At 40.6% G+C, this 72,089-nt stretch overlaps 3 protein-coding genes across 3 annotated transcripts; all 3 read left to right on the forward strand.

Annotated features, from left to right (window-relative positions):
• The first annotated feature begins 2,798 nt into the window (after positions 1-2,798).
• Positions 2,799-27,981, forward strand: chrnb4 (cholinergic receptor, nicotinic, beta 4 (neuronal)). Its single transcript, XM_079874670.1, has 7 exons — positions 2,799-3,101; positions 17,857-18,002; positions 21,145-21,189; positions 21,371-21,480; positions 22,293-23,031; positions 24,524-24,811; positions 27,491-27,981. Exons 1-7 carry the CDS (start codon positions 2,999-3,001, stop codon positions 27,650-27,652), a joined length of 1,593 nt encoding a protein of 530 aa, XP_079730796.1. The 5' UTR covers positions 2,799-2,998; the 3' UTR covers positions 27,653-27,981.
• Positions 27,982-30,055: 2,074 nt separating this feature from the next.
• On the forward strand, positions 30,056-43,813 carry chrna3 (cholinergic receptor, nicotinic, alpha 3). Its single transcript, XM_079874841.1, has 7 exons — positions 30,056-30,173; positions 30,821-30,966; positions 32,212-32,256; positions 34,438-34,547; positions 35,301-36,067; positions 37,206-37,489; positions 42,427-43,813. Exons 1-7 carry the CDS (start codon positions 30,113-30,115, stop codon positions 42,553-42,555), a joined length of 1,542 nt encoding a protein of 513 aa, XP_079730967.1. The 5' UTR covers positions 30,056-30,112; the 3' UTR covers positions 42,556-43,813.
• An 11,584-nt stretch (positions 43,814-55,397) lies between these two features.
• On the forward strand, positions 55,398-58,200 carry LOC307159901 (galectin-6-like; the record flags this gene model as incomplete). The annotated part of the gene is made up of 10 exons (XM_079873599.1): positions 55,398-55,512; positions 55,659-55,747; positions 55,835-56,033; positions 56,132-56,245; positions 56,663-56,848; positions 57,048-57,136; positions 57,224-57,422; positions 57,515-57,628; positions 57,752-57,868; positions 58,108-58,200. The coding sequence occupies exons 1-10, from the start codon at positions 55,456-55,458 to the stop codon at positions 58,198-58,200; spliced, it is 1,257 nt and encodes a 418-aa protein (XP_079729725.1). The 5' UTR covers positions 55,398-55,455.
• Positions 58,201-72,089: the final 13,889 nt, after the last annotated feature.

Raw genomic sequence — 72,089 nt, forward strand, 5'->3', positions numbered from 1 at the left:
GAGTTTAAGCAACAGGACGGCCGTTTAGCATGTGTTTCCTCTCGTTCACAGAGCATGTGTGAGGCGACTGATCTGAGAACTGCTGCTGTTGCAGAGTGTGTTTCAGCGCTAGATATATCAACCGGGCAGTTCATTACCTCGAGTGCTCCTATAGCCGATCCTGAGCTATTGATTAAAGCCTGAGATCTGACCCGGGACGGGCACATCCGCGCTCTGCCTCGCTGCACAGTTCTCTCTGTGTGCACATCTTTATGATTCCATCATGTGTTTATGAAGTTAAAATAGATTATGTGATCAATAAAGACAATATACATACTGGCGGATAAGCAGCATGTGTGTATGATTACAGTCAGATAATAATCGATGGACAGCAGCAGTGATGATCGAGTGAGGTGATGATGGCCTCTGGTGCTCTTCGGTCATTTTTGGCCGAAAAATATTACATTTGTTTCTTTTAAGAAATTCTTTCTTCACCGGAATGGTACGAAACTTGGTAAAGGTTTTGGCACTTGCTGCGTGAACACACAAAAAATCATGGACATGATTCGAACTGGTCACACTTGAGCTCCTCGCGGAAATGAATGAGACGAGTTTCCTCTAGAGGAAGCGTTTGGTACTGCAGCCACACACACTCTCACTGAAAGATCATTTACTGAGATATCAGGCTCACATTTGGAACACAACTTGATTTATGGCTTTGGTTTTCTCACAATTTTAGAGTAAAACACATTTTTGAAAATTTAGATTTCATAAAAAAATGTAAATAGTATTTTTGCAAATGTTTAATAACAATAAACGTAAAATTCTTTTAATAATAAACAATAAACTTTTTAAAAACTTTTTTTCACTTCAGCAATAATCTGCCAAGTGTCGTCTTGAGAAGAGACGCTCTAAAGCATTCACGATTTACCACAGTTTAAGTTGGAAATTTAATATGCTCAAAAAATATTATATAAACAATAAATAAAAAACATTATCAAACTAAAATATAGTACATTAATTTCATTGAAATAAAAATGTTAATTTCTGACCGGCGGGCGAAGAGCAGCAGAGGGTTCAGAGAGACAGACGTGCAGATGTGGTTCAAGATAACCACTCAAACATTCTCATTCGGCTGGTAAAAGCGTGATAATCTATTTCTTAATCCACGTCTACATTTCCCTTTTAATTTAAAGCGCACTGCATAATGACTGATCTGGTGAAGACTCACGCTGAGAGCTTGGGAAAGTTTAAGACGTTCAGAGACGCACTGACTGAACCGAGGTCGTAATCTCCTAATAACTCTTCTGCAAGTGTCCACTGAAGCCCACTTCATATTTCTTAAGGTCCAACACTCTCTCCATCTGTCTCTCCTCACCTGTCTGATCATGATTAAAGCCCTCATCTACATCTCTCCTCTGCGCCGGAGATGGATGGAGCCATTAGGCCTTTAACGGGTTTTAAAGATTACGACTGAAACACACTGATGATGGGACAGTCTGATGAAGCTCTACGAACCCGAAGAACCTCCTGAGATTCTACGCGATGTGGACCTGCCAATGAATATCACAGCTTTGTATTTGTGCAATTAAAACATGAATAATTGTAATCATGTTCATGAGATCATGCATTCTCATTTTGCCATTCTAACTGCATAATAATTTAAATATTTAATATAATGTTATTGTATATTTTTAATCATGTTTTATTTATAATTACAGTTTTTTTCGATTGCTAAACGACAGTGAGCACAACTGGAGTCACATGTGCAAAACTCTAACTCCAGTCTGCACAGCAGCAGTTCATGTGGACCAAACTCTAGTTCGCTTTTCATTGCTTGAACACAGTTTTCAAAACTCTACACACTTATCCCATGACTTTAACCACAACCTGCACAACACTGTGGATTTACAGCACTTTGTTCAAATGCTAACACACTGCTGTCAAAACTGTGAACCACACATTCAAAACAGAATAGATGTCAGCCTTGTGCCTTTCAAACACTGCTGACTGCAATTTCAGCTGAAAGGCTAAGCAGGGGTCTTGTTTTAGACTTGTTAGTGAACACACACACACACACACACACATATATATATATATATATATATATATGTATAGATATAGATATATATAGTTAGAGCTCAGAAAGACTAATTTTGGAAATGGAACAAGGAAGACGGGTTTTGATGGGAACTGATGTTGATGAAAGCCTGTGGCCTGATGCTAGAGAGAGCAGGATTAGCCCCTCAGTTCTTTGTTTGAATTACAGTATGTACTTTTAGTTTCTACCTTTTTTTCCTCATTACTGTAATGCCGTAAATTACTACAGACTATTGAAGCAAAATGCTCATTTTCATTTACCTTAAAGAATTGTTATGTTCTAAAAATGTAAATAAATCATGTGAAAGAATGTCACTCTTTTCTTTGAAGAAAATATTACTTTGTATGAAGTCACTGAAATTGTTCAAACTGTAAAGATGAAAAGTTTGTATTTTCTGTATTGGTGTTTCTTCTGACAGAAGAAAGACTGGATCGACACTAGCGTGAATAAATGAAGCCAACGACTGATTTTTGGATAAACTGCCCTTTTAAAAAGAAATAAGAAGTGGCTTCTGTTTCTCTTTTGTTCTAAATTAAATTAAGCTTTTATAGACCTAATCAGAAATGTCCCATAAACGGTGTTGAAAAGTCTTTAATAACGCTAGAAAATATGTCTTTTTGCAGCCGACACTTTTAAAGCATGACCTTAAACGCAAAACTGACTTTAAAAAATGAAGCTAAAAACTGTGACAACAACTAGCCCCGGTGTCCTGAGCGGCGGAGACGCGCAGAGAGAGTGTGTGTGTGTGTGTGTGTGTGTGTGTGTGTGTGTGTGTGTGTGAGTTTGTGAGGCTGATGCAGGAGAGAGTCCCTGGATGCCTCGCGCGATACGCACGCGCTGCCGGTTCCGTGGATCGTCATCTTCATCATCTTCATCAGTGTGTTTGCTCTGTGTTGTGAACTTCTGCCCCTGATCGCGATGTTTGAACGCGACGGAAGAGCCGCGACGCGTCTGGAAAACACGCGCTCCAGCATGACGCGCGCGCTGCCCGTTCTCCTGTGCGTGTTCACGCTCATCAGAAGTAAGTGCTTTACCTTCAGTTACTGTTGAACGCGCTTGCTTTAGCTTTAGAAATGTCTTTTCCTGAGTTATTGCTGTTTGTAGAATTGTGTGACGACGTGATTGTTGATTTACTGGGACGCCGAGATCATTCAAATGATGCGCGTTCTGCTTAAAACACCATTTCTGTTTGCTTGTTTGTTTGACTGGATGCGTTTGAGCAAGGCATCTTATACAGCTGAACTATATTAAAGATCCACTGTTTTTTTTTTTATTTCTTTGTTTTATTTGTATTTTTTTAGGTTTGTCATTAAAATGATGTGTACTCACATGAGATGAAGACTCAGAGATGAAGAGTTTTAGAAAAGTCTGTTTTTATCCTGCACGGTCGCTCCCATATTGAGGTCACATGACCAGCCCTGCTGTCATCCAGTTGAGTTACAACTAATATTCATGATAATCATGATGTGTATTTTATCGCACATTCAGCTATAGCGTAGTCGCCTACAAGACACTTTCGAAAGGTAAAAGTAGCTACTTTATAAGTATAAATATAAAACCCAATGATAGACACAAAGTTTTTAAAACATTTTAAATGATGTAAGATTTTGCACCAGTTGCATGGCCCTGATTATTAAATGAATATCAGCCCCTTCAGGAACAAGAGCAAATGTGGGCGGGGCTTGATTGTGTCTGTGAGGAATTGATTGGCTGGTTGGATGGTTGTGGTTTGCTATTGGCTGATCTCATGTGAGTGACAGGTTGCCCGCCCTCGTCATCAGAGAAGAGAAGAGATGCTGCTGTTATTCTGATTCAAGATTATTAACACAATAATCATGTGCACCGATAAATCATTTACAATAAACACTGCAATATTCCATAAAAGTGTGATTTCACCGTGACTTTAAGATGTCAGTCTGTTAGAGGGATGAGAGTGAGGCCGTCTGTCTGTTCGCTGCTCATCTGTGTGTGTTCAGTCTCTTCTCTCATAACACACTCTCACACATCTGACATCGCGTTCTCTGGCCTCATCACGGCCTGCAGTGAACGGTGTATTAGCACTGAAGCATTGAGTGTTGGAGGATCTTCGTCCAGTGCCGTCCTTCATGTTCGTCAGCAGAACCGGCGTGGCTGGGCTTGGGCCGGTGTACCTCTGCTGTTGGGTTCTGGGTAAAGCTCACGCGAGAGGAACAGTGAAGCCAAGGCTCAGGGCGACTGCACGGTGAAACTGTTATGTGCTGTTTAGGCTACTTACACACAATGATGGTAACACAATGAATTTAATATTTGTAGTAAAATTAGCTTTTTATATTATAAGTTGATTCTCAAAAGTATGTGATTTAGAGTGAATGGAAATGACCTGTTTATATTTGACTGAGTTATATTGTACATTTAATAGACTGCTAACACAGGTTCCTGCACTAGCAACATGATTCAGTGTATTAATACATGCAGTTATTCACAATCTGACCATAAGCTCCAACATAAACTTAAAAAAACTTCAACATAGCAGAAACTCTTCCAAACTACTGAACATTAAACATTAACAGATGTTTCCCTTGACTCAAAGACACATAAAATAACACTTAATATCAATATTTACTCTCCATTTCCAGCCATATGCAAAGCATGCTGGGAACTAATAACGGTGTCTCTAATTAAAACCACATAATTGAAGTAATTTTCTTAAAATAAATAGGTAGCCTTTTTTCCTTAATTTTATCAGCTTAATCGGTTCCTCAGTTCAAGCCTCAAAACTGCAAACCAGTTTTCTTGAAAAAATTAGGCAAATGTATCTCTTGGTTTTATTAGTGAAATGTTCTCAATATTTTCTATACAACACTGAACCAACATTCTCTTAAAGGGGTCATATAATGGTACATGCACTTTTACAAGTTGATGTACTGAAGTGTGTCAAGTCAAGTCAAGTCAAGTATATTTGTATAGCGCTTTTCACAATACAGATTGTATCAAAGCAGCTTCACAGTATTAAATTAAAATAATACAACAAGGTTTGTTTCTAGTGGAATTTATTGATTGATAAAATAAAATTAAATATCCCCAAAATATCCCCAACTGAGCAAGCCAAAGGCAACAGTGGCAAGGAACCGAAAAACTCCATCAAGTGACCTAATGGAGAAAAAAAAACCTTGGGAGAACCCAAGCTCAAGTGTGTGTTGGCAGTGCCTGTACACAACCATCATAAAATGATAAAAATCCATCCAGTGTTTTTTTTTTTTAATCTCCTTATATGTTTTCCCCGTCTCAAATCAAGCCGTTCAACCTAGTGACGTCACACGGTCGGATGCCCCTCCCACGATTGTTGATTGACAGCAGCGTTTCAACACAGACCCGCCCTGAGCGAGCTGTCATCATAGTCCACCATTGTTGATACGCTTGAGCACTGTCTATGAGCAGAATGGCGTCTAAGTAGACTTGTAGTCAAGACCGCCTAAACCGAGACCAAGACACTACCAAGACCAGAGGGTATCGAGACCAAGACACTACCAAGACCAAGTCGAGACCGGAGGGAGAAAAAAACAGATTAGTGTTGAAGCTAAGCAATAACTATGAATTCAAGAACAGCATCATACTAGGGTTCAGCCGCAGTTTACATTCAATACATATTAGACGGTATTACTTCAACTACACAGGCAGAACTATACAGAGACAGACCTTGTCATGTGTGTGACTGTGAGCTCACTGTTCATGTTTTTGCAGACTGGGTGAGATCAACTGTGTAGCAATTGCATGATGGCTGTTACTGCACTATTAGGGCCTGTTCACATATCGCGCTCAAGTTCGTTATTTCAAATGTAGGCGCGCGGTATGCGCGCTCATAATGGGAGCGACGCGGTTGCGGTGCGACGCGCTCGTTTTTTCCAAGCGCGTCCGCGCCGCATCGAGATAAAAACATCTCAACTTTTCAGAATGCCGCAAGCGCACCGTAGGTCACGTCACAAGAACAAGCCAGAGCGCAGCTGATGGTTGCTTAGCAACGACAGACGCCTCCGGAGCGCAACCGCCCTAGCGCTTTGGGAAAAGGAGAACGCGGCGCGCCTAGCGTTTTCTACGCGTTTTTAGGCGCGATATGTGAACGCCGCCTTAGAGGATTGAGACTCCCTTAACTTTTGTGTGCTGTTGAGGACTGACATGACTGGTACTGACTGGTTCATCTGACAAAACATCAAACTCCTCCAACACCATCTTGCTCCTCCAACAACTGTCTAAAGAATGAGAAATATGTAACCAATTGAAATTATGCTTAATGTGTAGATGAAATCGTAACATCAAATTAAAGATACACAATTATAAACTTGGATTAGGCCTAATGTTTAGTCAACACAACAGAGATATGCAGATGATATTTAAAAGACCATTTATTTAGTCTAACACCATCTTAAATACAATACTGTAATCAAACAACACACACACACACACACACACACACACACACACACACACACACACACACCGTCATCTGTCAGTTGTGCAGTTACCCAGAATCTCCTGAATGAAGTTAAAACCCATCATGTCACTGATATGTGTTTTTTAAATCAAGTGATCAAAGTGCTCGTTGCCGCTGCGATCAGTGGTGCGGATACTGTGTTCTCTCGTGTGGCTCGCGCACACGCCGCACTGTCTTCACTCGGACGCGCGCTTCAATCCGTTGCGGATACTCTCTATTCGTTCTGGTGAAATCACAAAACATAATGCACACACTCGTGTCCCTGCTTGATATACAACCATTGATGAACATAATCGGTTTTGATGAGAAAAAAAAACTATACGAGAAAAAAAAAAAAAAAAACTATACGAGTGCGGATTAGAACCCAGAACCTCTGACATGGTTGGCGAAAGTTCTACCATTGGACCATTAAGATATACATTGTTCAAACAGGCGAAACGATTCACACGAAAATTCTCAGCACTGATAACATATATTATGCTACATCTCATTAAACGACGAGACCTAGACAAGACCAAGACCAAAGACCGTCAAGGCCGTGACAGGTCTCGAGACATACATCACTACGTCTAAGCGATTGTGGTGTTCTGTTCTTGGGTGTAATGAGGAACACAGCATCATGTTGATGCTCCTGAATCCGAACCGCTGAAGACGCAGTGGCTGAGTTTGTTTCCGAAGGGAATATTCCCGACGATCAACGTCAATGCTTTCATGTTTGCGTGAATCATTTCACACACCAGACTGCTTTACACACGAGGGTCAGTATAAAGCTGGTTTTGCTAAGAAGCTGCTCCTGAAAAAAGGATCGGTACCAACTATTCATGTTCCTGCTGCACCTCCAGAAGAACAAGTGAGTGTAACGTTTTATTAACCTTTATATTAATCTTTATATTAATCTTTGCAAATGGCTAGCACGCTTCACGATGAATGCGGATAAGGTTTACACTCAGGGTACATTACGGCATGTTTTCTATGTACGACGTTCTCAATATAATTCATAATCCCACGTTTATAATGAACAACGCGTTATGGTTATTGTGTTATTACAAACGGTGTACGCAGGTGTTAAAGTTAACGTGGTAACACTACACTAAGCTTACTTTAATTCTCGAACTTCTTTGGGGCCGTCATCTTGTTCCGGGTCCGACTCCGGTTCAAATTGATACGGTTGCACAGATGTGTCCTCAGAGACTCCCGCTGCCATTCTCCATAATATACCCTCAACTGTTGTCAAGGCAACACTCCACGTGTGTTGTTGTGGCAAAACGCCCACAGAACAGAGGGGCGGGGCGAGCAAAGCTCATTATCATTTAAAGACACATGCACTGAAACGGCGTGCTGAAAACAGCTGTTTTTGACCAGGTAAAATTAGTGTTTTCTTACAATACTAATGAGAATTTTTAATTAAAGTATATTACAAACTTTTAATTTAGACCCTAAAGAATCATATTAACTTGTACAAAAATGGCATTATATGACCCCTTTAATAAAATATACACAATATTTTTAATTATCACCTTAATGTTTTTTATGAAAATTACAAGACCCATGTTTCAATTTTCACAGTGTGTGTGTTACTGAGCGGCGTGAGAAGTGTGATCACACACTGATGTTCAAACACACACACAGCTCATCACTCTTTCGGAATGACAGTGTTGCCGGAGTTTATATGACTTTTATCTCTAAATATTGTTTAAGATAAACATGGTAAAAAGAGTTGAGGATCTGGCATTTTGAATGCTTGTAGTTTTAGTCGTATAATAACTCTGCTTGGTAGTTGTGAAAAGTAAAACACACAAAATATGTGACCATTATAGTGGCTTGGGTTACAGCACTTTAAAGTCACCATGTGATCAAAATGTGCAATTTATGTGTTTTTTTTTTGCAGTGTTTATTGTAAATGATTTATCGGTGCACATGATTATTGTGTTAATAATCTTGAATCAGAATAACAGCGACATCTCTTCTCTTCTCTGATGACGAGGGCGGGGCAACCTGTCACTCACATGAGATCAGCCAATAGCAAACCACAACCATCCAACCAGCCAATCAATTCCTCACAGACACAATCAAGCCCCGCCCACATTTGTTCTTATCCCTGAAGCGTTTCACTCTGAAATATTTTATAACATATATTATAATGAATAATTAGGGACTATGAAGGATCCAGTGTTTCTGCATCTGGTTTTGCTGGTTCTATCACTTTAAACCAGCGTCAACGTTTATTCCTGTTTGTTCCTTTGGGCCTGCGGTTCATTTCTCCTGCTGTGTTTCATCGATCACATTACAACGAGACTGCTTACAGTGTAGCTCTGGGTGTTTCTAATTAATGCAGATCACTGCTCATTAATATTAATTCATCATGATTAAAGCTTCAAGACTCAGCAATACACGTGTGTTTTATACCGCATTAACCGAGCGAGTTACACACACTCTCTAGAGCCGTGTGATCCACAAGTGTAAAGCGCATCAGAAACTTCAGGGATCTGTAATAAATATTAATTTTATTAGAAGCCAATAAAAGCTCATTTGAGTGTTCCTGAGCCTGCAGTGCCAATCAGACGTGCCAAAGAGAACACTGCATCAGCATTATTTATATCAGTGCATATTTACAAAGAATCTGTTTGCACATGAGTTTTCAACCACTAATTAATTGTTACAGTGATACACTGCATGCATAAAACAAGATTCATTATTTTCAGTTATTTTAGGGCTTTTTTTGCTTTATTCAGATTGCAGTCAATATATATATATATATTAGTATTAGTATTATTACTAATAATTTATTTTATATATATATATATTTATTCATGTCCATTATCCCAACTAACAGGAACGTTCTGTCAAGGTTCTTTCAAAGTTATGAACAAACGTTCTTCCAGTAATGTTTATAGAACATTGATTCAGAATTATATAGTTTTTAATAATGTTCTCTAAACATTTGCACAAAAACATTTATACATCATTCATGCAACATTTTTTTCTAAATAATTTTAGTTGGATGTTTGTCTAACGTTTTTTAAATGTTTCTACTTGTTTTCAAAAGTAACGTTCCATAATGTTTGAAGAATGATAAAGTGGAATGTTTTGTTAATATGTTCTCTCATGTTCACATAACCAGAAAAAACATTTTCAAAACATTTAAAAAACTGGATGTTTTTGTGATAAAAATAAGCAGAAGTGGTTTCTTTGCATTGCTGAGAGAGAGAGCATCATGATCCCACAGAACACACATCTGGGCAGAACTACAGTTTGCTTTGAGAATCTTCTTGTTATTTGATGTGTGATGATGATGATGATGATGATGACGGTCGACTTGTTGATTGTTTTATGTTCTTCATATGTGTGTGTGAAGTTTGCCAGCTGATTCAGTTCTGCTGACTCGAGTAATAAACTATCGGCTGTTACAGTTTACTCACATTTTCAAAACTTTGCCTCTATTTATCAAAACTTTACACACAAATCCAAGAATTGCACACACAGAATGTAAATTGCCTCACATCTCTTGCAAAATGAAGCACTGCATTCAGAATATCACAAACATCTCAAACGCAAACATTTGTCTTACGTTGCACCTTTGCCATAATATTATATTTGTGGATATATAATTTACACACAGTTATTCAAAACCTAAAGCTCTTCTTTCATGAGCTCATATATACATTTAGAAGATTGAAAGTAATTGGCTGAGAGATGTTGAAAAAGTTCTGTTGTCGGCGGGTAATAAACTATCGGCTGTTAAAAACACCTTCTCAAGCCTGTGTGTGTGTGCGCGTGTGTGTGTGTGTGTGTGTGTGTGCAGGTGGAGCATGTGCAGACTCAAGAGGAGTGTCTGATGAACTGTGTGTGTGTCAAGTCAAGTCAAGTCACCTTTATTTATATAGCGCTTTTTACAATACAGATTGCATCAAAGCAGCTTCACATTGATACCATGAAAATAATACAACAAAGTTTGTTTCTAGAATAAAATTGCATCATGGTCCACCCATAATAAGGCAGATCAATAATATTGTTGAATATTAAATGTCCCCAACTAAGCAAGCCAAAAGCCAAGGCAACAGTGGCAAGGAACCAAAACTCCATCAGTGTCAGAATGGAGAAATAAACCTAGGGAGAACCCAGGCTCAGTCGCTCAGTTCTCCTCTGGCCAACGAGCGAACAGTGTATGATTATGATCCAGGCAGCGTTACAGGTCAGAGGTCAGATTGGTTGTGTCGATGAGGCCTTCACAGGGCTGATGAGGCTGGCACTTCAGGGATGCGTCATGGATGGGCCCAGGTGCAGGTCCACCACCTGATCTGGATACGGCCGGGGTCCGGCTGACTTCAGTAAACAGGGAGAGACTGGTTGGACTTCAGGACTGCGTTGTCATCGTGTCCAGGCGCAGGTCCTTCATCAGATCTGGATACGGCCTGGATCCGGCGGACTGCGGTAAACCTTGGAATAACAGAGAGACTAATATTAGCATAGACGCCATTCTTCTTATGATGTAACGAGTACATCAGGATTTATGGGAAGTGTTCCCGGTTCCGGCTGACCTGATCTATGCAGATTCCTAACCGACAACGAAGACTTGACAGAGCAGCCATCAAGTGTTAGACAGTATTCTAGGTTATTACGTGAGGAAGTTTTTTGTCCAATAATTAGAATCTCTGTTTTTTCAGAATTAAGTAATAGGAAATTACTAGTCATCCAATTATTTTATATCAGCTATGCATTCCGTTAATTTTGTGAATTGGTAAGTTTCGTCAGGGCGTGAAGAAATATAGAGCTGAGTATCATCAGCATAACAGTGAAAACTAATTCCATGTTTCCTAATGATATCTCCTAATGGTAGCATGTACAGAGTGAACATCAACGGTCCTAGTACTGAGCCTTGTGGTACGCCATACTGAACTTGTGATCGTTGAGACATCTCTTCATTTACAAACTGCTACAAACTGATAACGGTCAGATAAGTATGATTTAAACCATGCTAGTGCAATTCCACTAATGCCAACATAATTTTCGAGTCTATTTAAAAGAATGTTGTGGTCAATAGTATCAAATGCATCACTAAGATCGAGTAACACTAATAGCGAGATACAACCACGATCGGATGATGAGAGCAAATCATTTGTGACTCTAACGAGAGCTGTCTCAGTACTATGGTACGGTCTAAATCCGGACTGAAAATCCTCACAGATATCATTTCTGGGAGTGAAAGGAACACAGTTGTGAGGATACCACCTTTTCTAGTATCTTTGACAGAAATGGTAGATTTGAGATCGGCCTGTAATTGACTAATTCTGTAGGATCAAGTTGCGTTTTTTTAACAAGCGGTTTAATCATAGCCAGCTTAAAAGTTTTTGGTACGTATCCTAGAGACAACGATGAATTAATGATATTAAGAAGAGGATCTGTGACCTCTGGAAGCATCTCTTTCAGTAGCTTAGTCGGTATAGGGTCTAACATACATGTTGTCGATTTAGACGATTTAACGAGTTTAGCAAATTCTTCCTCTCCTATAGCAAAGAATGAATCAAATTTCTCCTCAGGGAGACTACAATTCACTGCCTGATGCGATACTGTAGTAGACGGTTGCATAGTTATAATTTTCTCCCTGATATTATCAATCTTATAAGTGAAGAAGTTCATAAAGTCATTACTGCTGTGTTGCTTGGAAACTTCTGGGCTTGAAGCTTTATTTTTCGTTAGTTTAGCCACTGTTTCAAATAAATACGTAGGATTATGTTTATTTTCTTCTAATAGGTTTGAAAAATAAGCAGATCTAGCAGCTTTTAAGGCCTCTCTGTAAGCAATCGAGCTCTCTTTCCATGAAATGCGAAATACCTCTAGTTGTGTTTTCTTCCAGTTGCGCTCCATCTCTCTGGCTGCTCTCTTAAGGGCCTGAGTGTGCTCGTTGTACCACGGCGTTGGACTATTTTCTTTAATCTTCTTTAAGTGCAACGGAGCAACTGTGTCTAAAGTGCTGGAAAAGAGAGAGTTAAAAGTTTCTGTCGCAATATCGAGTTCTTCTAAGCTATCTGGGATGCTGAGATGATGAAACTGATTAGGAAGATTATTAATAAAGCTATTAATTTAGTGGCAGAAGTGATAGGTCTAACATATTTGTAACACGGAGTCGGCTTTGCAGCCTTGGCTAAATGAAGTTTACACGAAGACTAGACAATGGTCTGAGATGTCATCGCTCTGCTGCAGAATTTCAACGGCATCAACATCTATTCCATGTGATAATATTAGATCTAGAGTATGATTACGACGATGAGTAGGTCCTGATACGTGTTGTCTAACTCCAATAGAGTTAAGAATGTCTTTAAATGCCAATCCCAATGCATCTTTTTCATTATCTATGTGTATATTAAAATCACCAACAATTAGGACTTTATCTGCAGCCAGTACTAACTCTGATAGAAAATTAGCAAATTCTTTGATAAAGTCTGTATGGTGCCCTGGTGGTCTGTATACAGTAGCCAGCACAAATCTCAAACGTGATTTATCACTTACACTATATATGTAACGGTCACCAGCTGGAGTGCCCTTGAGAGCCACCAGAGGGCACTCCACATCAGACACTCACGTTCACTCTCAGACTACAATTCCCATACTCACTGACCGGACTCATTATCTCTGAACACTCATCACATTCACCTGTACCTCATTATCACTGATTGCATTCACCTGTGTCCCATCACCCTGTTAGTCTCAGTCTATTTATACCTTGTTCATTCATTCACTCACCGCGAAGTCTTGTTAAGTGTTACACTGCATTTCTGAGCGTTTCCCTGGTTTTCTTGTTTCTTGGTTTTTGATATCTTGCCCTGTTCCCTGGATTACTCTCTTGCCTCTGGTCCCTGGATTACTCTCTTGCCTCTGGTCCCTGCCTGTTTTGTTTGTTTCTTTGTTTTGACTACCTGCCTGTGTATGACCCTAGCCTGTACTTTGGATTACGCCTCTGGATTGCCCCAGCCAATAAAGCTGCATTTGGATCTCCTACTTTGTGTCTCTGAGCAGTTCGTAACAGAAGACTTCGCCACACAAAGATCCAGCAGCCATGCCAACCATGGACACAGGTGCACAAATCCTGCGTCTCCGTCAGGGGAATCGTTCGATTGAGAGGTATGTCGAGGAGTTTATTGAACTGGCACATCTTACCTCAATGACCACAGAGTGCCTAAAGATATTTTTTCGTGGAGGACTATCTGAACCGCTCAGTTCATTCATGCCCTGGCATGATCCTCATGGGACTTTAGAGCAGTATATCAACCTGGCCCTTTTGTTGAGTGGCTCATCGTTTACTGTGGGCGGGGTAGAGGAAGAGCTCCGTGAACCCACAGTATCTCCTGAGCCAGAGCTTCACGTCACGTCTGCCGAGCCAGAGCTTCACGTCACGTCTGCCGAGCCAGAGCTTCACGTCACGTCTGCCGAGCCAGAGCTTCACGTCACGTCTGCCGAGCCAGAGCTTCACGTCACGTCTGCCGAGACAGAGCTTCACGCCAGTCCAGCCGAGCCCGCACTTCACACCAGATCTGCCGAAGCCAAGGCAGTATGCGTCATGCCCGCCGCCCCTGAGACAGCAAGCGACATGCCCGCCAAGCTAGAGCCCTCTTCACCGCTGGTCCCGTCCAGCTCAGAGCCCTCTTCACCGCTGGTCCCGTCCAGCTCAGAGCCCTCTTCACCGCTGGTCCCGTCCAGCTCAGAGCCCTCTTCACCGCTGGTTCCGTCCAGCACAGAGCCCTCTTCACCGCTGGTTCCGTCCAGCACAGAGCCCTCTTCATCGCTGGTCCTGTCCAGCTCAAAGTCCTCTTCGCCGCTGGTCCTATCCAGCTCAAAGCCCTCGCTCACGCTGGTCCCGTCAAGCTCAGAGCGCGCTGATCCTGATCCAGAGACTGAGCTTCACGTCACTTCTGCCGATCCAGAGACTGAGCTTCACGTCACTTCTGCCGATCCAGAGACTGAGCTTCACGTCACGTCAGCCGATCCAGAGACTGAGCTTCACGTCACGTCCGCCCGTCAAGAGTCTCGTCCCGCCGAGACTGAATCTGATCCGGATACTGAGCCTGAATCTGTTCCTCTTCCTCTTTCTACGCCTGTGTCTTCGGACAAGATGGCCGAATCCTCGCCTGTGTCTTCGGACAAGATGGCCGACTCTACGCCTGTGTCTTCGGACAAGATGGTCGACTCCACGCCGGTGTCTTCGGACAAGATGGCCGACTCCACGCCGGTGTCTTCGGACAAGATGGCCGACTCCACGCCGGTGTCTTCGGACAAGATGGCCGACTCCACGCCTGTGTCTTCGGACAAGATGGCCGACTCCACGCCTGTGTCTTCGGACAAGATGGCCGACTCCACGCCTGTGTCTTCGGACAAGATGGCCGACTCCACGCCTGTGTCTTCGGACAAGATGGCCGACTCCACGCCTGTGTCTTCGGACAAGATGGCCGACTCCACGCCTGTGTCTTCGGACAAGATGGCCGACTCCACGCCTGTGTCTTCGGACAAGATGGCCGACTCCACGCCTGTGTCTTCGGACAAGATGGCCGACTCCACGTCTGTGTCTTCGGACAAGATGGCCGACTCCACGCCTGTGTCTTCGGACAAAATGGCTGAAACCACGCCTGTGTCTTCGGACAAGATGGCCACCGCCGAGCCAGTGTCTCGGGACAAGATGGTCTCCACCGAGCCAGTGTCTTCGGAAAAGATGGCCGCCGCTGAGCCGGTGTCTGTTCCTGAGCCGGTGTCTGTTCCTGTCCCTGAGCCGGTGTCTGTTCCTGTCCCTGAGCCGGTGTCTGTTCCTGTCCCTGAGCCGGTGTCTGTTCCTGTCCCTGAGCCGGTGTCTGTTCCTGTCCCTGAGCCGGTGTCTGTTCCTGTCCCTGAGCCGGTGTCTGTTCCTGTCCCTGAGCCGGTGTCTGTTCCTGTCCCTGAGCCGGTGTCTGTTCCTGTCCCTGAGCCGGTGTCTGTTCCTGTTCTAGAGCCCGTTCATGTTCCTGAACCGTTGGATCCGCCTGAAGGGTCGTCTCCGACCCGGCCGCCTGAAGGGTCGTCTCCTCCCTGGCCGCCTGAAGGGTCATCTCCGCCCTGGCCGCCTGAAGGGTCGTCTCCGCCCTGGCCGCCTGAAGGGTCGTCTCCTCCTTGGCCGCCTGAAGGGTCGTCTCCGCCCTGGCCGCCTGAAGGGTCGTCTCCTCCCTGGCCGTCTGAAGGGTCGTCTCCTCCCTGGTCGCCTGCACAGCCTGCTCCGCCCTGGTCGCCTGCACAGCCTGCTCCGCCCTGGTCGCCTGCACAGCCTGCTCCGCCCTGGTCGCCTGCACAGCCTGCTCCGCCCTGGTCGCCTGCACAGCCTGATCCGCCCTGGTCGCCTGCACAGCCTGATCCGCCCTGGTCGCCTGCACAGCCTGATCCGCCCTGGTCGCCTGCACAGCCTGCTCCGCCCTGGCCTGCCGCCCTGCCGGAGTCTTCAGGTCCTCTTCCGCTGCACGGGCCTGGCCCTCCATCCCGCCCCCGGGTCCGCCTCCGCTCCACCACCCTCCTGGACAATTTAGGAGCGTCTGGAATCCGCTCCTTAAAGGGGGGGCTATGTAACGGTCACCAGCTGGAGTGCCCTTGAGAGCCACCAGAGGGCACTCCACATCAGACACTCACGTTCACTCTCAGACTACAATTCCCATACTCACTGACCGGACTCATTATCTCTGAACACTCATCACATTCACCTGTACCTCATTATCACTGATTGCATTCACCTGTGTCCCATCACCCTGTTAGTCTCAGTCTATTTATACCTTGTTCATTCATTCACTCACCGCGAAGTCTTGTTAAGTGTTACACTGCATTTCTGAGCGTTTCCCTGGTTTTCTTGTTTCTTGGTTTTTGATATCTTGCCCTGTTCCCTGGATTACTCTCTTGCCTCTGGTCCCTGGATTACTCTCTTGCCTCTGGTCCCTGCCTGTTTTGTTTGTTTCTTTGTTTTGACTACCTGCCTGTGTATGACCCTAGCCTGTACTTTGGATTACGCCTCTGGATTGCCCCAGCCAATAAAGCTGCATTTGGATCTCCTACTTTGTGTCTCTGAGCAGTTCGTAACAATATATTGTTACATTAAGCACCAACACTTCAAAAGAATTATATTTGAAACTAGACTTCTTAGTAATTCTAAATATATTTCTATAAATTACAGCAACACCTCCCCCTTTGCCTTTCAGACGAGGTTCATGTTTATAACAGTAATCTTGCGGGGTGGACTCATTTAAAGTAATGTAATCGTTTGGTTTTAGCCAGGTTTCTGTCAAACACAGCACATCTAGATTATAGTCTGTAATCAAATCATTAACAATGAGTGCTTTTGAAGTAAGGGATCTAATATTCAGCAACCCAAGCTTTATCATTTGCTCATCTGAATTATATCAGTTTTTTTATTTGTTGAACATCAATTAAATTTTTACCCTTAGATGGGTTTGGAAGTTTTTTGTATTTCCTAATTCGAGGAACAGACACAGTCTCTATATGATGATATCTAGGTGAAAGAGTCTCTATGTGATGGGATTTATCTGACTTTGGTGACGTGAGACTGCTAGCAGACGGTCGGTTTAGCCAGTCTGTCTGCTTCCTGACCTGAGCCCCAGACTGTCATGTTTGAGCTCTAAGACTATGAGGCAAATTACTAGAGAGAAGAGCAGCACCATCCCAGAAGGGATGAATACCATCTCTTTTCAACAGGTCAGGTCTGCCCCAAAAACTTGTCCAATTGTCTATGAATTCTATATTATTTTGCGGACACCACTTAGACAACCAGCCATTGAGTGAGGACAATCTACTAAGTATCTCATCACCAGAGCAAATTACAGTGCCTGACATCGTACTTGTGAGTTCACACACCTCTTTAACGTTCATTTTGGTGATCTCCGACTGGCGGAGCCGAACATCATTAGTGCCGACGTGAATAATAATCTTAGAGAATTTACGATTAGCATTAGCCAGCACTTAGTCAGGCGCTCTGGCTCCTGGCAAACATGTGACTATGGTGGCTGGTGTCTCTATTTTCATGTTCTGTGTAATAGAATCGCCAATAACTAGGGCACATTCAACAGGATTCACAGTGGGTGTTTCACTGAGAGGGGAGAATCTATTTGAAGTTGTAATCGGAACAGAAGAGCTGTGTTTTGTCCCGCGACTACAGCACCTCATGTAACAATAAGAGGAGAATAAGAATATGTAACAATAAAAAAGTGCAAGTAACAATAAGAGGGTGTGTGTGTGTGTGTGTGTGTGTGTGTGTGTGTGTGTGTGTGTGTGTGTGTGTGTGTGTGTGCAGGTGGAGCGTGTGCAGACTCAGAGGAGCGTCTGATGAACTGGCTGCTGGGTAAAGAGCGCTATAACAAGCTGATCCGGCCGGCGCTGAACCGCAGCGAGAGAGTGACGGTGGTCCTGCAGGTTTCTCTGGCGCAGCTCATCAGTGTGGTGAACTAACACTCCCTCACTCACTCTACAACACGGGGAGATCTGTGTGTTTCAGTGTGTTACAGTGTGTTTCAGTGTGTTTCAGTGTTACAGTGTGTTACAGTGTGTTTCAGTGTGTTACAGTGTGTTACGTGTGTTTCAGTGTGTTACAGTGTTACAGTGTGTTACAGTGTGTTTCAGTGTGTTACAGTGTGTTACAGTGTGTTTCAGTGTGTTTCAGTGTTACAGTGTGTTACAGTGTGTTTCAGTGTGTTACAGTGTGTTACGTGTGTTTCAGTGTGTTACAGTGTGTTACGTGTGTTACAGTGTGTTTCAGTGTGTTTCAGTGTTACAGTGTGTTACAGTGTGTTTCAGTGTGTTACAGTGTGTTACAGTGTGTTTCAGTGTGTTTCAGTGTTACAGTGTGTTACAGTGTGTTTCAGTGTGTTACAGTGTGTTACGTGTGTTTCAGTGTGTTACAGTGTGTTACGTGTGTTTCAGTGTGTTACAGTGTGTTACGTGTGTTTCAGTGTGTTACAGTTTTTACAATCACTTTGTTACTATTTTCAGAACCTTGATGTAATTTTTCACAACTCTAGACACAAAACTCACAACCAATGATCAAAATGCACATTTTTCAAAACTCTAACAATTTTCTCAATTGCTTGGATACAATACACATAAAACTTAGATCATTTGTTCATTCAACAAAAATCACCTGTTCAATATGACACAACTTAACATCAAAGTACTACTATTTCAAAAGGCAATTCACACATTACATTTCAAATGAGTGTCTATTCATTTCCTTACAATGATCTAACTATCAATTGATACAACTGCTCAAAATGATAAGTAACTATTGCATTACTCTGAATGCATAGTTGTATGGAAACAGACAAACAATCTTCCATGTTTAAATCATGAAAGTTTCAAGATAACGAGATTCATTGTCACCAATTAGCGTGGAGCATGAACCATTTAGACTACACTATCCATGGATGTAGCTTAATATTTGATCATAATGCTTCATCAGACACTGTGTCTATGGTCCCAAATACTGTACCACCTCTTCAGACTATTTACAGTATTGACACTAGCACTGCACTGTATAGATAATCACTCCTGTTCTGTTTCTTACAGTACAAGCAAGCAAGCTGAGGAACACTGCATTTGATGTTTTGCTGTCTTTTCTTTTCTATTTCATAGTTAATTATTTTTGCTTTGATTCAAATAAACCTATGTTGTGATTGTACTGTAGTGTTTTGCATCAATATATTACAAACTTTGTTCAATGATTCCACTGTGTCTGTAGTATTCTCTCTACTACTGCAGTGCTTTTACAGAGATGTATTTACTGTACATGTAGTGCCATAATGAAACCTGTATCAACTATTTTGTTCTACAATATTTAATGATTGTACGAACAATGACACAGTGAAACTATCGGTTGCTTGTGTGTGGGTGATCTATAGTTATGTTTCAATGGTATTTCACAGTAAATTTGTTTTTTGAACCAATGATTGTGCAAGTGCAAGATTTCTTTAAAGATGTGAATGCACAATGCAATGTTTTGAACATTAGATAGCCTGTGTTACAAGAAATAACCGTTTTGAGTTTTGTGTCTAGAGTTTTGAAAAATGACATCAAGGTTCTGAAAATAGTAGCAAAGTGATTGTAAAAAACTGTAACACACTGTGTTACAGTGTGTTACGTGTGTTTCAGTGTGTTTCAGTGTTACAGTGTGTTACAGTGTGTTTCAGTGTTACAGTGTGTTACAGTGTGTTACAGTGTGTTACAGTGTGTTTCAGTGTGTTACAGTGTGTTACGTGTGTTACGGTGTGTTACGGTGTTGTGTTACAGTGTTGTGTTACAGTGTGTTACAGTGTGTTTCAGTGTTACAGTGTGTTATGGTGTGTTATGGTGTGTTACAGTGTGTTACAGTGTGTTACAGTGTGTTACAGTGTGTTTCAGTGTTACAGTGTGTTTCAGTGTGTTACGGTGTGTTACGGTGTGTTATGGTGTTACAGTGTGTTTCAGTGTGTTACAGAGTGTTACAGAGTGTCTGTTTCAGTGTGTTTCAGTGTGTTACAGTATGTTACAGAGTGTCTGTTTCAGTGTGTTACAGAGTGTTTCAGTGTGTTTCAGTGTGTTTCAGTGTGTTACAGTGTGTTTCAGTGTGTGTCAGTGTGTTACAGAGTGTTTCAGTGTGTTTCAGTGTGTTAAAGTGTGTTACAGTGTGTTTCAGAGTGTTTCAGTGTGTTTCAGAGTGTTTCAGTGTGTTACAGTGTGTTACAGTGTGTTTCAGAGTCAACTGTCTCATACAGACACTGATAACTAATACTTTCATTCACTTTCGAAACATTCGAGGTCTGACAAATAAAGAACATTTCTCTGACCACACCAGTAATATTGAATATGTCCTGATAAAATATCTAATTGTGTTTACAGTAGACTTATTTTAGCATCAATGATGTGCTATCATAGTTTTTGTTTTGAATATTGCCTGTTTTCACTTTAATTTTAGTTATTTTTAGAAATGTTGTTGTGTTTATTAGTTTTGTTATTAAACGTGTCTGTATAGTTTTTATTAATTGCTATTTATTAGTTTTAGTATTAGTTTTAGTTATTTTAGTATTTACTAAGTTTACCACTGTTTTTCTTTTTAGAATTGTGATACTATTGTAGTTTTTATTAATATTTTTAATACATTTTTATTTTAATATTCTCTAAAATACAAAAAAATAGTTTTTAACAATTTGTTTTTCAGTTTTCATTTTAGTTATTTTAGTACATCAGGTTAAACTAAATTAAAATGTCTTAATAAATTATGATAAATTAAGTTTTTATATTTATTTTATTTCAAGTAACAGTTTTAGTTAACTATAATAATCCTGAACAAAAATGAGAAATGTTGCCTAAAATAATTAAAATCTCACGGAGAAGTAAGTAAAATATCTGAATGAGTCCTTAGTGTTTTTCATCTATAATCTAAATTAGTTTTCACAACCCATTAGTTGCAATCCAGGTTTAAATGTACGATAATGATTTTGATCAAATAATGATTATGTCTAAAGACATTTCTGTGTTACTTCAAAATCACTGCATCTTCATTCTTATACAATTATTTCAAAAGTCCTCTTTCTGATTTATTTTCTTTCAGAATGAAAGAGAGCAGATCATGACGACGAACGTCTGGCTCACTCAGGTCAGTGTCGATCATTCCTCAGGTCTCGTGAGCTCAGTGTCCTTCAGCCGGTCCCGGATCCGTCCTCTGTTCACTCACGTCCGCTCCGCACACTCATAACACACTGTGTAATTATGGCTAGTCTGAGCCAGGGAAAGCTCATATATGAAGTAATAAGACTTATTATCAATGTAATGTGCAGAACTGGAATGATTACCGTCTTTCGTGGGACCCGGCTGAGTACGAGGGAATCGACAAGCTCCGGATCCCGTCGAGACACATCTGGCTCCCGGACATCGTTCTGTACAACAAGTGAGTGAACACCTGAAGGTTATCGATTAGAGAAAGATCCTTACTGTCACTTTACATCCGTTTACTGCGTCCTTGCTGAATAAAAGTATTATTATTACTCTTATTAATGAAATCCCCAAACTTTTGAATGGTAGTGTATGATTGTTTCCATACAAATCTGATTGATAATAATCATAAATGTTTCTTGATCCTCAAATCATCATATTAGAGTAATTTCTGAAGGATCATGTGACACTGAAGACTGAAGTAATGATGCTGAACATTCAGCTTTGATCACAGGAATAAATTACACTATACTATATATTAACATAGAGAACATTGTTTTTCTTTAAAATTAAGTCAAGAGTTCTATATAGAACGTTTTCCCTAAGAGTGTATATAATGCTCTAGAACATTAAACATGATTCATTATCAAATGAACATTATGATGTTCACTGTCATGTATTAAAGGCACAATATGTAATTTTTTGCCACTAGATGTCGCATCCCCCCCCCCCCCCAAATTTGTTGATCAAATAAATGCAGAAGAGACTTACTTCTTGATTATTCCAAACGCTTGACCGCAAGAGTATATGTATTTTAATATATGTAATAATAAATTGTTATTTTATATATAAATAATGTTTTTTTTTAAATATATACATGCATATGTGTACAAAATTATTATACACAGCACACACATATATTTTGTAAACACAAACTTTTATTTTGGATGCAATTCATCGCGATTAATCGTTGCGCAGCACTAATTTTAATATATGTAATAATAATTGTAAGTAAAATTCAGTAAATGTATTGTGTGTGTTCCCCAGTGCCGACGGCACGTACGAGGTGACGGTCTTCACCAACGCAATCGTCCTGTTTAACGGCAGCATCGCATGGCTCCCCCCCGCCATATACAAGAGCGCCTGTAAGATCGAGGTCAAGCACTTTCCCTTCGACCAGCAGAACTGCACTCTGAAGTTCCGGTCCTGGACGTACGATCACACCGAGATCGACCTGGTCCTGAAGACCGCGGTGGCCAGTATGGACGACTTCACTCCCAGTGGAGAGTGGGATATTCTGGCTCTGCCGGGCCGGAGGACGGTCAGCGATCTGGACCCGACTTACGTGGACCTGACCTACGACTTCATCATCAAGCGCAAGCCTCTGTTCTACACGATTAACCTGATCATCCCGTGCGTGCTCATCACATCACTGGCCATCCTGGTGTTTTACCTTCCCTCGGACTGTGGAGAAAAGATGACGCTGTGCATCTCAGTTCTGCTGGCGCTCACCGTATTCCTCCTGCTGATCTCCAAGATTGTGCCGCCCACTTCACTAGACGTTCCTTTGATTGGGAAGTACCTGATGTTCACCATGGTGCTGGTCACGTTCTCCATAATCACGAGTGTGTGTGTGTTGAACGTGCACCATCGTTCCCCGAGCACACACAGCATGCCGGCGTGGGTCAAGCTGGTGTTCCTGGTCCGGCTCCCGGCGCTGCTGTTCATGCAGAGACCCCGAGGGAACCCGACTCGTGGGAACCGGCGTCTGCCTGACCACACCCTGGTAAAAACTAATTATACTTGCAGGCAGACTAATTCTGTATACTTCAAGATATGATGCCTATCACTGTATTCATATATAAACAGAATTATCAGCAGCTATCGCGTTTCTCAGGAACTAATTACCCTCCTCCCTCCCCAGCTCCACCTCTATACTTGCAGCCAGACTAATTTAGTATACTTCAAGTGTGTTAATCAGGGTTTGAAATTAACACCCGCCAATTGTGGGTAAAAATCAACAGTGGCGCTGTCAAATCACTAGCCAATTTGGCATGTAACTTATTATATTTACTCACTTTGCTGGGGAAGTTCGGTAAGTCAAATCTGCGCATATTTAGCACAAATACTCGTGAGTCATCATGCTAAGGGTGGGATTCTGGGTATATATATATATAAGCTGTGACGTAGTTAATCTGCTTAATTTATTTCTTTATATTTTTTATTTATTGGCTAGTAGAGGTTCTGAATGGCCGGTAACTTAAGAATTTAGAAGCCAAATTGGCCGGTGAGTGAAAAAGTTAATTTCAAACCCTAGTGTTAATGATTAGTTAACTTGAAGTGTGCTATTTTGGAACAACTAATTTTGTACTAAGTATATTTTGGTTGTAATTAAATTGTAGTAAATAACTTTTAGTGTATTTAGTGTACTTTAAGTATATGCCTGTGTAGGGACTAATTACATACTTGATTAGTGATATTAAAGTGTACTTTATTTGAGTTACAAGTACATCACAAACTCATTACGAGTGTCTTCGAAACATACAAGCAATATACCATAAGTGTATTATATTTGAGTAAAAAGTACATGCAATCAAAACTAACTTTAGCTGGACAATAACTTTATTCTAGAGCTGCTGTAAACTAAAGTTAGCAGGATTTGCACCTGCCCACACTGGCAAAAGAACCAAAACCTGGTTCAGTGACCATGGTATCACTGTGTAATTACTGTGTGATTTCATGTAATATTCTAATTTTTTGAAATCCTGTTTTCGTGGGTTTTATGAGCTGGAAACCCAAATTATGTACAAATAAACAACTAAATACTTGAAATCGTTTAAGTTGTGGGCCCTGAATCTATAATTTATGGAAGTTTAACGTTTTGAATGGAATCATGGAAATAAATAAACTTTTCCATGATATTCTAATTTTTTGGAAAGGGTCTGTACTTACTGGTTCTGGTAAGAACTCCAGCTGCTGCATTTTGGACTAGCTGTAGTTTGATTATTAAGCGTGCAGGGCAACCACCCAGTAGAGCATTACAATAATCTAGCCTTGAGATCATGAACGCATGAACTAACTGTTCCGCATTTGTCAATGAGAGCATATGACATCATTTAGATATATTTTCAAGATGGAAGAATGCGGTTTTATAGATACTAGACACGTGACTTTCAAATGAAAGATTGGTATCAAACAGCACACCCATTTGCGACCCAATGTACTATTGAAAAAGGGAATTATTTCAAATACAATAAAGTATGCTATTTTTCCTCCAGGGCAGGTCTCTGTTGGGTCTCGGATGCGCAGCTCCTGGTAAATCCGGCATGTCCTCGTCTGCGTCTGCGCTGCTGGCTTCGACTCTCTCTTCACCAGGACACTTTTACAACAAGGGCCCTCAAACGCACTACAGCTCCGGCTCTCGGAGAGGAGACCCGCGGGCCTGTGGCTCACAGGACCTGAGAGGGAACAGGCTGGCTGCAGACTGGGGATCTGAGGTTCAGGAGGCTGTTGATGGCGTTCGCTACGTGGCCGATCACATGATGGGAAATGATGATGATCAAAGCGTGAGTGACTTTCTCTTCCCAGATACATTATTGTTTAAAGAAACTCTCTTCTGCTCACCAAGGCTGCATTTATTTGATCAAATGTAAAACAGCTGTTTTCTATGTGAATATATAGAAAATTATATAGAATTTATAGTAAATAGTAAATATACAGTCCAGTCTTCAGTGTCACATGATCCTTCAGAAATCATTCTAATATGATGATTATTATCAATGTTGAAAAACTATGGAAGCTTGTTTCCGTCACAGAATGAAAAATAAAAAAGGTTATTGCAACTTTTTTCTCACAATGGTGAGTTTACAGAATTGCGTGATATAAAGTCGCAATTGTGTTATAAAGTCAGAATTGCGTGATATAAAGTCGCAATTGCGAGATATAAAGTCAGAATTGCGTTGTAACGAGTTTAAATAATAAGGAAGGAAGAGGACAGGGTCGGCTTAACTGAGACTCGTGTTTTATTCTCTTTTTCCACAATCAAAACAAAAGTCACGCGTTACAGCGCATCAAAATACTCAGTCCAACACAATAAATGATACTGCTCTCCAGAGCATTCACACACAGCTTGGCACAAGTCCTCAGTTCATCTCTCTCTCTCTTGGTCTCGTTTCCTGTTGGCTTTATCTCTCCATGTCTCTCCATGCCAATTACTGAAACAAGACACAGGTGTTTGTCATTTACACTTGACCCACTTACGCACCGCTTGTCTCCTGGCTCTCTCTCTTGTCACAGACCTCTCTAAACCACACCCCCCTCGCCACATGCCCCTTTGGATACTTTGATACAGGCTATAAGGGGATCTGCTAGTACCCTTTCGTTAAAAATCCAGTGTCAAATAAACCGAGCGGTGCCTAACTGATCAAGCAATTCAGCATTGGATATGTGTTGAATTGCGACACAGCATTTACTTTGCGGTAATCCACGCAGAATTGGACAGAGCCGTCCGTTATTGGCACTAAAACTATCGGGCTCGCCCAATCACTTTTGGATTCTTCTATTACCCCCATATCGAGCATCGCCTCTAATTCAGTCTGAACCACCTTTTTCTTGTGTTCAGGTAAGCGTTACGGCTGACTGCGCACCACCACGCCTGACTCGGCCTCAGTATGGTGCTGAATGAGATTCGTTCGACCAGGTAGCGGCGAGAACATGTCAGCAAACTCTGCCTGCAACCTGGCCACATCAGTGATCCGGGACGGCGAATATGATCTCCTCCAGGGGCCAGAGCGAGAGATTGAACCTTGGCGCTCACTTCTGGCCCGACATTCTCCACTAACTGTCGTCGCCAGCATCACTGACTTCGCCTCTCTCCATTTTTTAAGGAGGTTGAGGTGATAAATTTGACATGCTCCACTCCTATCCAAACGAACTACCTCATAATTGAGATCTCCAATTCGCTGAGGGTCCTTGCCACTTCGCAAGTAATTTAGAACTCGAAGTTGGGAGCAATACAAGGACTTCAATTTTTAATGTGCGATTAAATCGTTCCACCAGGCCGCCAGTTTGTGGGTGATAGACGCTGGCGAGAATTGATCTAATTCCCAATAATTCGTAAAGTTTGCGTAATGTACGTGACATAAACGCCGTGCCCTGATCAGTGAGGATCTCTTTCGGGGTCTATACTCGGGAGATTAAACGAACACTCTTGGCACTCTTCTGCGTAGCGCCACTGCCTCGGGGTATCATGTTGCATAGTCCACTATCACTAATGCAAAGCGATGCCCACGTGCCGATCATTCTAATGGCCCGATGAGGTCCATCCCAAGTCTTTCAAAGGGGTCCTGCATTAGAGGAAGAGAGCGCAAAGGCGCTTTTGGGGAGCCCGGTGGATTTACCAGCTGACACTCACGCCAAGCCGCGCACCACCTGCGCACGCTCTCGTGAATGCCCGGCCAAAATCATCGGGTCATGAGATGATTTAGTGTCGTTGCTTGTCCTTAATGTCCAGCCATGGGACAACAATGAGCCGCCTGGGAAAGCATTTCCCGACGGCTTTTTGGCACTAATAAATGGGTTGTATTTTGTTTGGTCTGAGTGTCTTTGAAAATAGCAAAATATGGATAGGAAAGCGGACAAGCAGAATGGAGAGGATGACCGTCAATAGAACGGACCTGTTCAAAAAATTAATTTTAAAGACTAATCCTGAGATTGTTCCAGGGGAAAATCATCGCGCTCAGAGAGGATCAGCCTCACAATTGTTCTCTGTTCCCCTGGTTCAACCCTCGGAGGTCCCGGTTCAGCCTCTCCCACCTGCACAGACGAACCCTTTTCCTGCTTTTTCTTCCCACAATAGACATCCGCACATAAATATCCCAGTAATTCAGTAAAAGCAGGCCAATTTGTTCACAAAATTAGCGGATGTCAGAGGTGCGGGTTAACTGCCACCTCTACACTGTGCTTTTGTCCCATTTTTTCAGTGGAAACACAATTAGCAAACAGAGGTTACATTCATGCTTTAGCCAAAGCACATCGATCGTGTCCTTAAATCAATCCTGGAGGAGAGAGAGAGAGAGAGAGAGAGAGAGAGAGAGAGAGAGAGAGAGAGAGAGAGAGAGAGAGATGCTTGTTCAATAGCAGTTGCTCAGCACTTGTTGACACTCGTATTCTCATTCTCCCTTGTTCTGTTTCCTCGGCCCTCATTAGTGGCCATTAACTGCATTAATGAGGTTTTCTCTGTCTAGGTCATCGAGGACTGGAAGTATGTGGCCATGGTGGTGGACCGCTTGTTTCTGTGGATCTTCGTGATCGTGTGTGTGGTGGGAACTCTGGGTCTGTTCCTCCAGCCGCTCTTCCAGAACCAGGGCGTTCCCATCCAGGAGAACCCCAAACGGGATGGCATATGAGGGACTCACACTCTCTGTGACACAACTCTGAGACTTTATTCTGATTGAGTGTCTGAGAGTGAACTGATTTCCACTATTGTAATCAGATGCACTAGTGGCACTAAATGGAATTGCAGAAATGATGATTGTTTTCATACAGGTTTCACTCCCCTTGTCTGCCATTGGTCAGATAAAGCAGTTAACCCCACCCACCGACTCACGCTATTGGTTGAGCCATTGTTGGTCACTTTTTTTTTCACTTTTCAAGGAAATAAACCTACAGATGGCCCATTCAGTCTCTGCATATAAGATGGGATAAGATTATTTTGATGTGAAAAAATTACACACTTTTAATGATCCTAAATGTGTTTACACTGAAAAAAATGGGTGTTTTGGTGATTTACTTTTACTTAGAAATTGCTAGTTAATTTCACAAATAATTACAAAGAAACAGCAAGTAAGACATTGAATTAAATTGGCTTTTTTTTAAAGCAGACTGAAATTGTATTTTCCAATAGTCTTAATAGTCTTTAATTTATAATTTCGAAAAATCATTTTACAGTGTTGCACCTTGTAACTCCTCCTGTTCTATCAGGGCTCCTTTAGGCTTGAAATTAATTAAACACCTGAATCTCATCAATGCCACCATGTATTCACTGGGTTTATGAGACAAGTGGTGTGTATTAAATAACCACACACACACACACACACACACACACACACACACACACACACACACACACACACACACACACACACAGGTGCTGAGAATGATTTTTGGGGGCAGGTTTACATATAAACTACAATGTATCTCTTTCTGGGATCTCTTTTTGTTTTCAGAGGTGAGACTGTTTTCTTTCCACTTTTTGTGCATCTACAGACTTTTCATTTAATACCACACATTTTGTCTTATGGACCGAGTTATTCTTTATTTATTATGAGATGAAGGATGTGCACTGTTTGAATCTTGTTGTGTCCATAAAGCATGCTGTTATTGATGAGATTCATGTGTTCTGTCAGATTTATTTGTGGAATGTAACTTGTGCAATCCATTATAAACTGAAGAGAAGTCTGTGGAAACGATAAAACTTACAGAAAGAGTTGCATCTGATACAAGTGTTCTTTATAGAAAAACAAGATTGTCCATGTCCATTATGGGAAGGTCATATTTAAATGAAACTTAAATCTTATATATGTGTGTATGCTTTAGTTGGAAAGGAAGGAAGACCTACTCACCATCATTTAATTCCCGATGTCAGCGGATGTTCTGCACACAAGCTTTATCAGTTTTATTCCTCATCTTCTGTATTTGAGAGCTGACCTGAAATGGACTCATGAAGTGAGCAGTGTTGCAACATCAGTGTGTGTAGCGCCACCTGTTGGCCATAGCAGATCTCTGGACAGTCATCTAACCCAGACAGACTGCAATGCATCATTCACAGTGCAAAATACCTCATCTTTTCATACAGTGCAGATTACCAGCGGTTACTCTTAAGTGTAGGAGATTTTATATTTCTCTCAGCTCTTTGAAACACAAGGATGGAGAACGTTAGGATAACTATGATAGGGACGTTATCTCATATAATACTAGACAGAGACAGAGAGCAAAGTGAATGAAGTTGTGACACCGCTATAGGAGATTAGCTTTATATGTGTTCAGCTATTCTTTGCTTTGCAGGATCATCTTCTGTTGGATTAGAGCCATTCCAAGTTTTTGGACAAATATATTAGTTGGACTTTAATATAAAAAGGTATAAAAACGTTCTCAAACAATATTAAATGTTCTCTTCATGGTAAAATTATATAAAATCCTCCTGTACTTTCTCTTGGAAGTTATAGTCTGATGCGTTGCGTTAAGATGGCATATCAAGTTAAATTTAGTTTTAAAAACGCGCGTTTTCGTCTCAACGAATAGAATTGCTACTGGTGCATATAATCAAGTATCTTTACCATGCTGGACAAACCTGGAGCTAAACCCAAAGAAAGAACTCGTTTCTATCCTGGAGAGAGACTGACAGCTGTTCTCTCTCTCTCTCTCTCTCTCTCTCTCTCTCTCTCTCTCTCTCTCTCTCTCTCTCTCTCTCTCTCTCTCTCTCTCTCTCACACACACACACACACACACACACACACACTCACTCACTCACTCTCTCTCTCTCTCTCTCTCTCTCTCTCTCTCTCTCTCTCTGTCTCTCTCTCTCTCTCACACACACACACACACACACACACTCTCTCTCTCTCTCTCTCTCTCTCTCACACACACACACACACACACACACACACACTCTCTCTCTCTCTCTCTCTCACACACACACACACACACACACACACACACACACACTCTCTCTCTCTCTCTCACACACACACACACACACACACACACACACACACACTCTCTCTCTCTCTCCCTCTCTCTCTGCGCGCTCACGCTGCGCGCGCACTGGACTCTCCTGATTATATCAGCATTATTCTCCGGACTGTACAATGAAAGCCAGAGCGATCGTACTTTTCCACACTTGCTACTGTCTATTTTTCCTTCTGTCAGGTGAGTAAAACACCCCTAATGCCCTGACCCGATACTTGTTGCTGTTTACTGGAATATTTTGTGTATGCTGTCTATGAGAAACTCCAGTGTAATTTTCAAGAGAGCACATGATGAGACAGAGAATGGCAAGAGACGAGTCAGCTTATTTACTGAGCGCAATGCCCAACATGTGTGTGTTTCGTGTAGTTTGGATTTTTAACCATTAAACATTTCCGCTGGTCGCAGGAAAAAGAGTTTCTCGAAATACACGATGACCACAATATGCTTTCACACTGTACGCGGTAAATTGTCACAATAAAAACAGGTTTGTTTGTTTTTTGTTGGTTTTTTTTTTTTGGAACATCTTTTAGGCACAATAAAGATACTAAACTGGAAAATAATTTTTTTTAATTCTTTATCATTCACATCATTTAACATTAGTAAAATTCAAAATATATTTATGCGTGCATTTACGTCTCACAACAAATCAAATCTGAAGTTTTCACAACATTTGATTACTTGTAATCAGGATTATATGATTTTCAAGATAAAGATGATGATAATGAGCAGTGTGTGTTCAGCAGCCTCAGATCCTACAAGTAAAGCACTGTAGTTTATCATCCTCTGCTGGCTCATCATGTGCTGTAATGAAGTCTGTCTCTGGCCAGATTCAGGGGTCTCCAGCTCTGATCATGAGCACAGGCTGTTCTCCGTCATCTTCTCCAGTTATAACCAGTACATCAGACCAGTGGAGAACGTGTCCGACCCGGTCGTGGTTCAGTTTGAGGTGTCCATGTCACAGCTAGTCAAAGTGGTGAGTGTCTGCTTCTGTTAGTGTCTTCCTTCAGACCGTCTCTGAGGGGTTTCAGTGAAGAGTTTCCATCAGTCATGATGAGTCTGCGTCTAATTCAAAGAGCAAGTGCTTTTCTCTCCAGAAGCCTTGACCTCTGACCTCAGACATGCATGAATCTGTCAGTGTGAGCGAGCTCGTGATTAATCTCCTCCTCTAACCTGCAGTGTGACCCCCACATCTCACTTCTTTTAATACAGTTTCTATCAAGCTGTTTTTCCTTCGTTCTTTCTTTTCTCTAGATCGTGTAATTCAACTTGATGATGCGTCTGTAATGTAGAATGGAGTGAGCTAGCCCAAAAAAGAGGCATTTTCACAATTTCTGTGAATGCAATCATGTCTGTTTGTTACGCTTTAAGGTTTTTAGGGAGGAAATTTCACGCATTTTGGGTTTGAAGCACAAACAACAACACAAATAACAAAGAATGAGTTATTTCTGCCAGCAACATTAGTGCACTGATATTATATTTTGACATTCGATTGGATGAAACATTTTGGCTCCTATTTTAATAGATGATGTATCATGTAATGCACAAGTTGTCAGTTTTATTGGTCATAAATTATGTTTCAACAAATCAAAATGGTTTCATTAGTTGTGTTTCCATCCAAAGTTGTGAATTGGAATATCGCATAACCACCAAACCAACATTTGAGATGCTGCGATGCGATTGGTCCGCTGGTTAGTCCAGCTATCCAATCACAGCCTCGGCTGAGTTTCTTGATGCACATCGAGGGATTTATTCAGTAAATGTATTTCCATTGCAGTTTATTATCAGATTAAAAACTGATCTGCCTCAATTGTGTTTGTACATTTATTATGGGCATTTGTAGAGTTTATGCACATCTTGGCATTTCCATCCAGTGTTTTTTTTAGGCAATATCCCAAAATGTGCATTAAAATAGGTGGATGGAAACATAGCTTTTGATTGTGAGTGTCTTGAGCATTAAAAACAATCGTGTGGAAACATGATTTGCTCTGCGCAGCCAGCGCGTGTTCTCCGACAGCTGGAGGTCTCGTGTGCATCATGAAGCACCTCGAGGCGAAGGGACTCAGGTGTTCCTCGAAGAACAGCCCGTCTGTGAGACACGCCTGGAGAATGATTGCTTATGACAGCATGCGTCTTCTTTAAGCTCTGAAATATTAATCTAGAGCCGTCTTGTATTCCCCGCAGGTGATTTCTCTGAGACTCTCTGTTCCTCTTTCCACAGGATGAGGTGAACCAGATTATGGAGACCAATCTTTGGCTGAGACATGTAAGCTCATGCTTTATTCATGCACATCCAATGGCCGTTGATTCATTTAGATCACTCAACACAGTTTCATTCGCTGTCTTTGGGGTCACTGTTTAAAATGATTGGTACAGGAATCTAGATGTGAGCTTCTCCTGTAAAAATGACTGTTAAAATATGAATCATGAACAGACCTTTTAATAGATAATAATATGTTAATGGTGCTCAAAAGTTCCATTAAGGCAAGTCTGTCCACTTTATTGATAATTCAGATTTAGACTGATAATGCATTTCAGATCAGCAATACAATGTGTTAGATTTACAAACCGTGCATTAATAGTAAAAACCGGAAATCTGTTTTCAAAAGTCCAAATGATGTTATTTGAATAAATAGGGAAAAGAGTCCGGAGTCACTTTAAGAAGTGAGCGGTGATGTCAACAAGTGAAGTTGGCCGAAAACTATGATTATGATTTCCTAAGGATGAATAACCTAAAATTCTAGCTTAGTTCCTGACAATAAATGTGTTCTGTGGCTTGCTTTAAACATTGAAGATTGTGTATAATGAATGAGTTGATTGGGATCTTATAAAGTGTTGAGCTTGAGCTCTGAAAGCTTTGAACATTTTCTTTGTGTTGAAGTGCATCTTAAATATTGCGCATGAGTTTGAAGATTGGCATAAAAATCGGAACTTAAATTGATTACATTTACACTGAATGTGTTTAAAGAAAATATATTTTTTTATTTTAGTATGATGTTGAGATATCAAAAAATTGTTGAAATGAATGTTTTTAATACATTTTTCAATTATATTATGATTCTAAGCACTATTAAATTTGAAATATGTAAATATATTAGTCCAAACCCATTTTTACTGCTTTATAAGTTTCTTTATAGGAATTCATCCTTCTGTCAGAAGATTAATAATGGTTTACATAGATAGCGCACCAGATGAAGAAGTAAGCGTTCTCCAGGACACGATGATGAGAGGATTGTGATCTCAGTAATGTTGATTCCCAGATGTCTAATTGTCTAATATTTTAATTAAATGAAGACTGGAAATGCTCTACTTAAACAAGACAGCTTAAGATTGCCAGAAATGAAGGACGTGCATCTCATAATTTGTTGAGTGATTACGCGAAGAGGATTTTTGAAAAATCTCTGTCCAAGAAAAAACTAGCAAAGATGGCCAACTCAAATTAAGCAAGATCGACCTCATGTTAAATCTTCTGGAGATAATCGTGCCAGTCATTAACGTTTGAATGGTCAAGATAATCTAATTTAATACATCATTCTCCTGGGTGGAAAGTCTTACAAAATATTTTAGCAACTGACCTAGACAATAGAAATAACTATAAAACTCTGCATCGATTAACAGATATATTAAAAGTGGCAAACGGGATCGTCTATCCTTTTCTTTGTCTTTTATTACTGTATGTCCTTTCTGCAAAGACAGGGTTTTGCTGTTGCTCTGAGACGACCTGGAGAATTACAAATGAGAGGATGGCTTATAGCCATGTCTTTGAAACACACTTAATATCTTAATGTCAAACGATCCGCCGCTGTTCCTCGGCCAGAACCCAGCAGTCCTTCAGCAAACTCTCCTGGTTCAAGTTCTCCTGGGAAACGATACTACTCAGCAAATACTTGGGAAGGAATTTAAAATGCTTTAAAATATAAAACATACTTTAAAAAAAAAAAAAAACTTGTATATAGGTTTTTAAATTGCTATTTTACACTACTTGCCATGAAAATAGCCAAGGATCTTCCTGAACATCTGTAGTGATTTATTTAGTCTGTGAGTTTGCGGTTGCATTGGAATACTAAATGTAAATCAGCATTATACACTTGTCTGATGCAAATATAATGTTCCCAAATGTTCAGAACATGCTTTTTCTTGGTTATATGAAACAGTCCATTGTATCATTCTTCAATCATTATGGGAACGTCACTTTTAAATGTGAACGTCCTGAAACAACATTTAGAAAAAAAATGTTAGATGAAGATCCAACTAAAATGTTTCAGGAAAAAACCTTCCATGAACGATGAATAAATAATGTTTTTGTTCTAACGTTTTGAGAACGTTATTAAAGACCAGATAACTGTTGTATTAATGTTACTGGAAGAACGTTTGATCATAACTTTGAGAGAACATTTCCTGATATTGTGTGCATAAAAACCCTCTGAACTCCTTCTAATCTCCATAGATTTGGAATGATTATAAGCTGAGGTGGAATCCCAAGGATTTCGGAGGAGTCGAGTTTATCCGTGTTCCCTCCAAGAAGATTTGGAAGCCGGACATTGTGTTGTACAACAAGTAAGTGTGCCGGATCCGTTCTGCTCCTCGTTTCATTATTACGGATTTCAGTCCTTCATAGGAGTGTAACGAGACCCTCATGATCACGATACTGAACTCACGATATTATTGCGATACTCTAAGACAGGGGTGTCAAACTCAGTTCCTGGAGGGCCACAGCCCTACAGAGTTTTGTTCCAACCCTGCTTCAACACACACACACCTGCAGTTTTCAAATAAGCCTGAAGGACTTGATTAGCTGATCAGGTGTGTTTAACTAGGGTTGAAGCTAAACTCTGCAGGGCTGTGGCCCTCCAGGAACTGAGTTTGACACCCCTGCTCTAAGACATATGGTAAAAGGTTAACAAAAAAATAACTGTTGATTAAAATGCTAAATTTGGTATTACATTGCGTGTGTAAATGAATAGTCTTGGACTTGGTGCTGAAACCCAAAGCACAGGACAATAGAGACGCCAGAATAACAATATTCATGATTCTGAAGCTGAAAATACAGAATTATTGTAGATGAATATGCTTGATCTCTGTCACTGACTAGATATATTTATAATAATGTAGGACACTTTTACTGGTAACATCAGATATTTGGCATTATCAGGACACACAGATATTCCCCCATTGCATCATTATACATTATATTCTACATTACCTATAGTAGTTTAACGTAACTATCCACAATACTGTTGCATTTTAGTATTGCGATATACTGCGACACCCCTCGTCCTTCACGGTGTGTCTCTGTTTCCGAAACCGCAGTGCAGTGGGAGATTTCCAGGTGGACGATAAAACGAAAGCTCTTCTGCGCTACAACGGAGACGTGACCTGGATCCCGCCGGCCATCTTTAAAAGCTCCTGCAAGATCGACGTCACATACTTCCCGTTCGACTACCAGAACTGCACCATGAAGTTCGGCTCGTGGACCTACGACAAGGCCAAGATCGATCTGGTGCTCATCGGATCCACCGTCAACCTGAACGATTTCTGGGAAAGCGGAGAGTGGACGATCATCGACGCGCCCGGATACAAACACGACATCAAGTATAACTGCTGCGAGGAGATCTACACGGACATCACGTACTCGCTCTACATCCGCCGCCTGCCTCTGTTCTACACCATCAACATGATCATTCCCTGTCTGCTCATCTCCTTCCTCACGGTCCTGGTGTTCTACCTGCCCTCGGACTGCGGCGAGAAGATCACGCTGTGCATCTCCGTCCTGCTCTCGCTCACGGTGTTCCTGCTGGTGATCACCGAGACCATCCCGTCCACGTCTCTCGTCATCCCTCTGATCGGAGAGTACCTTCTGTTCACCATGATCTTCGTCACGCTCTCCATCGTGATCACGGTGTTCGTGCTGAACGTGCACTACCGCACGCCGAAGACACACACCATGCCGGGTTGGGTGAGGCGGGTCTTCCTGGGTTTGCTCCCGCGGGTCATGTTCATGACGAGGCCTGGGAAAGACCCGGAGAGACCCGGGAGACCCGAGAGATCCGGTGCTCTTCACGCTCCAGCTTCCCCTGGTGAATATGCTAAGTATACATGCAGCCAGACTAATTCAGTATACTTCAAGTGTGTTAATGATTACTTAAATTAAAGTGTGCTATTTTGAAACAACTCATTTTGTACTAAGTATATTTTAGTTGTAATTAAATTGTAGTAAAGCATAACTTAAAGTGTTGCAATTTGGCACACAAAAGTACTCTTTAAGTATATGCCTGTGTAGGGACTAATTACATGCTTGATTAGTGATATTAAAGTGTACTTTATTTGAGTTACAAGTACATCACAAACTCATTACGAGTGTCTTCGAAACATTCAAGCAATATACCATAAGTGTATTATATTTGAGTAAAAAGTACATGCTCAGTAATACCTTCGGCTTATTCCAAATACTACAAATTGCACTTTGTCTTCAATAACAAACACACATTAATAAACAAATATTACTTAGCTGTACTTTGTACAATATTCTATTGTATACTATAATGTATCTTTGGAATATACTTTCAATACTTTGTTACAATGATCATTTCCAACACACAGTTAAAAATACACCTAAAATAATTTTCATTTCAAGTAAATTTTTTCTAAAATATATTTTTAGAAAATGTACTAAAGTGCAATTATTTTAAAGTGTGTTAAAAGTTGTATTGTGAACACAGATAAAAGCATGATGCTAATATATTTTTAATATATTTAAAGATAGTACCAATTTTTGTTAGTATATTTGCAATGTACTATTGAAAAAGGGAATATATTTCAAATACAATAAAGCAGTGTTACTGAATGCGCGGCTCGCCAAGCTTTAATTTGTGGCTCGCATGGCGGTGAATAACACGGTGATATGATCATGCAGTCAATAAAATCATCTTTCATAAAAACATTAAAAACAAGTAGGGTTATATATTCTGGGATCAATATATTCTGGAAATCCTGCTTTTTTGTCATTAAGGGAAGCATCTTGTCTCAGTTACAAATCTGACTGGTAAATCATAAAGAATAATTTTTTCTGCTCTTTGCATATTGTATGTTCAGGGATGACAGATTGATAAGCAGAAATGTAACTTTTGAGACGTTGCGATGAAAGTGTCTCTCCTACTGACAGTAGATGAAGAATAATGAAGACCACTGCAATAAAGTCTACCTTTCCGTCACCAGGGTCCACCAAAGCTCGCCGTCCTCATCTGCTCCTGTGCTCCACTGAGCTCCACAACCTGGCCGAGGCGTCTGGGGTTCTGCGTGGAGAATGCAGATGTACGTGTTGCTGGAATCATCACGGCACCAGCGAAGCGGGAGAAGACGCCGGAGCGAGTCCCGGTTCCAGCTCCCAGTCCTCGGATGGGTTTCTGTGCGCGTCGACTCTCTCGCCGCGGGTCCGAGAGGCCATCGAGAGCGTCAAGTATATCGCAGAAAACATGAGGCTTCAGAACGAGGCCAAGGAGGTGAGAGAACTGCTGCTGAACCATGCACATCCAGCCAAGCGAGGCGTCTTTTGACTTGTTTTAACCCTGGAAAATATTTGCATTTATGCATTTGACATTATATTTCATTAAAGGTATCATTTTAACGTATTCCATGGAAGTTAAACAAACTTGCCGTCACTAACACCTAGGGCTGCACGATTATGACAAAATAATTGTTGATTATTCCTTTGAAATTGTAATTACGATTATCACGATTTACATTGACTGATGTTTTGAATAGCTTTATGCCAGTGGTTCTCAACTCGTTTGGCCATAGGACCCACATTTTCCCGTGGTCATCAAGCCAAGACCCCCTTTATTAGGAATTATATATACTGTATATATACAGTAGTCAACATTTGAAGTGGATCAAAAAAGTTCATCACAGTTGTCCTAAGACATGAACGGGTATTGTTAAAAATTCTTGTAATACTTTGATGAACGGTTTTGATCCACTTCAAATGTTGACTACTGTATATATATATATATATATATATATATACAGGCCTATTATAATAAATTTGTTCATATAAAAATAGTTGACACACACACACACACACACAAGTACTGTCCCCCTGTACTTAACATACACATACATTTTAAGAATATGACTACTACTGATAAATAAACAGTAGGCCTGTTGTTGTGTTGTTTGTCTTTATTGCTGATATATCCACTTTATTAACACAGGATCACTCTCTTCCCAACCCCGTTCTCGCGATATCACTACACTACATCCCTCCCTTTGTTAGTATTAGAGAACTTAAATACTACAAAATAACAAATTACCCTTCGTTTTAACAGCTTTGTTAAAAGTGTTAAGTGTTCCACCGCCCAAACGCACCCTAGGGCTTCCCGCTCTATCTGAGAGTAACGTCTTTCTGTGCGTGTTAGAGAGCGGCTCGCAGATGCTACAGGTTTCCTAGCTCCATCTTCTTGTGTCTGAAGCAAAACTGCTCCAAGTCCGACTGGACGTGCATCACTGATCACAACTGTTGGAGCATTTATGTTGAAGTATGCTAGGCCTGGCTCACTAGTTAATTCTTTTTTCAGTCTTTTAAATGCATGTTCTGCTTCAGAAGACCACTGCCACTCTTGTCCTTGTCTGGTCAGTTTTCGGAGAGGCTCAGACAGATTTGCATAATTGAGAACAAACATAATCAAAAATCCACAAGTGCCTAGGAATGAAGGTCTGGGAGCGTTACAAACTGCTTCAACCTTTTGTGGATCTGGCTTTATTCCGTTCGCTGTGACAACATGAGCCAAAATCTCAATCTGCTTAAGTCCAAAGAAACATTTTTCTTTATTCAAGGTCAGTCCCTTTTCTTGGAATTTTTGAAAAACATTTCTCAGTCTTTGCTCCAGCTCATTTTTATTTTCAGCAAACACGACCACGTCATCCATGTAGCACACCACACCTGGCATCCCACATCACATAGAGTCCATGGCTTTCTGGTATGCTTCAGGAGCACTGGACAATCCGAATGGAACCTTCCTAAAACGGGAGCATCCCCGGTGTGTAATGAATGTGGTCATTTGTCTGGATTCAAGTGCCAGATCAACTTGCCAGAAGCCTTCACGGGCATCCAGTTTTGCGAACACCTTTCCTCCCTGCATTGCTTGCCGTATACAGTCTATTGTTGGTACTGGGTGTCTTTCTCTTACCACCGCTTTATCCACTTCTCTCAGATCTACACAAAGTCTCACTTCTTTAGGGTCTTTCTTTAGAATGAGAAGAATGTTTGACACCCATTCAGATCCTTCGTGCACTTCCTCTATGATTCCATCTTCCAGCATTTGATTTACAGCCTCTACCATCAGGTAAGCTACTCTCCTTAAAGCTTGAGCTACAGCTGTGACCTTTTCATTTACAGATATTTTATGGCTGTAATCTTTGATTTGTCCCAGTCCTTTAAACAGACACTGATATTCAGCCTCAAGTTTCAAAAATCTCTCTGGTGAATTTTCAGTTGCATTGACCTGGTCTGTGGTATTCAGGATCTTTAAGTCAAAGCATGACCGCCTTCCTAACAGTGGCTCTACATTTCCTTTTATTACAAAAATGCCCTCCTTCATGACATGTCCTTCTATTGGAAATGTGCTTGGAAAAATCCCACACAGTGGAGAGAGTGTGTCTGTGCATAAGCGTAAAATTTTCTCTTGGTTTGTTTTAGTTCAACTTTTTGTGCAAACAGTCTGTGATAGAGTTCTTCTCCAGTGATATTACTTCCCCTTCTTGTATCTATGACCATCTCCAGCCTCTGCCCATTAACTCTTATGGTCTCTTTTCCTTCTGGATCAATTGAATACACAAATTCATCAGAATCAGAATAGTCATTTACAGCTCTCACTGGTTTGTCTTTGCGCTCTGACCTGTCTTTGGCCTGGTATCTGTCATTTTTATGCTCCTGTGAGTTATTTTTCTTTCTGCAAACACGTGCATAATGACCGGTGGTTTTTCTGCATACAGACAGGTTCCTGATTTTGCCCCACAGTCTGTATGTGTTGTCATCCACATCTATAACACTTTGGCATCACTGTTGTCCTTTTCAAATCGCCCTCTGCTGGCATTTTGCGGTTTCACTTTTGCATTAGGAGCTCTTGTACACTTCGTGAAATGAACGTGATTGTCTTTTTCTTTGGTGTTGTTTTCTGAAAGCACTTTAGACTCCGCTTGGGCTGATTCAGAAATTCTAGCAACAGTTAATTCTCTTTCCAACGTAAGCCCTTCTTCCTGCAACAGTTTATCTCTTAATCGTCTATGTGCACATATCTCGTATCATATCACATTCTGAAGCTCCGAACTCACAAGATTTGGCCAGTTCCCTTAACGTGTTCACAAATGCGTCAGTCGTTTCATCCTGTAGTTGAGATCTCAGTCTGAATCTGTGTCTTTCTAGCACAACATTTTTCCCTGGAGTAAAGTAAGCATCCAGTGCATCTGCAGTCTCTGTTCATGAATCTTTAGGACCCGGGCAAAACTCCTCTGCACTGGAGCACCAATGCAATGCAAAAAAGTAGTGCGTCTTACCACATCAGCAGCAGCATTGATGGTTCCACTGGCCAACTCAAAGAAACTATAAGAGTCTTTCCACGTTTCTTTTGTGCTTTATGTTTAGTGAAGTGATATACAGCGTGTGCAATTGAAGAGTGTGCGCTACTAGCGCAGGATAACGACTGACAGGACAGTTAAGCTCGTTTTTCTGAGGTGAGAGACTCTTTATTTCAGCGAACACTAACGTCACTGGTGGTTCCTATTGTGCTGGTTCTCTGAAGTAATCGTGATTTGCCCAACGTAACATGCTCTAAACATGCCTCTTAATCACGTATAATAATATAAGTGAACTTTTTTTGTAATGGCGGCTTTGATCGATTACGTAATCATGGCATCCGCTCTCATAATCGCGATTAGAAATTCGACTAATTGTGCAGCCCTACTAACACCATAACCCAACACCTAACCCTAACCCTACTAACACCATAACCCAACACCTAACCCTAATAACACCATAACCCAACACCTAACCCTACTAACACCATAGCCCAACACCTAACCCTAACCCTACTAACACCATAACCCAACACCTAACCCTACTAACACCATAACCCAACACCTAACCCTAACCCTACTAACACCATAACCCAACACCTAACCCTAACCCTACTAACACCATAACCCAACACCTAACCCTACTAACACCATAACCCAACACCTAACCCTACTAACACCATAACCCAACACCTAACCCTACTAACACCATAACCCAACACCTAACCCTACTAACACCATAACCCAACACCTAACCCTACTAACACCATAGCCCAACACCTAACCCTAACCCTACTAACACCATAACCCAACACCTAACCCTACTAACACCATAACCCAACACCTAACCCTAACCCTACTAACACCATAACCCAACACCTAACCCTACTAACACCATAACCCAACACCTAACCCTACTAACACCATAACCCAACACCTAACCCTACTAACACCATAACCCAACACCTAACCCTAACCCTACTAACACCATAACCCAACACCTAAACCTACTAACACCATAACCCAACACCTAACCCTAACCCTACTAACACCATAACCCAACACCTAACCCTACTAACACCATATTTTATTGTTTGAGCCACAGGAACATAAGAAATGGAATAATAGTCAGCTTATTGAATTTTTAGACAATATTTTAAAAAAAAATCTAAAAATGTACATATGTGTTTTGTGTTGAGTATCATATTTGATGTATCAGGCTTTTATGGCTCATATAGTCTGATATAGTGAGAATATGGAGCGGGAAAAAAAAGTTTTATTCAAAAGCCCAAACTGAGCAACAATATGCAATTTTGTGCAGATGCTGATATTTATATGAAATTCTGATGCTTGTAAATCAAGGAGATGCTAACAGTTACAGCAGATGCTGACATAAAATGCATAGAAATATCAATATTTGCCAGTAAGATGATAGTTAATGCTTAGTTTTATGTTCAAAGCTCTGTAGTTTTAAAACATATAATGCAATGATGATTGAGAGATGAACTAATTCCTCAAAAGCCTGATGATCATATTTTAAATACTCATGATTTTTATAAGAAATGAGTAAACCTCATTTGCGTCTGTCCAGTTGAAATATTACTAACAATATCAAAGTTATTCTTACTTTTACAGTGCAGTTTTGACAGCAGAAAGACACGTGAAGCATAAGCTGAAGGAGGACGTTTTGTACAATTATACTAAAATACTTTAACTAGATAAAAAAGTCTAAAGAATCAATCAGACGACAGAAGGACTGTATGAGATTGTGTGCGACGACAGGTTTTCCTGAGGCCTTGGAGTTTTGATTATCAAATATGATGCATTAGACTTTAATGTCCTGCTCTTCCGACTCTGGTCTCCGCAGGTCCAGGATGACTGGAAGTATGTTGCCATGGTGATTGACCGGATCTTCCTGTGGGTGTTTGTGCTGGTGTGTATTCTGGGAACGGCCGGACTCTTTCTCCAGCCGCTGCTGTTGGCCGAGGACATGTGACGCAGACTTTACATTGCAACATTTTGATAGTCGGAATCTAATTTTAGCAACCCTAGCCATGCATTTTTTACATATTTATATCATGCTTGGTTTAGAGCTGAATGAAAAGACAGTTTGCTGGACCGCTAAGGGTTAAATGGATCTACATCATGGGACTTTAGGAAGGTTTCTCTGCACCCACCCCAAAGTCATGCAACCCTGTTACCTTAAACAAGGCTAAAAACAGTGTCTTAAAGAATAATTCACCCAAAAATGGACATTTATTTGCCCTTGACTTGTTCATTTTTTCTTTTGTGGTTCCAGAAATGTTGTATTTTGAAAAATTCTCACAGTCTTCTCCATAGTTCATATACCTGCAAAATACAGAAGCTTGTTTCCACCACGAAATAAAAAATAATTGCGACTTTTTATCTGACAATTCTGACTCTTTTTTTTTTTTCTGATTGTTTTCTCAGAATAGTTTTTTTTTGTGTGTGTGTTTTGTATTTTAAGTCAGAATTGCCAGATAAAAAGTCATATTTTTTATTTTATTGTGGTAATGGGTTTCCATACCAAAATAGCATAAAGGTAGTCTGTACAACTTGTGCTGTGTTAAACAGTGTCATGATGAAAGTCTTGATGAACAGACTAAAACTGAAGCTGCTCGCGATAATCGAGGATGCTGAGACATCAGAGATCCGTCCGCTCCGGTTAGAGATTCGTGTCCTCGTGATGAAACGAGCTGTGAAGATTCCTCAGAGATTCTGCTTCGGTCTTCCAGGGAAAATTAATAGCATACAGGGTTTTTTTTTATACAGATTTATTATCCCTTTAAAGTGTATTCAAATGTGACAACTCGAGAGATGGCTGCTGTTTTTTGTCATTTATGATCATTTTGTTACATTATAAAAAAAAAATTAATCTAACAAAAAAAACTGTCAGACTTTTTTTACTTATTTTTCTTTCTTTTTTTTTATAGACTTAGAAAAAGTAAAATCTCTATGTGTTCACACTAACTTTCAGCGCCACCTAGTGGTTACTTTGAGCAAGTCCCAGGGAACTAGTCCATATGACTTGGCCATTACTGATAAAGTCAGTGAATAAATATGATGTAATTCAGTAATTGGTATCTAACGCTATCAATGCAATCCCATGTTGTTTTCCCAACACGTAATAATTGCCTGTTCACTGTACATGTTAATATATTCTTAATGTATAATGTAAAAATTTGATGCACATTTCCAACAATCCTGCAAATAAAGAAACACTGAGAACTACGAACATCATCTGTTCTTCTGTCAACAAAGTTGTTCTTGTGAGAATTATGTATTTCACACTCATATCTGCCTTTGGCTGCATTGATATCAACCACATCTTTCTAACGCAACCTATTTATAATAGCAGCAGTGTGTTGAATTACATCTTCATATGTACATCCCTGCTGAGGATTATTCAAGGGTTTCTCCGTTTACAGGGGTTTTTTCAACTGCTTACTCACATTTTCAAAACTTTGCCTCTTTTTTTCAAAACTTTACGCTCAAATCCAAGAATTGCACACACAGAATGTAAAATGCCTCACATCTCTTGCAAAATGAAGCTCTGCATTCAGAATATCACAAACATCTCAAAAGCAAACATTTGTCTTACATTGCACCTTTGCCATAATATTATATTTTTGAATATATCATTTACACACACAGTTATTCAAAACCAAAAGCTCGTCTTTCATGAGCTCCTATTTCTGTACAAGATTGAAAGATTGATCTGGCAGAGAGATGCTGAAAAATTCACAGTAATCACGAAAGCAAGATTGAAACCAAACTTTTTTTTACTGTAAGCATTTGTGGTTGTGAATACAGTTTTACACAGTCCAAAAAACCTATAACTTGACCTTTGACCTGTGTATAGTCCTATTCTAAAGCCATGATTGGCTGGTGTTCAGTAAAGCAATGAGTGTTTGTGTGTGTGAGGAGTGTGTGTGAGGCTCTGATGAATTGCTGTTGTGTTTTGATAGGTTGTGTTTGAAAAAGGAAATCAAGATTCTTCCTGTTAGATTGTTGTGTGTTTCATAGAGAAGTGTGTGTTGTGGTTTGCAAAAAGTGTTTTATAAAATTGAAAACTGAGTCGAAGGCCGAGATTGAGTGTATGGTTCTGCAGATTTGGTGTGTGGATCTGGTGTTTGAGTGTCAGGTTTCAGAAATTGTGTGACAAGTGAGGATTTTGTGTAAGCAGTTGAAAAAAAACTGTTAATAAGGGGGTTATGATCCACCTTCAGGCCCTTCATGATGAACGCAAATGTTCGGCAAGATGAAGATTTTACATGGAAACATTCAGATGTGAACATTTGCACACCGACAAAACAAGTTTTTCCCTCTCTTCAGTTGCTCATTTTATTACTCATTTTAGTATGCTTATACTGGCATGTTGACAACATTTTACTTAATAACTGACATCATGTTTGCGATGTAAATGACATGATAAATTTATGCAGGGCACTAGAGGGAAGACCATCGGCGCTTGAAGTCAGTCGAGTCTCCTTCATTTATACAGCGCTTTAACAATGTAGATCGTTTCAGAGCAGCTTTACAGTGATAACAGGAGATTACAGTAACTGAGAGTGTTTAGGCTTTACAGCAGCTCTAGAATAAAGTTATTGTCCAGTTAAAGTTAGTTTTTGATCTAAGTCACATCAGATGTACTTTAGGCATTAAAGTACAAAACCTTAAGCAATAATGTTGAAGCTGTTTTCAATCTGTGCTGCGCAAGCATAACTAACAGCGTAACTTGTGCTGCGTCCCAATTCGCCTACTTACACTACGCCCTAAAAGTATGTACTCGTTTTGTGAAGAAAAAGTACATACTTTTGAGTGTGTGGCAAGCTTTGGGACAAACTACTTCGTCATCTTTAACGGACAGATCTGTCACCGTAAACTGCCTTGTCAATCATCTTGTCACAGTTAAAATCCTCCATTCAATCTCATGTAATTTACCGTTTCGGAGAGAAATGTAGCTGCACGTTCACCTGCCAGTCGTGGGTCTTTCATGCGGAGACTCTCCTCGTGTGTTTGCAATTTGAAAATAATGATGCATTTAAAAGTTAATGGCTAAACGTATCTTTACAAAAGTCCACAATGCTTCTGCAGATGAAATATAATGTAGACAACACTGAATAAATACATTTTTGTCAGGTTAGATACTGATAATGAATCAAACCCCTTTATCTAAACATCTCAGTGAACACAACCACAGAAGTGCCACAGATATAATCAAATCCAACAACAGCTTTATGTAACCTTTCCAGCTGTTAAGCAAGTAATATGCAAATTCATTAATTGAAACTAGTCATAAACTGTTTGTGATATGGAGGAACTATATTGGACTGCAAATTTTGTTAAAACACAAATTTAGTTAATTCTGTAACTTCATATTTAGCCAAATTTGAAGAAACATTCTTTGATAGAACTGTACAGTGAGTGCCTCAAACCACATAATAGTTTACAGAGGTTTTTAGTCAAGCAGTTTTATTGGAAATCCTTCCTTTCAGAGATGAGATGTGTAAAGCTTTAAGAAAGAACAGTATTGTGTTCTGATCCTGGATGCTGCCTTTAGTGATTTTCACTTTATGAACTTTATAATGCTTTGCTCAGTCAGCAGAATTCTCATAATCAGAATCCCAGGTCTGCCCTCCGGCTGGAACCGGTCTGATGAAGATTTCACAACATGCTATAAATTATACAACTGTCACACTCTCCTTCTTGAGATCATGCAACAACATTAACGAGCTGAACTAATCAATACATCGTTAGCAACAATGAGGAGACACAACCTTGAAAAAAAATTAACAATACCATTGTTTAGTAAAAAAGTAGTAAATGCACGCTGTAGTAGATGAACATTAGATGACTGGAACCTTTAAGCATAATCAAACATGGATTTTTGCTTAATTACTAAGCTTACACACTGAATGATTGATGCATAATTCTAGGTTGGTGTGAAAAACGGCAAAGCTCAAGATGAAGATCATGCATTATGATTGTTTTTATATTCTAACTTGCCAACCAGGAGCTCAGCTGTACAAGCTCAAAATGTTGGATTTGTGCGTCAGGCCTTGCATGGACCTGACAATGTCTATCATGAACTGCTCTTGATTTGGTTCATTTAGTAGTTTAATACAATTTAACAAAATGTTAAAAACAAACAAATAAATAAATAAATAAAATTAAATAGAAGCTACAGCTCCTGATTTCAGGTATGCTTATAATCAATTCTGGGTAGTAACTGATTACATGTAATCTAATAATAATAAATAATAATAATACATTTAATTTTTAGGCGCCTTTCAGACCACCCAAGGTCACCTTACAACAAAAAATAGAAGTAAGAATAGTATTAGCTATTTAAAATCTAAAAGTAAAAGTTTAATTAAAAGTAATTACAGTATTTCACAATTGCTAAAACACTAAACCCCATTCTCTGAACCCAGTGCTCAGTGGCCTAAACCCATTTGTCGAATCAGTCACTCTGTAGGCAAAACCTTAAACAAGTTCAGGTAGTTAAGACACTGTTTGCAAATCTCATCCACTCTTTTTGCACAACTCTAAACACATTCTCACTCACTAAAACACATTTTGCACTGTGTTGCAAAATGGTAAATACATGTGGCAAAAGTTAAACACAACTACAACACCGCTGTCATCGTTTACACACAACAACTCAAAATTGTTCACACTTGTTTCTAATGATGTGATCAAATCAGTTGTCTAGAATATAAGCCAGTTCAGAGTACACAGTTGGCCCAGGTACGTTGAATGTTGATTCCAACAATGGATGGAAACAATGTGAGAGGCAGAGGAGGACGAGTTGGTGTAAGAGGTGGTGGACGAGGAGGAAGAGTACAAGGAAAACGAAGAGCAAGACCAAGAATAGTCATTTCAGATCAAATTCGGGCAACTGTGATAGACCATGTTCTTGTTCATGGAATGACAATGAGGGAAGCAGGACAAAGAGTACAACCCAATTTGAGCAGATTCTCTGTGGCCACAATAATCAGGACATTCAGAGAAGAGAACAGGTAAATGTATTGTTTTTCTAATTTGTGCGACTGAAAGTTTACTGTATACATTTGATATAGTACATCAGTTTGTCAGGGGACTGGGGGAAAAAGAAAAAAAGATTTACAATACATTTTACATATGAATGTGATGTCCATTACTATTGTTACTGTATGGACACATACAAATGCAAATGACACATTTCTGAGTGCTTTATTAAACAGAAATTTCATGTTTAATCCCATGCAACAAGAGATTAACACGTTTGCCAAATTGCTTTATGTTACACTTACTCTCGCATCAGCTGTTGTGTAAACAGTAGGGGTGTAACTGTTCACAAAATTCACGGTTCGATATGATACACTTGTGTCACGGTTCGGTTTGGTACATTTTTGATACAGCAAAAAGAAAGAAATACCTGAGAAATTTCCTGGATTTAATTTTTTTTTTATTAAAACTAACATCATAAAGTATGACATTTTTTTACTTTGAGCAATTCTGGAGCTATAATTGACTCTTCTTAGGAGAACATACATTTGTGAATGTAGTTTAAAGACTGGGTTTTGTGTTTAAAGTTTTGAGAATATGGGTGAAGGTTTCAAGAAATGTGTCTTAGCAATTGTGAAATAGTGTAAAAGCAACTAGCAAGCTAATGATGATGGGGGGTGCTTAAAGTTTATAGGCTGACTTGAAAAGATGAGTTTTGAGAGTGGTTTTGAACTGTGAAATGGAGTCTATGGCACGAATATGAGGGGGAAGAGAGTTCCAGAGTTTTGGTGCAGCATGGGAGAAGGCCCTTGCTCCCATTGTGGAGAGTCTGATAATAATCTATATTACGTAATCAGATTACAAAAATTAAGCACTTGTAATTAGAGTATATTGCATTTTAAAATACTCAAATACCCATAAATCAGACTACAGCTACTTTTTTATTGATTAACTTAACTTAATAACTTAATATTAACAAAATTACAAAATTTATTAAGAATACTTTTATTTTCCCTAATTCTTCTTTTTTTATCATTACATTTTCCTTTCTTAAAAATAAAAGCCTATATACAGTGAGGAAAATAAGTATTTGAACACCTGTCTATCAGCTAGAATTCTGAACCTCAAAGACCTGTTAGCCTGCCTTTAAAATGTCCACCTCCACTCCATTTATTATCCTAAATTAGATGCACCTGTTTGAGGTCGTTAGCTGCATAAAGACACCTGTCCACCCCATAGAATCAGTAAGAATCCAACTACTAACATGGCCAAGACCAAAGAGCTGTCCAAAGACACTAGAGACAAAATTGTACACCTCCACAAGGCTGGAAAGGGCTACGGGGAAATTGCCAAGCAGCTTGGTGAAAAAAGGTCCACTGTTGGAGCAATCATTAGAAAATGGAAGAAGCTAAACATGACTGTCAATCTCCCTCGGACTGGGGCTCCATGCAATATCTCACCTTGTGGGGTCTCAATGATCCTAAGAAAGGTGAGAAATCAGCCCAGAACTACACGGGAGGAGCTGGTCAATGACCTGAAAAGAGCTGGGACCACCGTTTCCAAGGTTACTGTTGGTAATACACTAAGACGTCATGGTTTGAAATCATGCATGGCACGGAAGGTTCCCCTTCTTAAACCAGCACATGTCAAGGCCCATCTTAAGTTTGCCAATGACCATTTGGATGATCCAGAGGAGTCATGGGAGAAAGTCATGTGGTCAGATGAGACCAAAATATAACTTTTTGGTCATAATTCCACTAAACGTGTTTGGAGGAAGAATAATGATAAGTACCATCCCACGAACACCATCCCTACTGTGAAGCATGGGGGTGGTAGCATCATGCTTTGGGGGTGTTTTTCTGCACATGGGACAGGCGACTGCACTGTATTAAGGAGAGGATGACCGGGGCCATGTATTGCGAGATTTTGGGGAACAACCTCCTTCCCTCAGTTAGAGCATTGAAGATGGGTCGAGGCTGGGTCTTCCAACATGACAATGACCCGAAGCACACTGACTTCCTGTTGTCGAATGCGCATGCGTCGCGTCTGAACGCGTTGTTGTCTTTGGAGCTCCATCGATTTGATTTATAATTCTTGATTTTACTCTTTAAACTTACTTATAACAAACATTTTCTACTTTTCCTCACTGAGAAGCACTACTGCTCAAACCTCATAGTTACAACGCGGACTGTTGAGCAGACGCGTCTCAAGCCTGTTAGTGATCCAACGCTGGATACTCTTATAGGTTACGTCCGTGGATCACGGCTGAACGCGTCTTCTCAACACTCACTTACAAACATTTTTCGCCTATCGTGCGTCTACTCTACACCTGTACCACTAAAAAGACGGATTATATCTAAGACTTCAGTCATAAATTAGTATTAATATTGATAGCATCACTGGTAGCGTCGTTGCTAACTTACTGTCCATCTGTTAAAATGGCAAATATATCAGATGTAAGTAGTCTACCTTTTGGTGCAGGTGAAGACACATTTGAGCTACACGCGGTGCAGTCTGAGCTGGAAGCTGTTGAGAAACAGATCCACGACCTTTTAGTGAGACAAGCCGAACTGATAGACCGGCGTTTGGCTCTTGAAACATCACGCGCCGATGCACACAAATCAGAGATTAACGTTACTAACCCGCTGATTCCGACCTCGTCTACTCCGTGCGTTACTCAGCATCGGTCCCGAGCGCCGAGGTCGCGATCAGCCATGGTCTCGTTCACTCCGGCTCCAACACGCCACCACGAAGCCTGGATGGTTCCGCAGCGGAAGACGCGAGTCAGGTCTAGACCAAGACCCTCTCCGACCCTCCCGGTTTTCGAGTTATCCACACAAAACCGCTTCTCCCCTCTTCGCGAAACAGAACGCGATGCTGTGATCATCGGCAATTCCATCGTTCGGCACGTCCACGCTACATTAGGTAAGAGTAAGGTGCACAGTCACTGCTTTCCTGGTGCTCGTGTTTCTGAAACCGCTGCTCACGTTCCCGAGATTCTGAACGATAACGAGCGCGTCGGAACTGTGGTCTTGCACGCAGGAGTGAACGACATCAGGCTGCGCCAGACGGAAGTTCTGAAGAAAGACTTCAGGAATCTGATCGATACGGTACGCAGCACATCGCCTGATATAACGATCATTGTGTCAGGACCGCTTCCCACGTACCGTCTAGGACATGAAAAGTTTAGTAGATTATTCGCGCTAAATGAATGGTTAACGTCATGGTGCAATGAGCAGAAACTGCTCTTTGTAAATAATTGGAATCTGTTTTGGGAGCGTCCTAGGCTTTTCCGTGCTGATGGCTTACACCCAAACAGATTCGGAGCAGATCTTCTGTCGGATAACATCTCCAAAATGTTAAATACCTTTTGAATAGTAACCAAAAGCCCAAATCACAGTCTCTGCTGCACCAAATTAACTGATATAAATACTAGTGTAGAACATAAAAATTGTGTCTATTCCTCGTTTAGTGCGATCAAATCATAAATCTACTGCAGGATCTAGGAAAAATCGAATTGTTATTAAAACAGAAAATGTTGCTATTAGTAAACAAAAACGATTTCTAAAGCTAGGTCTTTTAAACATTAGATCACTCACACCTAAGGCAGTTATTGTAAATGAAATAGTCACAGATAATAGCATCGATGTACTTTGCCTTACTGAAACCTGGCTTAAACCAAATGATTATTTCGGTCTAAATGAGTCTACTCCATCAGGATACTCCTATAAACATGAGCCCCGTCTGATTGGTCGTGGCGGCGGTGTTGCAACAATCTATAGAGATTTTCTTAGTGTTACTCAGAAAACGGGTTATAAGTTTATTTCATTTGAAGTACTTGTACTAAATGTTACGCTCTTAGATGCTAAAAAAACATCCCTATTATCTTTAGCCTTGGCTACCGTATACAGACCGTCAGGGCCTTACGCTGATTTTCTAAAAGAATTTGCAGATTTTCTCTCAGACCTATTGGTCAATGTCGATAAAGCATTAATTGTTGGAGATTTTAACATACACGTAGATAATCAAAATGATGCGTTAGGGGCTGCGTTTATAGATTTATTAAACTCCTTTGGGGTTAAGCAAAACGTTACCGGACCAACTCATCGTTTTAATCATACACTCGATTTAATTATATCACATGGAACCGATCCAACCGATATAGATATCATTCCACAAAGTGACGATGTCACTGACCATTACATGGTAACTTGCATATTACGTACTCCTGTGCTGCGCCGCGTTATCGTTATCGATTAGGCAGAACAATCCTTCCATCCACCATAGATAATTTTTCAAATTGCTTATCGGATCTGTCTCAGATGCTCAGTGAACCCAAACAAACAGATGAACTAGAGGAACTAACCAGCACTATGAGCACCATTCTCTCTGGAACACTGGATATTGTTGCACCTATTAGACTAAAAAAGGTCAGAGAGAAAATTAAAGCACCATGGTACAACAATACTACGCGTGTTCTAAAGAGAGAAACCCGTAATTTAGAGCGTAAATGGAAACAAACTAATCTAGAGGTTTTTAGAATCGCTTGGAAAGACAGTACGTCACGTTATAAAAAGGCCCTAAAAGTAGCCAGGGCTGAGCACCTCCGCAATCTAATAGAAAATAACCAAAACAATCCTAGGTTTTTATTTAACACCATGGCTAGACTAACAAATAAACAAGCGTCACCTGAACAAAATATTCCGTTACAGTTTAGTAGTAATGATTTCATGAATTTTTTCACTGAGAAAATAGAAAACATCAGAATCACAATTGTAAACGTTCAGTCCTCAATCGCGCCTTATAACTCGGCCTCGATTATCACCCCGCAAGAACAATTACAGTGCTTTACAACTGTAGAACAAATAGAGTTAAATAAACTTATCACTTCCTCTAAAACAACAACATGTTTATTAGATCCCATACCAACTAAACTACTGAAAGAAGTGTTACCTATAGTGGAAGAGCCTCTCCTCAATATTATTAACTCGTCTTTAACTTTAGGTCATGTTCCAAGAACATTTAAAGTGGCAGTTATAAAACCACTCATTAAGAAACCACAATTAGACCCAAATAACCTAGCAAATTATAGACCAATTTCAAATCTTCCTTTTATGTCTAAAATACTAGAAAAAGTGGTGTCTGCCCAACTGGGCTCTTTCTTACAAGAAAATGACATCTATGAAAAGTTTCAGTCTGGATTCAGGCCGCATCATAGCACTGAAACTGCGCTCGTTAAAATCACAAATGATTTACTCTTAGCTTCTGACCAAGGCTGTATCTCAATACTAGTTTTACTTGATCTTAGTGCTGCGTTCGATACTATAGATCACACAATACTCTTAGATCGACTACAAAATTATACTGGTGTTCAAGGACAAGCATTAAGCTGGTTCAGATCATACCTATCTGACCGATACCATTTTGTCTATTTAAATGGAGAAAAATCGATCATAACTCCAGTAAACTATGGAGTGCCGCAAGGATCTGTGTTAGGCCCTCTATTATTCTCAATATATATGCTGCCACTTGGAAATATTATAAGGAAACATGGAATTAGTTTCCATTGTTATGCTGACACTCAAATATATATTTCATCACGGCCGGATGAAAACGCTAAATTATCCAAATTGACAGAGTGTGTTAAAGATATAAAAGATTGGATGACGCGCAATTTTCTTTTATTAAATCCTGACAAGACAGAGGTAATACTTATCGGTTCAAAAAACCGCCCACAAAACCTCTCACAATACAACTTTAACATAGTAGGATGTCCTGTTACTTTATCCTCTACAGTAAAAGACCTGGGTGTTATACTTGACTGCAACCTGTCTTTTGAAAATCATATTTCATGTTACAAAAACAGCCTTTTTCCACCTTAGAAACATTGCTAAGCTACGTAATATCCTATCTGTTTCTGATGCAGAAAAGTTAGTTCATGCGTTCATGACCTCGAGACTAGATTACTGTAATGCTTTATTAGCTGGTTGTCCTGCATCCTCAATAAACAAGCTACAGTTAGTCCAAAATGCCGCCGCTAGAGTTCTTACTAGATCAAGAAAATTTGACCATATAACACCAATTTTATCATCACTACATTGGTTACCTATAAAGTTCCGTATTAATTACAAGGTATTGCTACTGACTTATAAAGCCCTAAACGGCTTAGCTCCAGTTTATTTAACGGATCTTCTATCGCCCTATAATCCATCGCGCTCTTTAAGATCACTAAATTCGAGGCTTTTGGTCATACCTAGGATATCCAGATCATCCAAAGGAGGGAGATCATTTTCACATTTAGCTCCAAAACTCTGGAATAGCCTTCCTGATACTGTTCGTTGCTCAGACTCGCTCTCCCAGTTTAAAACTAAATTAAAGACGCATCTCTTCAGCCAGGCATTTATATAATATTTTTAATCTTACAGTTAAATCCGGTCTCTAGTTCATAAACGCCAGAGGTGAACTGGCCCCCGACTGAGCCTGGGTTCTCCCAAGGTTTTTTTTTCTCCATTAGGTCACCTGATGGAGTTTTTCGGTTCCTTGCCACTGTTGCCTTTGGCTTGCTCAGTTGGGGATACTTAATTTAATCAATCAATCAACAATACTATTGATCAGCATTACCAAACGTGGACGTTTTACACTAGAAACAAACACTGATGTACTATTTTATTTAATACTGTGAAGCTGCTTTGATACAATCTGCATTGTGAAAAGCGCTATATAAATAAAGTTGACTTGACTTCACTTGACAGCCAGGATAACCAAGGAGTGGCTCTGTAAGAAGCATATCAAGGTTCTGGCGTGGCCTAGCCAGTCTCCAGACCTAAACCCAATAGAGAATCTTTGGAGGGAGCTCAAACTCCGTGTTTCTCAGCGACAGCCCAGAAACCTGACTGATCTAGAGAAGATCTGTGTGGAGGAGTGGGCCAAAATCCCTCCTGCAGTGTGTGCAAACCTGGTGAAAAACTACAGGAAACGTTTGACCTCTGTAATTGCAAACAAAGGCTACTGTACCAAATATTAACATTGATTTTCTCAGGTGTTCAAATAGTTATTTGCAGCTGTATCATACAAATAAATAGTTAAAAAATCATACATTGTGATTTCTGGAATTTTTTTTTTAGATGATGTCTCTCACAGTGGACATGCACCTACGATGACAATTTCAGACCCCTCCATGATTTCTAAGTGGGAGAACTTGCAAAATAGCAGGGTGTTCAAATACTTATTTTCCTCACTGTATGTTCAGAAAGCCTTTCAGTTTTGTGCAATTCAGGGGACCCAAACACTAGTTTGAGAAATCCTGACATAATGTAATGCAATTCAGGGGACCCAAACACTAGTTTGAGAAATCCTGACATAATGTATTGTATAATGCACTTATTTATTTTTTATTTTTTTTCAGTTATTTTAGATATTATTCAAGTTAATACAGAAACAAGTTAGGTCAAAAGTAATCTAAAAGTAATAAAAGTAGTCAGGTTATATTACCTAAAATGTGTAATGTAATAGATTTTTATCATGTAATTTGTTTTCAGTAATGGACTACAATTTGTAAGTAATCTAAGAACTGCTTGTAACTAAAACTCTGACAGCAGGCGAATTATCATTTCATGCAGAGATCTTTGAATGCTGATGCACAATGTGGCTTTGGGCAAAACTGTTGCAAAAACGCAAATAATCCTATCCATCAGCTTGAAATTGTTGCTAAGCTGAAATGAACCCATTATGCAATTCTGAAATGCCTTGTGGCTAAAAGTGCCCTGAAGACTGAAACACTCCCACCCACAGAGAGTATAAAACCCAAGACCACCACCAACACTCACCCCAAATCGAGAAGATCCAGCAGTGCATCAGCTTATCTTCCTGAGTGGCCGACAACATGAGCTTTGAGTTTCAGTCAACGTTCCAGTCAAGCTTCCAGACTTTCTCCGGCTTTGTGAGTGATCCCTCAGATTTTCATGCACTCCTGACTTATACTAACCTTTCTACATTGTTTTCTTTTGTGCATTTTCAGAGTATATTTGAGTCAGTTGCACATTGTGAACTTTACCATAACATACAGAATACTTTTTTACTATGCAGAGCGTCCCCTACGAGAGTCCTATCTCTGGAGGACTGAAAGCTGGGAAAGCCATCTTCATTCAGGGAACTGTTCCCTCTGGATCTGATAGGTGAACCTTTCTTTTAAAGACTAGAGAAAAGAAATGAAATTTTGTTTGAGTAACTAGTTCACTTCACATTGTTTATAATCATTGCAGCTTTGAGGTGAATCTGAAGTGTGGGAAGTCTGAAGGAGATGACATTGCCTTTCAAATCAGACCCCAGTTTAGCAGCAACTGCATAGTTCTAAACAGCCAGCAAAATGGATCTTGGGGAAAAGAGGAGAAACTGGAATTACCTTTAAAGCAGGGGAGCAGCTTTGATCTGGTCATTGCCGTAAATTCTGAAAATTATCAGGTTTGTTTTAATGTTTTGAATTTATTCAATGGGTACACTGTGCAAAGGCTAAAAGAAATAGGATAAGAAATCTGAACATAGTCATTTTCAATCTGAAGGTGTATTTGAGTGGATGTGAAGTTGGCCGATTTCAGCATCGTATATCTCTGGAACGCGTCATCGCTCTGAGTGTTGCAGGAGAGGTTTCTTTAACCAACGTGGTGTTCACTGAGGTGAGTGAGTGATCCTCCTCTTTTCACAGAATTTAGTTGTCATTACTCAAGCACAGGCTTTCCTGTTATTTTGGCATTAGGCTATAATACCGAAGACAGATAAATGCTTCAGTATGCTGATTGTGTCCTCATGTACGTGACTGTTGCAGCAATTCTGCAGTATGCGATACTCAATCAAAAAATGATTATAAATTGATTTACAATATGCAAGAGCACTCTATAACTACAATTGGAAGAGAACCTGTAATATTTTTTCAAAAATTCATGTCACTGTAGGACCACTTGAATAAGAGAAAGCAATGGTTTTTAAAGTGTGTGAAAAAAAAAAATAATAAAAAAAATAAAAATAATAATAATATCAAGTAGACATGATACAAATGTTTGTGTTATTCAACTCTTACAATCTTGCTTTTATAGAGCTGGGCTGGATCCTCCATATTTCGGCAGGGTGGAAGTTTGATCAACTTGCAGGATGGGACTATGACTTTTGATGAACAATCATCTGTGCTAAATGAAAGCTGGGCTTTGATGGGCACCAAATACAATCAGTCATCTTTACAAACAACGACTGAACATTCATTGAGCAACCCAGTCCAAAATCCTGTGAGTAGCAGAAACTTTACAGGAACTCAGTAACACAATAAAGTGCAAGCACTAAAAGAGACATCAGTGAATAAAAATTGTTAATCTCCCAAGACAAACTTTTACATTGCAGTTTCGTTATTTTTGATGCCTCTTTAAAAGTTCAAAACCTGCCATTAGATTCTAGTCAATATAGGATATTTTCTTGTTCTTACTGCAGATCCTTCCTTATGTGGGTCCAATTTCAGGAGGACTGAGAGAAGGAATGACCTTCTACTTGCAGGGAGTTGTTCACACTAATGCTGACTGGTAAAGAATCGTTTTGCTGGATAATTTGGACAAAACCAATCACTATTATTTGGAATCAGTTGCTTTAATGCTTCAACTCCAATGCAGGTTTGGAATCAATTTCAAGACCGGGCAGTCTGAAACTGATGACATTGCTTTCCACTTCAACCCTCGATTGGACCAGAATGTGGCCATGAACAGCTTCAGGAACGGAGGATGGGAAAGTGCAGAAAGTGTCTCTGACAATCCCTTTAAAAAGGGAGAAGCTTTTGAGATGTTCACTGTCATCAAATCCGAAGGATATCAGGTCTGTGCTTTGAAACACAAAACTCATTGCGCACCCCTAAAAGAAATCTAGGAACTTGTCCTCACACAGGTTGTGTTGTTTTGGATCATCAGATATACGTGAATGGCAAGGAGCAGTACACATTCAAGCACCGTATACCGCTGGAAAAAGTGTCAGCATTAAATATCAATGGAGATGTTTCCGTGAACCTTTTTGGCTTCATACAAGTAAGTTACATTTCCTGCAGCTGTGGAAATATTGCAGCATTACTGAAACTTTGTCAGAATCCAGTGAGAATGACGTGAAAAGTAAAGAGCTTTCTAAATACACTCTCTCTGTTCCCTCATTAGAACTGGAGCACATCTTCATTTCCTACAGAAGTTACAACAAAAATCATCAGTTTGGGCAGCTCACGTGGGGGACGTTCCACCGTACAGTCAGAGATCTTGCAGCCAGTCCAAAACCCTGTGAGTGACCGTTCCATTCCAGTGACTTCTGAATGCACAACAAAGTGCAAGCACTTAATGAAACAACAGTGCATGAGAACTGCTTCACTCGAGAGAAATTGTCTCACCATAGTTTCAGGATTATGATGATCACTTTTTAAACAATGAAATTCTAAATGTCCCATTTCAGTGAGTTTAAAAACCTGCCAGAAGAATCTAGTCAATATAGGATAATGCCTATTTTCTTGTTCTTACTGCAGAGCCTTCCTTATGTGGGGCCAATTTCAGGAGGACTGAGAGAAGGAATGGCCTTGTACTTGCAGGGAGTTGTTCCTATTAATGCTGACCGGTAAGCAATTATTTATTTGGCCTCGGGTATGCAACAAAATATAAAATTAATGCAATACTAGAGTTCGGTCAGGGATAGACACACATCCTCAGATATGCACCAACTTAGGGTTAGGTAATGAGGTCTACTTCCTTGAGGAGTTTCCTCCAACCTTGATCAAACCGACCTGCCTGTAACTTTCCAGTAGTCTTGAAGATTGGGATTAACTTGTTCAGGTGTGTTTGTTTAGGGTTGGAGCTATACTCTGCAGGAAAGTGGATCTCGAGAGCCAGAGTTGAGAACCCCTGAGGTAGAGAGATGAGTCATTATCTGGATTTGGTTAATTCAACATTTCTCAACTTCCATGCAGGTTTGAAATCAATTTCAAGACCGGGCCATCTGACACTGATGACATTGCTTTCCACTTCAACCCTCGATTGGACCAGAATGTGGCCATGAACAGCTTCAGGAACGGAGGATGGGGAAGTGAGGAAAGTGTCTCTGACAATCCCTTTAAAAAGGGAGAAGCTTTTGAGATGTTCACTGTCATCAAATCCGAAGGATATCAGGTATGTGCTTTGAAACACAAAACTCATTGCGCACCCCTAAAAGAAATCTAGGAACTTGTCCTCACACAGGTTGTGTTGTTTTGGCTCATCAGATATACGTGAATGGCAAGGAGCAGTACACATTCAAGCACCGTATACCGCTGGAAAAAGTGTCAGCATTAAATATCAAAGGAGATGTTTCCGTGAACCTTTTTGGCTTCATACAAGTAAGTTACATTTCCTGCAGCTGTGGAAATATTGCAGCATTACTGAAACTTTGTCAGAATCCAGTGAGAATGACGTGAAAAGTAAAGAGCTTTCTAAATACACTCTCTCTGTTCCCTCATTAGAACTGGAGCACATCTTCATTTCCTACAGAAGTTACAACAAAAATCATCAGTTTGGGCAGCTCACGTGGGGGACGTTCCACCGTACAGTCAGAGATCTTGCAGCCAGTCCAAAACCCTGTGAGTGACCGTTCCATTCCAGTGACTTCTGAATGCACAACAAAGTGCAAGCACTTAATGAAACAACAGTGCATGAGAACTGCTTCACTCGAGAGAAATTGTCTCACCATAGTTTCAGGATTATGATGATCACTTTTTAAACAATGAAATTCTAAATGTCCCATTTCAGTGAGTTTAAAAACCTGCCAGAAGAATCTAGTCAATATAGGATAATGCCTATTTTCTTGTTCTTACTGCAGAGCCTTCCTTATGTGGGGCCAATTTCAGGAGGACTGAGAGAAGGAATGGCCTTGTACTTGCAGGGAGTTGTTCCTATTAATGCTGACCGGTAAGCAATTATTTATTTGGCCTCGGGTATGCAACAAAATATAAAATTAATGCAATACTAGAGTTCGGTCAGGGATAGACACACATCCTCAGATATGCACCGACTTAGGGTTAGGTAATGAGGTCTACTTCCTTGAGGAGTTTCCTCCAACCTTGATCAAACCGACCTGCCTGTAACTTTCCAGTAGTCTTGAAGATTGGGATTAACTTGTTCAGGTGTGTTTGTTTAGGGTTGGAGCTATACTCTGCAGGAAAGTGGATCTCGAGAGCCAGAGTTGAGAACCCCTGAGGTAGAGAGATGAGTCATTATCTGGATTTGGTTAATTCAACATTTCTCAACTTCCATGCAGGTTTGAAATCAATTTCAAGACCGGGCCATCTGACACTGATGACATTGCTTTCCACTTCAACCCTCGATTGGACCAGAATGTGGCCATGAACAGCTTCAGGAACGGAGGATGGGGAAGTGAGGAAAGTGTCTCTGACAATCCCTTTAAAAAGGGAGAAGCTTTTGAGATGTTCACTGTCATCAAATCCGAAGGATATCAGGTATGTGCTTTGAAACACAAAACTCATTGCGCACCCCTAAAAGAAATCTAGGAACTTGTCCTCACACAGGTTGTGTTGTTTTGGCTCATCAGATATACGTGAATGGCAAGGAGCAGTACACATTCAAGCACCGTATACCGCTGGAAAAAGTGTCAGCATTAAATATCAAAGGAGATGTTTCCGTGAACCTTTTTGGCTTCATACAAGTAAGTTACATTTCCTGCAGCTGTGGAAATATTGCAGCATTACTGAAACTTTGTCAGAATCCAGTGAGAATGACGAGAAAAGTAAAGAACTTTCTAAATACACTCTCTCTGTTCCCTCATTAGAACTGGAGCACATCTTCATTTCCTACAGAAGTTACAACAAAAATCATCAGTTTGGGCAGCTCACGTGCGGGACGTTCCACCGTACAGTCAGAGATCTTGCAGCCAGTCCAAAACCCTGTGAGTGACCGTTCCATTCCAGTGACTTCTGAATGCACAACAAAGTGCAAGCACTTAATGAAACAACAGTGCATGAGAACTGCTTCACTCAAGAGAAATTGTCTCACCATAGTTTCAGGATTATGATGATCACTTTTTAAACAATGAAATTCTAAATGTCCCATTTCAGTGAGTTTAAAAACCTGCCAGAAGAATCTAGTCAATATAGGATAATGCCTATTTTCTTGTTCTTACTGCAGAGCCTTCCTTATGTGGGGCCAATTTCAGGAGGACTGAGAGAAGGAATGGCCTTGTACTTGCAGGGAGTTGTTCCTATTAATGCTGACCGGTAAGCAATTATTTATTTGGCCTCGGGTATGCAACAAAATATAAAATGAATGCAATACTAGAGTTCAGTCAGGGATAGACCACATCCTCAGATATGCACCGACTTAGGGTTAGATAATGAGGTCTACTTACTTGAGGAGTTTCTTCCAACCTTGATCAAACCGACCTGCCTGTAACTTTCCAGTAGTCCTGAAGATTGGGATTAACTTGTTCAGGTGTGTTTGTTTAATATTGGAGCTATACTCTGCAGGAAAGTGGATCTCGAGAGCCAGAGTTGAGAACCCCTGAGGTAGAGAGATGAGTCATTATCTGGATTTGATTAATTCAACATTTCTCAACTTCAATGCAGGTTTGGAATCAATTTCAAGACCGGGCAGTCTGACACTGATGACATTGCTTTCCACTTCAACCCTCAATTGGACCAGAATGTGGCCATGAACAGCTTCAGGAACGGAGGATGGGAAAGTGCAGAAAGTGTCACTGACAACCCCTTTAAAAAGGGAGAAGCTTTTGAGATGTTCACTGTCATCAAATCCGAAGGATATCAGGTCTGTGCTTTGAAACACAAAACTCATTGCGCACCCCTAAAAGAAATCTAGGAACTTGTCCTCACACAGGTTGTGTTGTTTTGGATCAACAGATATACGTGAATGGCAAGGAGCAGTACACATTCAAGCACCGTATACCACTGGAAAAAGTGTCAGCATTAAATATCAATGGAGATGTTTCCGTGAACCTTTTTGGCTTCATAAAGGTAAGTTACATTTCCTACAGCTGTGGAAATATTGCAGCATTACTGAAACTTTGTCAGAATCCAGTGAGAATGACGTGAAAAGTAAAGAGCTTTCTAAATACACTCTCTCTGTTCCCTCATTAGAACTGGAGCACATCTTCATTTCCTACAGAAGTTACAACAAAAATCATCAGTTTGGGCAGCTCACGTGGGGGACGTTCCACCGTACAGTCAGAGATCTTGCAGCCAGTCCAAAACCCTGTGAGTGACCGTTCCATTCCAGTGACTTCTGAATGCACAACAAAGTGCAAGCACTTAATGAAACAACAGTGCATGAGAACTGCTTTACTCAAGAGAAATTGTCTCACCATAGTTTCAGGATTATGATGATCACTTTTTAAACAATGAAATTCTAAATGTCCCATTTCAGTGAGTTTAAAAACCTGCCAGAAGAATCTAGTCAATATCGGATAATGCCTATTTTCTTGTTCTTACTGCAGAGCCTTCCTTATGTGGGGCCAATTTCAGGAGGACTGAGAGAAGGAATGGCCTTGTACTTGCAGGGAGTTGTTCCTATTAATGCTGACCGGTAAGCAATTATTTATTTGGCCTCGGGTATGCAACAAAATATAAAATGAATGCAATACTAGAGTTCAGTCAGGGATAGACCACATCCTCAGATATGCACCGACTTAGGGTTAGATAATGAGGTCTACTTACTTGAGGAGTTTCTTCCAACCTTGATCAAACCGACCTGCCTGTAACTTTCCAGTAGTCCTGAAGATTGGGATTAACTTGTTCAGGTGTGTTTGTTTAATATTGGAGCTATACTCTGCAGGAAAGTGGATCTCGAGAGCCAGAGTTGAGAACCCCTGAGGTAGAGAGATGAGTCATTATCTGGATTTGGTTAATTCAACATTTCTCAACTTCCATGCAGGTTTGAAATCAATTTCAAGACCGGGCCATCTGACACTGATGACATTGCTTTCCACTTCAACCCTCGATTGGACCAGAATGTGGCCATGAACAGCTTCAGGAACGGAGGATGGGGAAGTGAGGAAAGTGTCTCTGACAATCCCTTTAAAAAGGGAGAAGCTTTTGAGATGTTCACTGTCATCAAATCCGAAGGATATCAGGTATGTGCTTTGAAACACAAAACTCATTGCGCACCCCTAAAAGAAATCTAGGAACTTGTCCTCACACAGGTTGTGTTGTTTTGGCTCATCAGATATACGTGAATGGCAAGGAGCAGTACACATTCAAGCACCGTATACCGCTGGAAAAAGTGTCAGCATTAAATATCAAAGGAGATGTTTCCGTGAACCTTTTTGGCTTCATACAAGTAAGTTACATTTCCTGCAGCTGTGGAAATATTGCAGCATTACTGAAACTTTGTCAGAATCCAGTGAGAATGACGAGAAAAGTAAAGAACTTTCTAAATACACTCTCTCTGTTCCCTCATTAGAACTGGAGCACATCTTCATTTCCTACAGAAGTTACAACAAAAATCATCAGTTTGGGCAGCTCACGTGCGGGACGTTCCACCGTACAGTCAGAGATCTTGCAGCCAGTCCAAAACCCTGTGAGTGACCGTTCCATTCCAGTGACTTCTGAATGCACAACAAAGTGCAAGCACTTAATGAAACAACAGTGCATGAGAACTGCTTCACTCAAGAGAAATTGTCTCACCATAGTTTCAGGATTATGATGATCACTTTTTAAACAATGAAATTCTAAATGTCCCATTTCAGTGAGTTTAAAAACCTGCCAGAAGAATCTAGTCAATATAGGATAATGCCTATTTTCTTGTTCTTACTGCAGAGCCTTCCTTATGTGGGGACAATTTCAGGAGGACTGAGAGAAGGAATGGCCTTGTACTTGCAGGGAGTTGTTCCTATTAATGCTGACCGGTAAGCAATTATTTATTTGGCCTCGGGTATGCAACAAAATATAAAATGAATGCAATACTAGAGTTCAGTCAGGGATAGACCACATCCTCAGATATGCACCGACTTAGGGTTAGATAATGAGGTCTACTTACTTGAGGAGTTTCTTCCAACCTTGATCAAACCGACCTGCCTGTAACTTTCCAGTAGTCCTGAAGATTGGGATTAACTTGTTCAGGTGTGTTTGTTTAATATTGGAGCTATACTCTGCAGGAAAGTGGATCTCGAGAGCCAGAGTTGAGAACCCCTGAGGTAGAGAGATGAGTCATTAACTGGATTTGATTAATTCAACATTTCTCAACTTCAATGCAGGTTTGGAATCAATTTCAAGACCGGGCAGTCTGACACTGATGACATTGCTTTCCACTTCAACCCTCAATTGGACCAGAATGTGGCCATGAACAGCTTCAGGAACGGAGGATGGGAAAGTGCAGAAAGTGTCACTGACAACCCCTTTAAAAAGGGAGAAGCTTTTGAGATGTTCACTGTCATCAAATCCGAAGGATATCAGGTCTGTGCTTTGAAACACAAAACTCATTGCGCACCCCTAAAAGAAATCTAGGAACTTGTCCTCACACAGGTTGTGTTGTTTTGGATCAACAGATATACGTGAATGGCAAGGAGCAGTACACATTCAAGCACCGTATACCACTGGAAAAAGTGTCAGCATTAAATATCAATGGAGATGTTTCCGTGAACCTTTTTGGCTTCATAAAGGTAAGTTACATTTCCTACAGCTGTGGAAATATTGCAGCATTACTGAAACTTTGTCAGAATCCAGTGAGAATGACGTGAAAAGTAAAGAGCTTTCTAAATACACTCTCTCTGTTCCCTCATTAGAACTGGAGCACATCTTCATTTCCTACAGAAGTTACAACAAAAATCATCAGTTTGGGCAGCTCACGTGGGGGACGTTCCACCGTACAGTCAGAGATCTTGCAGCCAGTCCAAAACCCTGTGAGTGACCGTTCCATTCCAGTGACTTCTGAATGCACAACAAAGTGCAAGCACTTAATGAAACAACAGTGCATGAGAACTGCTTTACTCAAGAGAAATTGTCTCACCATAGTTTCAGGATTATGATGATCACTTTTTAAACAATGAAATTCTAAATGTCCCATTTCAGTGAGTTTAAAAACCTGCCAGAAGAATCTAGTCAATATCGGATAATGCCTATTTTCTTGTTCTTACTGCAGAGCCTTCCTTATGTGGGGCCAATTTCAGGAGGACTGAGAGAAGGAATGGCCTTGTACTTGCAGGGAGTTGTTCCTATTAATGCTGACCGGTAAGCAATTATTTATTTGGCCTCGGGTATGCAACAAAATATAAAATTAATGCAATACTAGAGTTCAGTCAGGGATAGACCACATCCTCAGATATGCACCGACTTAGGGTTAGATAATGAGGTCTACTTACTTGAGGAGTTTCTTCCAACCTTGATCAAACCGACCTGCCTGTAACTTTCCAGTAGTCCTGAAGATTGGGATTAACTTGTTCAGGTGTGTTTGTTTAATATTGGAGCTATACTCTGCAGGAAAGTGGATCTCGAGAGCCAGAGTTGAGAACCCCTGAGGTAGAGAGATGAGTCATTATCTGGATTTGATTAATTCAACATTTCTCAACTTCAATGCAGGTTTGGAATCAATTTCAAGACCGGGCAGTCTGACACTGATGACATTGCTTTCCACTTCAACCCTCAATTGGACCAGAATGTGGCCATGAACAGCTTCAGGAACGGAGGATGGGAAAGTGCAGAAAGTGTCACTGACAACCCCTTTAAAAAGGGAGAAGCTTTTGAGATGTTCACTGTCATCAAATCCGAAGGATATCAGGTCTGTGCTTTGAAACACAAAACTCATTGCGCACCCCTAAAAGAAATCTAGGAACTTGTCCTCACACAGGTTGTGTTGTTTTGGATCAACAGATATACGTGAATGGCAAGGAGCAGTACACATTCAAGCACCGTATACCACTGGAAAAAGTGTCAGCATTAAATATCAATGGAGATGTTTCCGTGAACCTTTTTGGCTTCATAAAGGTAAGTTACATTTCCTACAGCTGTGGAAATATTGCAGCATTACTGAAACTTTGTCAGAATCCAGTGAGAATGACGTGAAAAGTAAAGAGCTTTCTAAATACACTCTCTCTGTTCCCTCATTAGAACTGGAGCACATCTTCATTTCCTACAGAAGTTACAACAAAAATCATCAGTTTGGGCAGCTCACGTGGGGGACGTTCCACCGTACAGTCAGAGATCTTGCAGCCAGTCCAAAACCCTGTGAGTGACCGTTCCATTCCAGTGACTTCTGAATGCACAACAAAGTGCAAGCACTTAATGAAACAACAGTGCATGAGAACTGCTTTACTCAAGAGAAATTGTCTCACCATAGTTTCAGGATTATGATGATCACTTTTTAAACAATGAAATTCTAAATGTCCCATTTCAGTGAGTTTAAAAACCTGCCAGAAGAATCTAGTCAATATAGGATAATGCCTATTTTCTTGTTCTTACTGCAGAGCCTTCCTTATGTGGGGCCAATTTCAGGAGGACTGAGAGAAGGAATGGCCTTGTACTTGCAGGGAGTTGTTCCTATTAATGCTGACCGGTAAGCAATTATTTATTTGGCCTCGGGTATGCAACAAAATATAAAATGAATGCAATACTAGAGTTCAGTCAGGGATAGACCACATCCTCAGATATGCACCGACTTAGGGTTAGATAATGAGGTCTACTTACTTGAGGAGTTTCTTCCAACCTTGATCAAACCGACCTGCCTGTAACTTTCCAGTAGTCCTGAAGATTGGGATTAACTTGTTCAGGTGTGTTTGTTTAGTATTGGAGCTATACTCTGCAGGAAAGTGGATCTCGAGAGCCAGAGTTGAGAACCCCTGAGGTAGAGAGATGAGTCATTATCTGGATTTGATTAATTCAACATTTCTCAACTTCAATGCAGGTTTGGAATCAATTTCAAGACCGGGCAGTCTGACACTGATGACATTGCTTTCCACTTCAACCCTCAAATGGACCAGAATGTGGCCATGAACAGCTTCAGGAACGGAGGATGGGAAAGTGCAGAAAGTGTCTCTGACAACCCCTTTAAAAAGGGAGAAGCTTTTGAGATGTTCACTGTCATCAAATCCGAAGGATATCAGGTCTGTGCTTTGAAACACAAAACTCATTGCGCACCCCTAAAAGAAATCTAGGAACTTGTCCTCACACAGGTTGTGTTGTTTTGGATCAACAGATATACGTGAATGGCAAGGAGCAGTACACATTCAAGCACCGTATACCGCTGGAAAAAGTGTCAGCATTAAATATCAATGGAGATGTTTCCGTGAACCTTTTTGGCTTCATAAAGGTAAGTTACATTTCCTACAGCTGTGGAAATATTGCAGCATTACTGAAACTTTGTCAGAATCCAGTGAGAATGACGTGAAAAGTAAAGAGCTTTCTAAATACACTCTCTCTGTTCCCTCATTAGAACTGGAGCACATCTTCATTTCCTACAGAAGTTACAACAAAAATCATCAGTTTGGGCAGCTCACGTGGGGGACGTTCCACCGTACAGTCAGAGATCTTGCAGCCAGTCCAAAACCCTGTGAGTGACCGTTCCATTCCAGTGACTTCTGAATGCACAACAAAGTGCAAGCACTTAATGAAACAACAGTGCATGAGAACTGCTTCACTCAAGAGAAATTGTCTCACCATAGTTTCAGGATTATGATGATCACTTTTTAAACAATGAAATTCTAAATGTCCCATTTCAGTGAGTTTAAAAACCTGCCAGAAGAATCTAGTCAATATAGGATAATGCCTATTTTCTTGTTCTTACTGCAGAGCCTTCCTTATGTGGGGCCAATTTCAGGAGGACTGAGAGAAGGAATGGCCTTGTACTTGCAGGGAGTTGTTCCTATTAATGCTGACCGGTAAGCAATTATTCATTTGGCCTCGGGTATGCAACAAAATATAAAATGAATGCAATACTAGAGTTCAGTCAGGGATAGACCACATCCTCAGATATGCACCGACTTAGGGTTAGATAATGAGGTCTACTTACTTGAGGAGTTTCTTCCAACCTTGATCAAACCGACCTGCCTGTAACTTTCCAGTAGTCCTGAAGATTGGGATTAACTTGTTCAGGTGTGTTTGTTTAGGGTTGGAGCTATACTCTGCAGGAAAGTGGATCTTGAGAGCCAGAGTTGAGAACCCCTGAGGTAGAGAGATGAGTCATTATCTGGATTTGATTATTATAACATTTCTCAACTTCAATGCAGGTTTGGAATCAATTTCAAGACCGGGCAGTCTGACACTGATGACATTGCTTTCCACTTCAACCCTCAAATGGACCAGAATTTGGCCATGAACAGCTTCAGGAACGGAGGATGGGAAAGTGCAGAAAGTGTCACTGACAACCCCTTTAAAAAGGGAGAAGCTTTTGAGATGTTCACTGTCATCAAATCCGAAGGATATCAGGTCTGTGCTTTGAAACACAAAACTCATTGCGCACCCCTAAAAGAAATCTAGGAACTTGTCCTCACACAGGTTGTGTTGTTTTGGATCAACAGATATACGTGAATGGCAAGGAGCAGTACACATTCAAGCACCGTATACCGCTGGAAAAAGTGTCAGCATTAAATATCAATGGAGATGTTTCCGTGAACCTTTTTGGCTTCATAAAGGTAAGTTACATTTCCTACAGCTGTGGAAATATTGCAGCATTACTGAAACTTTGTCAGAATCCAGTGAGAATGACGTGAAAAGTAAAGAGCTTTCTAAATACACTCTCTCTGTTCCCTCATTAGAACTGGAGCACATCTTCATTTCCTACAGAAGTTACAACAAAAATCATCAGTTTGGGCAGCTCACGTGGGGGACGTTCCACCGTACAGTCAGAGATCTTGCAGCCAGTCCAAAACCCTGTGAGTGACCGTTCCATTCCAGTGACTTCTGAATGCACAACAAAGTGCAAGCACTTAATGAAACAACAGTGCATGAGAACTGCTTCACTCAAGAGAAATTGTCTCACCATAGTTTCAGGATTATGATGATCACTTTTTAAACAATGAAATTCTAAATGTCCCATTTCAGTGAGTTTAAAAACCTGCCAGAAGAATCTAGTCAATATAGGATAATGCCTATTTTCTTGTTCTTACTGCAGAGCCTTCCTTATGTGGGGCCAATTTCAGGAGGACTGAGAGAAGGAATGGCCTTGTACTTGCAGGGAGTTGTTCCTATTAATGCTGACCGGTAAGCAATTATTTATTTGGCCTCGGGTATGCAACAAAATATAAAATGAATGCAATACTAGAGTTCAGTCAGGGATAGACCACATCCTCAGATATGCACCGACTTAGGGTTAGATAATGAGGTCTACTTACTTGAGGAGTTTCTTCCAACCTTGATCAAACCGACCTGCCTGTAACTTTCCAGTAGTCCTGAAGATTGGGATTAACTTGTTCAGGTGTGTTTGTTTAGGGTTGGAGCTATACTCTGCAGGAAAGTGGATCTCGAGAGCCAGAGTTGAGAACCCCTGAGGTAGAGAGATGAGTCATTATCTGGATTTGATTAATTCAACATTTCTCAACTTCAATGCAGGTTTGGAATCAATTTCAAGACCGGGCAGTCTGACACTGATGACATTGCTTTCCACTTCAACCCTCAAATGGACCAGAATGTGGCCATGAACAGCTTCAGGAACGGAGGATGGGAAAGTGCAGAAAGTGTCTCTGACAACCCCTTTAAAAAGGGAGAAGCTTTTGAGATGTTCACTGTCATCAAATCCGAAGGATATCAGGTCTGTGCTTTGAAACACAAAACTCATTGCGCACCCCTAAAAGAAATCTAGGAACTTGTCCTCACACAGGTTGTGTTGTTTTGGATCATCAGATATACGTGAATGGCAAGGAGCAGTACACATTCAAGCACCGTATACCGCTGGAAAAAGTGTCAGCATTAAATATCAATGGAGATGTTTCCGTGAACCTTTTTGGCTTCATAAAGGTAAGTTACATTTCCTACAGCTGTGGAAATATTGCAGCATTACTGAAACTTTGTCAGAATCCAGTGAGAATGACGTGAAAAGTAAAGAGCTTTCTAAATACACTCTCTCTGTTCCCTCATTAGAACTGGAGCACATCTTCATTTCCTACAGAAGTTACAACAAAAATCATCAGTTTGGGCAGCTCACGTGGGGGACGTTCCACCGTACAGTCAGAGATCTTGCAGCCAGTCCAAAACCCTGTGAGTGACCGTTCCATTCCAGTGACTTCTGAATGCACAACAAAGTGCAAGCACTTAATGAAACAACAGTGCATGAGAACTGCTTCACTCAAGAGAAATTGTCTCACCATAGTTTCAGGATTATGATGATCACTTTTTAAACAATGAAATTCTAAATGTCCCATTTCAGTGAGTTTAAAAACCTGCCAGAAGAATCTAGTCAATATAGGATAATGCCTATTTTCTTGTTCTTACTGCAGAGCCTTCCTTATGTGGGGCCAATTTCAGGAGGACTGAGAGAAGGAATGGCCTTGTACTTGCAGGGAGTTGTTCCTATTAATGCTGACCGGTAAGCAATTATTCATTTGGCCTCGGGTATGCAACAAAATATAAAATGAATGCAATACTAGAGTTCAGTCAGGGATAGACCACATCCTCAGATATGCACCGACTTAGGGTTAGATAATGAGGTCTACTTACTTGAGGAGTTTCTTCCAACCTTGATCAAACCGACCTGCCTGTAACTTTCCAGTAGTCCTGAAGATTGGGATTAACTTGTTCAGGTGTGTTTGTTTAGGGTTGGAGCTATACTCTGCAGGAAAGTGGATCTCGAGAGCCAGAGTTGAGAACCCCTGAGGTAGAGAGATGAGTCATTATCTGGATTTGATTAATTCAACATTTCTCAACTTCAATGCAGGTTTGGAATCAATTTCAAGACCGGGCAGTCTGACACTGATGACATTGCTTTCCACTTCAACCCTCAAATGGACCAGAATGTGGCCATGAACAGCTTCAGGAACGGAGGATGGGAAAGTGCAGAAAGTGTCTCTGACAACCCCTTTAAAAAGGGAGAAGCTTTTGAGATGTTCACTGTCATCAAATCCGAAGGATATCAGGTCTGTGCTTTGAAACACAAAACTCATTGCGCACCCCTAAAAGAAATCTAGGAACTTGTCCTCACACAGGTTGTGTTGTTTTGGATCATCAGATATACGTGAATGGCAAGGAGCAGTACACATTCAAGCACCGTATACCGCTGGAAAAAGTGTCAGCATTAAATATCAATGGAGATGTTTCCGTGAACCTTTTTGGCTTCATAAAGGTAAGTTACATTTCCTACAGCTGTGGAAATATTGCAGCATTACTGAAACTTTGTCAGAATCCAGTGAGAATGACGTGAAAAGTAAAGAGCTTTCTAAATACACTCTCTCTGTTCCCTCATTAGAACTGGAGCACATCTTCATTTCCTACAGAAGTTACAACAAAAATCATCAGTTTGGGCAGCTCACGTGGGGGACGTTCCACCGTACAGTCAGAGATCTTGCAGCCAGTCCAAAACCCTGTGAGTGACCGTTCCATTCCAGTGACTTCTGAATGCACAACAAAGTGCAAGCACTTAATGAAACAACAGTGCATGAGAACTGCTTCACTCAAGAGAAATTGTCTCACCATAGTTTCAGGATTATGATGATCACTTTTTAAACAATGAAATTCTAAATGTCCCATTTCAGTGAGTTTAAAAACCTGCCAGAAGAATCTAGTCAATATAGGATAATGCCTATTTTCTTGTTCTTACTGCAGAGCCTTCCTTATGTGGGGCCAATTTCAGGAGGACTGAGAGAAGGAATGGCCTTGTACTTGCAGGGAGTTGTTCCTATTAATGCTGACCGGTAAGCAATTATTCATTTGGCCTCGGGTATGCAACAAAATATAAAATGAATGCAATACTAGAGTTCAGTCAGGGATAGACCACATCCTCAGATATGCACCGACTTAGGGTTAGATAATGAGGTCTACTTACTTGAGGAGTTTCTTCCAACCTTGATCAAACCGACCTGCCTGTAACTTTCCAGTAGTCCTGAAGATTGGGATTAACTTGTTCAGGTGTGTTTGTTTAGGGTTGGAGCTATACTCTGCAGGAAAGTGGATCTCGAGAGCCAGAGTTGAGAACCCCTGAGGTAGAGAGATGAGTCATTATCTGGATTTGATTAATTCAACATTTCTCAACTTCAATGCAGGTTTGGAATCAATTTCAAGACCGGGCAGTCTGACACTGATGACATTGCTTTCCACTTCAACCCTCAAATGGACCAGAATGTGGCCATGAACAGCTTCAGGAACGGAGGATGGGAAAGTGCAGAAAGTGTCTCTGACAACCCCTTTAAAAAGGGAGAAGCTTTTGAGATGTTCACTGTCATCAAATCCGAAGGATATCAGGTCTGTGCTTTGAAACACAAAACTCATTGCGCACCCCTAAAAGAAATCTAGGAACTTGTCCTCACACAGGTTGTGTTGTTTTGGATCATCAGATATACGTGAATGGCAAGGAGCAGTACACATTCAAGCACCGT

This window comes from Squalius cephalus (genome assembly GCF_949319135.1).
Source record: "Squalius cephalus genome assembly, chromosome: 6".
NCBI classification, from domain to species: Eukaryota; Metazoa; Chordata; class Actinopteri; order Cypriniformes; family Leuciscidae; genus Squalius; species Squalius cephalus.

Bases quoted from the DNA above. Each gene is read 5' to 3' on its own strand.
- chrna3 (XM_079874841.1), top strand. From the start codon at position 30,113: ATGAAAGCCAGAGCGATCGTACTTTTCCACACTTGCTACTGTCTATTT. The intron at 34,548-35,300 runs GTAAGTGTGCCG...CCGAAACCGCAG, and splicing joins GACATTGTGTTGTACAACAA to TGCAGTGGGAGATTTCCAGG. The intron at 37,490-42,426 runs GTGAGAGAACTG...TGGTCTCCGCAG, and splicing joins TTCAGAACGAGGCCAAGGAG to GTCCAGGATGACTGGAAGTA.
- chrnb4 (XM_079874670.1), top strand. From the start codon at position 2,999: ATGTTTGAACGCGACGGAAGAGCCGCGACGCGTCTGGAAAACACGCGC. The intron at 21,481-22,292 runs GTGAGTGAACAC...TGTGTTCCCCAG, and splicing joins GACATCGTTCTGTACAACAA to TGCCGACGGCACGTACGAGG. The intron at 24,812-27,490 runs GTGAGTGACTTT...TTCTCTGTCTAG, and splicing joins GAAATGATGATGATCAAAGC to GTCATCGAGGACTGGAAGTA.